Below are 68,084 nucleotides of genomic sequence, written 5' to 3' on the forward strand. Positions count from 1 at the left end.
AATGGTAGAATAACATTTGTGCTTTTTGTAGCAGTGCTACACAGTGAACTTGCATCTGATTAGAGATTCCCTCAGTCCTTCTGCACGTCAGGGGATATTTGTTTCACGTGTTTCAATTAACGTAGGAAAGAGAAGACCTTGCAACAACTAGAAAGGATTTCTTTTATTTTTTATTGACAATGTTCAGATGGAGCTCAACCAGTTTAACAGGCGATAAACGCTCCATTGCAGCAAAGCTACCGCTCCACCTGGTGGGCACACGGCGGCTCTGAGGAGCGCGGGGAGCCTCGGCCGGCGCCGCTCCGGCTGCAGAGACCCCGCCTGCGACCCGAGCAATTCAACCCACAGGCTTTCCCCCGCCCATCGCAGCCCCGTGTCGGGGCACCTCCGACCGGAGCGCTCCCACGGCCACATGAACCCCCCGTTCCCTTGGCTGCTGCGATGCTGCGGGTGCCGCCAGCCCGGCGGGCCCGCGGGCCCGGCACGGCCCGGGACTACACGGCCCAGGCTGCCGTGGGCGTTCGGGGGGCGGTGCCGCCGCCGTGCGCCGCCGCCGTGCCCGGGATCGGCCCGCCCGCCCCGGCGTGAGCATGGCCGGGTTCGCCGACCTGAACCTGCCGCAGGGGCCCGACAAGAAGTCCCTGCAGAGCCTGCTGGAGGCCGCCGCGCACTGTGAGTCCGGGCGGAGGGGCCGCCCGGGGCTCGGTGGGGGGGGGCCCGGGGAGCAACGGGACGCGAGCGCCGGGCTCGGGGAGCACAGGGCTCGGGGAGCGCAGGGCTCGGGGAGCGCCGGGCTCGGGGAGCGCAGGGCTCGGGGAGCGCCGGGCTCGGGGAGCGCCGGGCTCGGGGAGCGCAGGGCTCGGGGAGCGCCGGGCTCGGGGAGCGCAGGGCTCGGGGAGCACAGCCGGAGCCTGCGGGCTGGGGTGGGCGCAGCCGAGCTCTCCGGGGTGAGCCTTTCCTTCCCTCCGCGCCGGCCGACCCCTCTCTGTCCGCTCCCGTGCGGGCGCGTGTTCCCCGGCGCCTCCGCGCTCTCCCTGCCCAGCCTGCAGTTTTTTGTAAGTGCCCGGCTCTGAGCAGCGGGGGAAGCTCGTGGTGTGCTTCGCAGGCTCTGTGTCTGCTTATCCCAGCGTAACAGTTATGTTTTTCCCGACGCGGACAAGTTTTTCCGGCTGCAGTTTCTTATGACCCGGCTCTTTTCCTGCAGAACTGTTGTACAGCCAGGTGCTGCCTGCCCACTGTTTGGAGATGATTTAAATGCCCCTGTTAAATCTACCATCTTCTTTAGAGTCCTTCTGAACGACACCTTTCAGTTTCGTCGGCATCATTTTGAGTCCTCATATTTGCCTTCTCCCATAGTTGTGTCTCTCCCAGCTCTGCGTCGCCTGCAGTTTTAACAACTGTCCTGAATGTACTTAACAATTTTCCGTAAAGAAAGTCATAAACGGGGCCAAACTCGGCCAAATCTTTGAGGACCTCAACCCCAAGTATTCGTGTTCATAAAGCTCTGCCATTGAGTAAAAGTTGTCAGGCCTGGGATATGTTAAAAGGCAAACAATTTTTTTTTTTTATTTTAAAACACTTTCTTGGGTGAACCAACCTTTTAAAAAAAATAATGTGAAAGCTAAATATGCACCCGATTTATTAATTTTAAGACCTTTAAGTAATGACTGTTTAACAGTTTTTTGATTGGTTTTGTTTCCATTAGTTTACTGGACAAAACACTCTTATTGTGTGTTTTTCAGTGGGATATTCTGCAGTTGCTCTTAATCATGTCATCGATTTTAAGGAAAAGAAACAGGTAATTTTTCTTGGGATTATTTTTTTAGCATATTTTCTCTAGTAAACCTACTGCTTTATTGCATGTTCCCAGATGGCTTTATCTGCAGAATGCACATCTAGACACAAGTACAAAAAAACTTGTAAAAAACTCCCATTTTATAATTTAGTATTATTGCCCTTGGGTTAGTTTTTAGTGTGGTTCGTGTACTGTCCCAGGGAAATGGTTTTGTTAGCATGGTAAATTTCTTCTCGTGAGCGGAACACAGCTTTTGTTTACTTGTAAACCTAACCCATCACATTTTTAATAACTTTGTTCTATTCTCTTTTAAGGAAATCATCAAGCCAGTATCTCCTTCGGAGTTGTTTCCATCTTTGCCTATTGTACAAGTATGTCTAGTTACATTCTATCTGTGTATTATTATTCTGAGATACATTCTTTTGCCTTGGTGTGTTTGTATATGTGATTTTGTATACTAGATGTTAATCAGAAAAGAGAAATTTGTCCATTGATGGTTAAAAACACCAAGCCTTGGAAGAATGGTACACTCACCTTAGTCTCTATTCATTATTTTAGAAATTTTTAAAGATTGCTTTATGTGAATTTTGAATCTGCTTGTAGTCGAATAATTACAGTACAGTTCTTGAAATTTGAGTTTTGGAAATAACTTCCTGGTTTTGATGGAGCAAAATTTGGATATAATAAAATACAAGACTATTTCAGGTCATTGATATTAATTCAGGAACTTACAGTGGCCTACCTGGGGAATTATAGCAGTAATAAAACATACTCAGTTTTTCTGCGTGATTTTTTTTCTTTCTTTCTTTCTTTTTTCTTTCTGTTGACCCTTTTTATAGCAGGCTGGGTGGAAATCACCACAAATTTTTTCTTTGGTGGTTTTTAAGTCTTTTATATTATTTCTTGTTCTGTAGGGGACATCTAAAAGAATTAAAGTCTTAACCCGGCTAACACTTGTTGTTTCTGATCCTTCCCACTGTAATCTCTTGGTAAGTATATTTAGTAATCAATTTTCCAATTTTTGTTTCTTTTTCTCAGTGAATAAATAAAATTTTGGAAATTTTATGGGGAGAACTCCCTAGATTTTATAGGGCACTCAGCAGTGATTTCTCAGATTGCATCTTTAACAAATAATGTGATCACGAAGAGGTGCAGACTAACAAGACTGTATATGGCTTCTGCTGATCATGTGTCAATAAGGAACAGTAGTTCTGTTCCTTGGTTCTTTTCTTCAATTTCTGGACTTCTGTGCATAAACTGGAAGACCATGAGCAAGCCTTGTGTCTGGTTGTGTTTTAGTGTTACATGATTGAAGCAAAAGGTTTAAGTGCCTTAGTAGGTGGGTGGCAATAAGGCTCAAATTGAGAATGAATGACTTCACAGTAGAGACCTACTGTGTAGTTGGATGATTATTGGCTTTCTTTTAGTACTAGGAAAAAAGAAATTTTCTTCTCATTATTTTGGTTTTAATCATTGTGCATAGATTTGATATCTGCCAGAATTAAAGGTAGTAATTTTTTGCTCCTTTTGTAGAGATCAACATCTGCAAATATAAGGTTATATGACATCATAGCAGTATTTCCAAAGACTGAGAAACTGTTCCATGTAAGTACAATCATCTGATCTGTAATGCTTATTCAATAACTTTTAGTGCCTTGAGCTAGTTTAAGTACATGCTTTGTTTTGATTTTATTTCCTATTTTATAAAGACCTTATGGGGCTAATTAAGCATTATAGGCTGCCTGGTCAGTTAATAGTCTGAGCAGGTTGGGAGGGATTGCAGGAGGCTGCAAGGCCTTGAGGTGACAGGTCAGAGTCTGAAACATCTACCTGATCTACCTGATGAATGGACTTGTCTGCCTCTGCACTGTGGTTGCCTTTGTGTATCTTGTACTCTAATGAGGAGAGAAAACATCCTTTTTTTCCCCCTGATATATGTGTATTATCATCATGTAGAAAAATTCTCTCTTGAACTTTAATTTCTCAAACTCTGACTTCCCCAAAACACACTTGTGATCTTCTGTTAGCATTAATTGTTCCAGGTTTCTGAAATGCTGGGGAGGATTTTAAAGTGGAACTAATGTGATTCTGAGAGTTACCTTCTTCCTTTTAGTCCTAGGTCCTCTCCTGAAAGTTTGTCCAAAAGAATAGCTGATATCTTTCTTCTTTTTCTTTTTCCTTCTTTATTTTAAATCAAAAGAGGAGCAGGAGCTTACAAGACAGAGCCAGTTCTGGTTGTCACAGCATCTTATGAACAGATAAACTAAAATTTCCAAAAGTAAATATGCCTGATTAAGCCCAATAGCCCTTGCTTCATTGTCAGACTGAGATTTGTGGGTTTGTTTTGAGTGTTTTAGATGCTCAAGTTGAATGAGAGAAGGTTCACTTCTGTGATTTCATGATACATCTGTTACTTTGCCTGCTGAGAAAACCATTGAGGCTGTACAAAAGTAGAACAGCCTCAGGGGAAACACTTGAAGGGCAGACGGTCATTTTCTCACTCAGATTTTATCCTGACTGTTCAGAGTAAACCTGCAACTGAAAACTACCTCCACAAAATTGGTGAGTCTTTGAAGGTGTTACTGAACAGGTGCTGATGTTTGTAGCAGTGGTAGCACACCCAGTATGAGAGAAAATGGTTTGAATAGGTTTGAATAATTTTCAAACCTTAGTTAGGACTAATTTGTGACCGTAGCTCAACAGCATTGTTTCTCACATTGGTTTATGTTAATAGAAATGCAAATATTTTGAACAAGCCCCCCAATACTCTGTCATTTCTGTCATGTTAGAAAAACAAGGTGTTGCCAGTGTGTTTGACAGTGAACTGGTTTGGTTTATTTCTGGTGTTTGACTGGAGAAGACATTAGTGAGAGTTGATACTTCTAAATACAGTGATGTGCAGTAACTCTTTAACCATTACTTAAAGCACCAAGCATCGTATTGTTTTCCAGCCTTTATTCATAGCTGGTATGTCTTCAATACAACTTTCATACCAGAAAAAATCCTAGTTTTAAAACACTGTCTGAGACAGAAAGATCTCAGCTTGGCTTGTTGGGTGATAGGTGTTCACCTCCATTTCCCTCATATTTTTATTTAAATTGTTCTCAAATACTTGTTAACAGCTGATGTCAATGTTCTGATCAGGTGGAGCACTTTGAAGCAAATGATGTTTTTATCAGATTTTTTCTTACAAAACCCAGTATTGTGATGTCTGACCTGTTGTAAGCTCATAAATATAGTTAAGTCTGAACTGTGAGAGTAGATGGAAGCATCCCATCTCTGTTAGCCTTGGCAGTCAGGAAGCAGGCGTGCTTGTTGTGTGAGGCAGTGTTAAGGAGGCACAGGGACACCAAAAACAACTGTGAGTCTCTTTGGAGAATTTACTTTCAAAGGGAACTTGTCAGTTTAAAACTGAATCTGGTGGTTGGCTTTTCTAAAAAAGCCACTTTCCAGTACTGTTGAGTACCTGTTTTGCCACATTAAAATTATATTCTTCTGTTTTGTTTTTCTAAATTATTTCCCCTCCTTTTTGAAGACTTGTCCAAGTAAAGTACAAAGCAAGAGGCTGTAGAAGAAGGTGAACTTTAAAGAATCTTTCAGCAGAAGAATTCAAGCACTAATTATAACAGTTACAGCTTAATAAAACTAATTTCTGAATTTTATTTCCCGTGCAAGATTTTAGGACTCTTGGGGGTGTGATGGAGGCAAACGGTTGTAAAATACTTTTAAGAGCCACTCTCCACCTCTCTCTTTTGATCTCTGGCAACAGCATAAAATCTCACTTCTTAAGTGAGCTCAGTCAGTTATCATATGTTTAAACAAGTGCCTGAAGTTAGATAATCAGCAGGGGTATGCTGTGTTGTTTTTAGGGGAAAGGATGTACTCTCATTTAAGGGTGATTATTGTTTATTTTCAGCCATATCATGAGTCCTGCTGTAGTTGGACATCCAGCTGTGGCGGTGCTTAAGCTGTCATAAACATTTCTGCATGAAAAACACTCATTTCTGCAGGACCCTGACTGCTCTGCTGATGAGGCTGCTTGTATGCCTAGCTGCCTGGCAGTTTGCTTTGAGGAACCTGCTTTTGGCTGAACAGTAACCAGAGTTTTTGCCAAGTTATTTTTCAGGCAGATCCGCTTTTCTGCTCTGATTCAGCCATGTGGGTCATTGTGGCACAAAGTGGATGGCTGTGCTCTGGGCAGGCTAGTGCAGACAGAGACTGGTTAAGCTGAGACTCCGTGCAGTGTGTTAGGACAGAAACAGGATTGTCAGTGGGATCATTTTCATTGCTTCCATGCTGGCAGCACTTTGAGCTGGGGATGGAACCCAAGCATGTTCCTTGCAAACCACATGAGGTGAAAGACTTCATCCTTACATGTTCACGTTCAGGGCAGGTTTGAATGTGTGGCTTTTGTTTTAAGATTTTAGATTTTCTAAACTGTCTGTGGAGAGCTGTGTCAGTTTTGTAGAGGTATCAACAGGGAGTCTGACACAAGTGACATTACATATGGGGTTTCAGCACCTACATTTGGCTCTTATGACTCATGGATGTTTCTCCATTAAGAATAAAGCCATCTAGAGTGGGTCACAAATCAACTTCATATTTTAAAATTGGTTTTTGGTAACTCAGCATTACCTCAAGGGTATGAGGAAGCTATATTTGCCAATTGTAGAACAAGCTTCTTTAAGTCTCCCAGAAGGATTGTTTTGGGCTGCAACAGGAATGCCCACTCTGTGCCAGTAATAAAGTCTGTGCCTGTTGCTTTTCAAAACTTTTGCTTTTTAAGATTTCTGAATGTTAATTGTGTTAGTTAGCTCTGTTTGCTGTTTGTAAGCAATTAGCTGATCACCAGTATCTATAAAAGCTCGTGTAAGTTTCAGGATGTAGTGCAAAGCCAAATTTCAATGTTTATTCCTAAAATATTGCCAAAGCTTGCTTCAGAGCATCCAAACCGTGGCAAATTTATTTATTTAGGGCTGTCTAGAGTTTCCCAGCAGATGGGGCTCTTGCCCACAGTGTGGCCAGGCAGGTGCTGGGCTATGCAACCACTGCATGTCATTTTCTGCATGAAGTTGTTGCACTTCAGATCCTTTCAGCAGGCAGGGTAACCTTAAGTTGCCTGCATGTGTGACTTGTGAGCCAGAGATTGGCTGAACATAAGAATGTCTGGAGAAATCTCCTCTCCAGTTTTCCATGCAGTGCAGGAATTCCTCAGGGGGAGGTATGACTCTTAATTTTGTTTTCCCTTGGTGGTATTTTCTGAAATGTTCTGGTCACTGGAATCCTGTAGATATCCTGGCATTTGAGTCACTCTCTCTCCAACTGTGCTTAATTTGCAAACTGGAAAAGACTTTTCCAGTGTTTCTGGAGCTGATTAGGAAGGCTTGACTTCTCATGACATAGGGAAGCTTGAATGCTTCTGATGTCTGTTTTTGCTTTCCTTCATTTTTAGCATTATCTCTTCCTGTATTTTCTATGGCCTCACTGACATCCTTTCAAGAACATGATTCACGGCTATTTGTTCTGTGCATGTTCCTGTAAATCACCTCTGTCTGGTAGTTTGTGTTTCATGTAAGACAAGGAGGAAGACTGGCTGTAGTAGGGCTGAACTTCCATATGCAAGTTTAATTCTATGCAATAGATTCCAACAGTGTCCTGTCTAACAGAGCTGATAAAGTTTAGTCTGAACGGCCTGGTAGAGATATTTTAACTTCAAAAACCTTGTGGTTTGACTGCACGTGTGCTGTGGCTGTCTTGTCTAGGAGGGAGCGCTATCAACAGCTAAGAAACATTCCTAAAGCTGGGTGTCTGCTCTCATCTCCATCCAAATTCCCTGTGAACAGACCGGTAGAAGAGTAGTTTGCAAAGCAATAGGCTGCCTTGCATCAGAGCAGCCCAGCCCTGGGACTGCCCGCAACCCCCACTGCTTTCATGCCGGTGGGAGGAGGGATGAATGGTTGGCGCCTGGCCCAGGTGTATTTGGAGCAGTTGCTGGCAGGTTTCTGAAAGCAGAGAGTTCCCCTACACACAGAAAATTCCTTTTCAACTTCCTCAGCCTATTTTATTTTCTTTGTTACAACGCTGTTTGCAGACATTAGTCTGGCCCCGTGTAATCATCTTTATCGGGTAGGCACATATAATTCCTACATACCTTGTGTGCACTAAGGGCTCCCTTTTATGTGCAGTTGATTTTCCCTGTATCTCAGTGTGATGAGTCTCCACCCATTGTTGGTTCCCTCCATCTCTTAATACAACCTGTAAATTGTGGTATGAATTCAAAGCTAAACTTTTAAACTGTAGCCTTCAGTGCCATCTTCAGGCCCCACCAGAGGTGTGGCTCTCAGAAAAAGCTGCACATTCTCCACCTAGCCAAGAAAGAGAGGCTCTGTGGATCGGTCTCCAGTACTGGACATGCAACACCACCAGTCACTGTCTAAAATTCTGCTTTTCTTTCAGTTTTTGTTGCTTTTGGTAAAAATAACTAATCCTGAAAACAGGTGTTGCACTGGAAGTGGAGCATGATAGGGTAGGGGGCAGTTCCTGGGTTGTTCCCTTTGTAAACTGGGGTTGTTCCTGTCACAGGTTGAACCTGTGAGTTCTTTTGTCAAAAGCCAGCATTGCTTCTGCATGTCCTCTGTGAGATAAAAACAAAGCAGTAAGCCTTGCTTTGGGGTTGGTCATTAATTTATTGGAAAAGTAGCTCTCTGAGTGAGGGAAGACTTGAGGTTTAAGCCTCAGATGCTCAGGCTGTGCATTTGTAGCCCTGCTGTTCTGTTGGCATACCTACATGGCATAGTACGTCTTAATTTTAGAACCGAACTGACCTTGGAGAGGCGTTTGTTGCATTAAGAAATGAAAGAGAACATTAATGCACCTAAAGTTGGTTATGCATTTTCTTTGGCATATCTAATAACCTGTTCCTGTCTCTTTGCTGTAGATCGCTTGCACAACTCTAGATGTGGATCTGGTATGCATAAATGTAACAGAAAAGCTGCCATTCTACTTCCGAAGGCCCCCTGTGAATATGGTAAATTTACATCTAATTGTTTTTTTGCTGTTAGACTGAACTGACATTAAATACAGAATTTGTGTTGAATTCCCTACTCCTTTCCTCCCACCATTCCCATCCAAGCAGTTCTTTTATTTTCTTGCATAATATATGGTGTTGTTCCAGATGTCCCTCACTTCAGGGCCTCCACTGCAGCATTTAATACACAGTGATGTATATTCTTTCTTTTTCTCCTCCTGTCCCCCGCTTAAGAAGGCAGAAGTGGTGTTCCCAGGGAATGGAAACAGAGCCTTAAGGCCACTACTCTGCCATGCAATGAGATGTGGTGTGATTGCTGACTAAGCTGCTTCCCAAACCAGAAGTGGTACAGCTGTGTCAGAATAGATAAACAGCCCCGTGATTTAAAAGACAAGAAACATGAATGACAGTGTTAATTTAGGAGAAAGATGATGTGCTGGTTACTTGGAAGACAACTGTGTTGAATCCATACTTAAACAAAAGAATGTCTTGGTAATTGAACCAAATGTGAAATTGCTAAATATCTGCTGTGGGACACAAGATGACTGTCAGCGTGGATCCAATATTTTTTTAATTCAGTTCTGCCTACTTTGGTGGCTTGCCAGAAAGTTTAATCTGAACATGCTCTTAGGTGAACTAGTTGTTTCCTCTGAATATATGTCCAGGTTCATTCTACATGGGTATTTTTGGCTGATGTAGTCCTTAGTGCTTAAAAATTTAAATTTGGAATTGGCTAGTAATCCTACTTCCTTTTCTCAGAAAGTTTGACCTAGAATAAAAATTAAAAATTATCTAGAATTAATTCTGAAACAGAATAAAAATATTACATCAGATTTTATTATAAACTGAGAACTTTAACATTCCACCTGGAATAACAATTTTGTATGGAATGTTGTTTGAGAGTACCTTAGCTGCCTAAAACTCCAGAAGATGATCCAGGTAAGGAGCTGTGTGGCTCTTGGAGCCCTGTGTTGGGAGACATTTTCCTTACAAGCTACTTCTCATCTTTCACACTCCCAGCTGCAAGGCATTCTGTCTGTTGGACTGGTTTTGTGCATCCCGGGGCAGTCAGTTTTGGTTGTTACGATGCCAGACAGACAGATTGGCAGGCAGCTGAAGTGGTGGGGATGGGGTTAAAAATCTGCTTGACTGGAAATTGGTGTATTGCCATCACCTGTTTTGGTTTTGATAAAGTCAGGCTTCTCTTGTTTGCAGATGTCAGACCAGTTCTGTGTAAACCATTTGATGTATACATAGTTTCTGTTGTGCTTGCATGCAGAGGTCATGCATGGATGGGAGCTGGATTAATTCCATCTGTATTCAGTTACTGGACTCTCTTACAATGTTAGCATTGCAGCATATTTTAATAATATGAGTATTAAGCATAGAGTATCACTTCAGGCAAATGTATTATAGGCCATGGACCAAAGAACTCCCAGCTCTAAATTGTGTCTTTATCACTAGTGCACTGTGCCCCATAGCAAGTTGCTTAACCTTTCTCTGTTTGCAAAAACAAGAATACTAGGCTTTTGGTGAGGTACTTTGACAGATAGCAAAGATTTTAAAGCAGCTGAAAATATAATCAGTATTACTATTTGGAACCTCTTCTGTGACTCAGTGTTATTTAATATTGTCACAAATACCAGAGTATGCTGTGAGACAGGAGAAGGGTCTTGATTGCTGCTTTTATGCAAGGACAAATTCTTCATCTGCAAGACATGGGTACTGTGGGAAGTGGTGATCTTCCTTACAGGAGGGTGTGGGACTAAAGGAGTGGAGTGCTCAAGGTTTCAAGACTTGTTTCTGACCAGCAGTGTTTACCTGTTTCCTCATCTCCGTGATAGTGGAAAGCCAATTAAAACAACTAAGTGGCTGGTAATTCTTTGTTTGTTAAACCTCATTTATCTGTCATCCCAAGATTCAAGTACACATACCTGATGTACAGTGGAGCTTTCCCCTATGATCCTTTCATGCTATGCTGGGCTTTTGCTGGAAAAATTCCTCCTTAATTTTTTCATATATAAAACAGTTAAACTGAGAATAAGCTACATCAATAATAGACAGCAGTTGTTAGATTGTTAGGCTTCTCTCCTTTTGATTTTTGATTACTCTCTTTCATGTGAAGGCAATAGATCGAGGCATTTACTTTGAACTTCTTTACACGCCTGCCATCAAAGACTCCACAATGAGAAGATACACAATTTCCAATGCGATCAGCCTGATGCAGATCTGCAAAGGAAAGGTAAGCTCTCAAAGTGAAAACTAGGTAATTAATTCAGTTCAAATTCTTCTAGGGTTGTACAGACTGAGCCATTTTAAATGAGTTTGATGCCAGGGTATCTGAAGTTGTGACTGAATCTTTGCCTACTAACACAAGGACACAATTATTCTAGCTCCAGATACTTCCAGCCTTTCACCACTGCCTGCTTTCTTAAGTTGTCAAACTGTTAGATTCTTTTTTCAGAACAGCCTATGTTTTTTTGTGGTGTGCAATTCCCAAAACAAAGGTGGGAGGGGATGGGGAGAGAATAAAGTTCCAGAGATCTAAGATTTGCACTAGAACTGAAATCCATGCATTTCTTTCAAATCCCCCATTTCATATTTCTGATTGACCAAAAGCTCTTTTTTTTATATATTGAATATGGGGGAATAGAAAACAATAAGAAAAAAAGTAGAAATCTTGTTTTGTTAAATGGTTAGTAAATTCCTTGTGTACAAAACAGACCCAACAGCTAGCTGGCTGTCAGCCAAGGCTTTGCTGCAGTCAGATCAACTGCATTCTTCCATGCTACTGAAACCCAAGGAAGAAGTAATGCTGAGATGTCTGTAATCCATTGCTCTCATAACTTCCCTCCTCCCAGGCTACCAGGTTAAGCTGTCTGTCATGCTGGGTCCTCTCAGGACATGATTTTTTAATAGGGAAGCATATCATAATACATACCCAAGTTAAAAGAAATTGTAGCTCCCACCAACTTTATTGGAAATGGCCTTTGCCACAGCTAGTCCAGAGAAGCTGAAATTGGCCTTACCCTGCAAATCTAGTCTGAAGTGGGATATAGAGCTTGGAAGGCAAATTAAAAGTAGATCCATCATTACCTCAGTTCCCCTCAGGCATGGCAACTTTTATAGGACAGCAGAGTGGGTCAAGCAGGTTAATTCCCTTGGTGCTACAGAATAAAGTAAGTATTTGCACAGTCTTTCCTGAGAAGCCCAGCTCTGGGAGTTAATTGCACAAAATACTGACTTGGACATGAATTATATACGCAACAGGCCCCTTTCCTTTGACATTTGTTTTTTGCCAGTGCTTCTCTTTCCTCTGTGCAGTTCAAGATGTGCTTCTCACATGGTTGTTGATTTGGAGAGGACCAGTTGAGTTGATGTCACAAACAGGGCAAGTGAGATGTTCAGATGCTCAGGCTTGCATGCTTTTATTCTGCACCTGTCAGTCTTCAATCTGTAGCCAGCAGAGCTGGTTGTTAGCCCTTACTGACAGTTTGCTTCCATCAGTCACGTAAAGGCGCTTTTTAAAATTTTTTTTAATGAGACAGGAGATGGCTGGTCCATAGACTACTTGCATTGGCACCTGGCACCCAAGTCTTGCCTTCTGTAAAATTTAGTTGCTGAACTTGCAGAACCTTTTGGATCCTTTTGTTCTTCCTCTGTTGTAGCAGGGCAGAGAAACTTCCAGAAATTTGCTGGTGTCTGCATTGCACGGAGTCCTTAAAACATGTTAAAGTGTGCAGGGGATGAAGAAGGGATTTGCCTGCCTTGCTAGTCAGAAGGTGTGCATAGCCACAGTCCCTCACCTCCTGTGTTTTGGTAACTGAGTCTGAGTGCTGCCTGGAGCAGTGTTCTGAACAGCTGCTGTCTCCTTTACCTGGGGAGATAGTGTTTTGCCTTTGAGTTTTTCCCTTTAGCCCTTCTCTTAGATTTGCCTTTACCTGCCTCTCTTTTTGCTTGCTAGCAGTGCTTTTCTTGTCTGCTCTTGTCTCCTTCTCCTGTCTTACTCATCCTCTAATGGAAGCCAGTTGCCTTTGAACCAGGCAGAGCATATCTCCCATGCACAGTGGTGAACCACAATCCCATGCTGGTTCAAGATCTTGCACAGCTGCTCTGGGAGCTTCTCTGAGCCTGGGACACAGGCGTTAGTTGCTACAGCTCGGAGCAGGAGACTTGAATTTTCCCAGCAAACTCTTGCAGTCAGCACCACTGAAGCTCAAAAGCACCCTTGGGATCCATAGTGCAGTCAATTTAAAGGTGAACTATGCAGAAAGAAATGTCCTAGGCACCATCAGGACGTGTGCTGTTAAGTCACGGTGATGTATGTATCGCTTCTGGCCTTCCTTATGGTAAGGCAGAATTGTCTGGCCCATCCTCTCCTCAGCACACAAGGAAACCTTGGGCACAGTGTGAACATACAATCATTTTCATGTAGCTTTCACATGTTGAGTTCCAGTTGCACACAGGGCATTTTCTTCCAGTGTCTGCCCTTCTCTTTATGCTGTGGAGGTGGCAGGACAAGCATAGCAGTGTGAGGAAGGGATCTAAAGCCCCACCTTGAAAGTGGAGGTGGCATGATGTGTTGGTGGTACTGACGTCAGAGAGGGAAAGCCTTTTGCTGCCTCAGTACAATTCTCATTCCTACCCACTCAGGCAAGAATTCCCAAAGCTTTTTATTCAGTGTAATAAAAGGTGCAAAGCAGTTTTGCTGCTGCAGAGTTTCCACCTGTGGAAAACAGTCTCCCCTGGGTGAGCATCCTTGGAGGTTTAACTTTAGAAAAGCTCTGGCAGCTGAGCTGTGGTGTCTGCCAGCCCCTGTGTAACTGACATACCTGTTTTGCAGAAACCTTTTAGGAGTGAAGGGAGAAGGATTTCTTTCAGCCTGGCAATTTTCGTAGGGGTGCCAGTGTTGAGGGTATGGCACGAATTGGCACCACTGCCTAGGTGTAGATAGGTTTCCTGAACCACTGTGCGTCTGATTAAGGCCAACGTGAATGCTGAGCTTAGCATCAAGTTGTACTGCAACAGAGTAGGCTGAAAATTCAGGAGCACCAAACTGTCTAAAGGCACTATCTGTAAGCTGCTTTTGGGGGATCCTGGACTCCTAAATCCATTTCCATTACATCTCAGAGCGCGTTGTTGTTTGTATGGGCCATCTTTCAGCTGGTGTAAATAAAGAGGGCACTTCTTAACACCGTGTCTGCAGCTCTGCGTTTTTTTCTTTACCCTTAGGGTCCCTTTGAAGTCCACTATGAGTGATACAGGCCGATAGGTACTTGCTTAATGCCACCACTCTTGACATTTATACTGCTTAGCCTGTCCCTCTTAAAGGTGCTGTACTTACTCAACTCCTATGTCTCTGTGAGAGGTTTATAACTGCAAGGGAGGCTTGTGCCAGTGCCCCTCTCTGTGTAGGGGACAGGGCAATAACTGAGTTTAATCATGTCCTCGAATTAAGATCCCACCCTGCTAGAGTTCACTTCATCTGAGGGCCTCAGATACTCTGATGTTTAATTGAGCTCTGAGCCTGAACTTAGTTAATGCTCATAAAGTCTTTGCTGTTTTCTGATTTTTTTTTTTTTTTTTCATTTCTTGATGCTGTCTGACAGATGAATGTTTGTCTTCTTTTGTTTTCCAGAACATAGTTATATCTAGTGCAGCTGAAAGGGTAAGTCCTAGATTTTTTTTCTGAAGTCAGAACAATTTGAAGATTTATCTGTGGCTTAAGATACAGCTTTAATTAAAAACTAAACATATAAAAATTGTAAGTTTAAATATGATTGCCATCTTCAGGAGTTTTTTAATCAATCTGCTTTACCAAAGAATTGTATTATGGGTTTGGGGATTTTCTTTTTGTTGTTTTGTTGGGGCTTCTGGGGGGTTTTTGTTGCTGCTGCAATATTTTCCATGACAGTTTTTTCCCAGCTGGGGACTCTGCCAAAACAGTGGTATTTGTTTGATTTCCTAGTGTATCTTCGGCAGCTTGCTCTAATGTAGAATTTAATCTTGCCTTCCTGATAGCCTTGTCCAGCTTGCTCACTCTGTCAGCCTGCAAGCAAGGGCATGCACATATTCAAACTTCTTTGTTTTTTTTTAGCCTCTAGAACTACGAGGTCCTTATGACGTGGCTAATCTGTATCCTTTTCACCAGTCAAAGACAGCAGTTAGTAATAACTTGAAAGTTCAAAGTGGTTTTGAAATTCTTTCATCCTTTACAGTCCTTGAACTTAATACAGTGATACTTTTTGGTGACCACTTCAATGAATCAGGGCTCTCTGTGTGTGTGGAAGGAGCAACAGATCTTGGTCATGGGGTGGTGTGAGTAGTCACTGCAGATAGTAATGTCTGTGTTCAGCTACAGGTATGTTTTGTTGTGATATACATTGATGTTGTGTGGGTGAAAATGGAGAAATGAATAAAAAACATACAAGTCTATGGACCCTGCAAACCAAACAAGAAATTATTACTTAGGATCTCCAAAGTGCCACATATTTGGTAGCAAAAGCTATAAAATTGTATTTATGTAAAATTACAAGAAGTTCCTATCTGAGTGCTGATTACTTCCGAATTTTCCAGTCCTTAGTTACATATGTAATGTTAAATAAGTGGTTGTGTTCTGGAAACCAAGGAGAGCGTCTTCCCTTCTTTTAGGAATTCAGATGCATTTTTATGACTCTCCCCACCCCACAAGCACATCTCTGGACTGTCCCTCGAAGGGAAGGAGCGTGCTCTGAGTCATGAGAACTGTGTGGGAGGTTGTGCGGCCCGGAAGGATTTTATGTGCAACATTTTCTTCCCTCTTAAAATGAGCAGTCAGGCTCAACCCAAATTAACACACCTAATCTGGTGTCATCCCTGCCGAAGGTGGCTGGAAACTTTTCAGCATCATGCTTTTGTATCAGACAGTGTCCTTTCCCCAAAACTAAAATTTTCCATTGGGTGATTTTTTTGCTTGATTATTCATATCTAAAATGTTCCTGCATTGACAGACTTTTCTTTTCAAAAGTACAGTTTCTTGCCTGGTAAAAAGCAACGTTTCCAGGAGGGCTGCTGGGGAACTGCAGCCTGGAGAATTGGGTGCCTCAGTTCCCTGCCTCTGGGTAACCTTATGCAAAATGTCACTTTGAATTACAGCTTTGCTAATTCCCAGTTATTTGTAGAGTAAGCAAACCTATGTGCTGAGAGACTTCCCTATTCTGTTTGCTCCTTTCTGTGCATTTTGATCCTGAGCAATGCTGACAGAGGTTTGCTGTTTGGCCTGTCGGAAAGCGAAGCAAAGGCAGCGGTGTCTACCAACTGCAGAGCCACCATGCTTCATGGAGGTGAGCACTTGTAAGCTCCTCTAAGTAACATGTGCATTTGCTAAAATAAATTCCTCTTAATGCATATTTTCCAAAGGGTCTGAGACCTTACAAAGCAAGTCAGATTAGGGTTTTAGCTCCCTTGTCCAGTGAATGAAGAGGAGCTTGTGTGGCAAGATTGTGGTTTTTTTTCCCATGTAACCATGTTAGCAAATCAGTAGGGGAACTGGTGGTGCTGTCTGTGCTGGAGCACTCGCTTAACCACATTAACGAGTCATAAATGGTTTAGCCAAAATAGGGACCTGCCTGCTGTGCTTCATAGTGAAACTGTCCCCTGTTTCAGAACAGGTTCTTAGTTTCTTGATTTTTGTTGTTTATTCTGATGGCAGTTTAACTTTCCGAGTAGTCATCTCTTAATTTCGGCCTCTGTCAAGGTTTGTTGGGTAGGTGTGACTTCTAGTCACCTTCCCAACAACTTGAGTTGCTCTAAGGTGCAAATGCGCAGTAGGATTTGGGTCGCATCTCTTTTTTTCAGTAGAAGTGGGGCTTGAACCTGCTGTAATTTGCATCAGGTAGCTTTGATCTCTTGGGGAGGGCATTCCTGTGAGCAGGGTCCTCCTCCAGCTTGCTGCTCATCTACATAGAGGCATAGAGTGTGTTGAAAGAATTTTTGTCAAGTTTATGTAGAATTTCTCAAGACCCTCATCTATCTTATCTGTCTATCTTATCTGTGAAATTAAATAGCAGATGTTGTTTCCCTGTCCCCTAAAGAATTCTAGCCCAGAATAAATCAATATATTTTGGCAAGGTTCTTTCAGAGCCTCTTTGCTAACAAACTATTTGTAGGGAATTTCTTCTACCTTCAAATTTTGCAGAGAAGCCTCCCACCAGTCATTATGAAGTTGGATTGGGCTTCACCAGGTTCTTTGGCAAACATCACACTAGTAGTTTATGGTAATGTTGAGGGTTTGGTAAATAAAATTCTTGAATACCATAAAGCCACTTATTGGGTATGTAGGGGATCCTCTGCCAATATAGCTGTGCCAGTATAGTCTGTTTAGGAGTCCTGGAGTATGTGAATGCATTTTTTTAATATTTTTTTGAGAACGGTATTTTTGGCTCAGAAATGCTTTTGACAATGCTTCAAGAATGTGTCCTTCTGTGACTACTGAACTGATTAAGCCTCGTTTCCTATGGGTTTGTGTCTCTGCAGCCCTTCAGTCCCTGCAGACCTCAGTTTTTCCTTGTTTGCTGTAAATCTACATCCACGATTGTATATCCCCCCATAGTTTCCCTATTCTATAATGCAGTGAATCCCCAGCTCCTGCCCCCAGTTGCTTGCATGCTGTGTATGCTGACTGGCTGGCTGTTCAACATGTTGAACTGTGCTTTGGGGTATGGACATCTGAACTGAGCATGCCTTAAATGCATTAGTGTCATTTTATTTGAGGTACTGCAGCTTCTGCTTGTATATTCCAGAAACTCGGAAGACTGCCTGTGGGGTGGTGTACACAGTGAAGAAGCCTCGCAAGGTTGAGGAGGAGGAAACAACAGTGCCAGCCTGCAAAAAAGCTAAGACTCAAGCTTGAGGACTGAAACAACTGTCAACAGGAGCCTCTTCTTTACCTAGTGTTGAGTCTTCCTCCACCCTCCAGCCCAAGTCCTCCCTTACTGTTTTGTTTAGCCTGGAGAAGAATTATTCCTCTGGTGTTCAAGTGAGGAAAGCTGTGTGAATGAGACTGCTCACCACATGTGGTGAATGTTAGTTCACCACATCTGAAAGGTCATGCTGGGCTTCTGGCCAGGAGACTGACTCTTCACCTGGCCTTAGGTCTCCTGGAATTAGTGCAAAGTCAATGGAACATTTCTAACATGGAAATTTTCACTTGTACATGTGCATTCCTTTTTTATTAAAAGTGTTTCTAAGAACACATGCCTTCATAGTCTAGCTCTTAGGGTTTCTTAAGTTTTAAATACGTCTTTGTACAACTGCAAACCAGTAGATGAAGTTTACCTTCAATGGCCTGTGAAGAGATAATAGTGCAGTAAAAAAAAAATCTGCTTCCCATTCCATTTTGTGATCAATGGCTACAGTGAAGATCCCAGGATCTGTCAATTGCTAGGAGATATCTTGGATTTGTGTTACAGTAGGAGTGACTGAGCTGACCTGCCAGATTTAAATCCCGAAGGCCATCTGTGTCCTGCAGCACTTAAAACCAAGCAGTAACATTAGATGGTTACCGGAGATGGGAAGGAAGAGCCCAAGGTTACACTGAATGTGTGCTCAGCATGGGGTGTTTCAGTTGCAGTGTAACAGCTGTGTCACCTAGGCCTGAGCAGTCTCCACGTCACATCATCTTTACTGCATCATTTCCTTCTTTATGGCCTGTTCTGGAATTGTTGTCTGTGCACGTGTTCATTTTGCTGCCTCTTGCCTTTCCTTCCTTCAGTGCCTCAGCAAACCTGATCTGGCTGCCAAGAAACCAATCATAATAGATTTATGATCAGCAGAGCATTTTCAGAGCTCTTCCAAATGTTGACTGAAGTTTTTCTTGTGATTAAACTAATATAAAAATTACGTAAGCTACTGTACTCAAAATACTTGAGTGAACTTTACTGCAAATATTCCGGTTCTCTGTTTGCACCTGACAACATGTGGAAGTTGTAACACATAGAATACTGGGTCATCTCTGAGCTCTTGGTAACTGGACTGAGCAGAATAGAGGAAGTTCTCAGTAGACTTAACAGTTCTGTATAATACTGATGTAAGTCACAACAGCTTTTGCTTCATTCAACAAATAATGAGATGTTTTTCCTTTATGTTATTATTTTATTTGTTGACTTTGTGACTTCTGACTACTTTATTTGTTGACCATTTTGTTATAGGTATTGGGGAGTAACATATATATATATATATATGATTATGCTCTAACCAGAGAAGAAGCAAAATGTGTTTGGTGCGTGAATACAGAGCATGGAATGCCTCTCTGCTCTGTTCTCTCCCACCTGCAGTTCTGTGTCCTGCTCAGGAGTCTTCAGCACAGGAAGAACATGGACCTTTGGAGTGGGTCCAGAGAGGGCTACAAAGATGATCAGAGGGCTGGAGCGTTTCTCCTATGAGGAAGTGCTGGGAGAGCTGAGTTCAGCCTGAAGTAGAGAAGGCTCCGGGAACACCTTACTGGGGCCTTTCAGTACTGAAAGGGGACTTATAAGAAAGATCTTACCAGAATTTTTATCAAGGCCTATTGTGATAGGACAAGGGGTAATGGTTTTAAAGTAAAAGAGGGTTGATTTAGATTGGATGTAAGGAATAAGTTTTTTACAATGACGGTGGTTAAACATGCCACAGGTTGCCCAGAGAGGTGGTAGATGTCCCATCCCTGGAAACATTCAAGGTCAGGCTGAACAGGGCTCTGAGCAATTTGATCTAGTTGAAGATGTCCCTGCTCTTTGCAGGGGGTTGGACTAGATGATGTTTAAAGATCCCTTCCAGCCCAAATTGTTCTATCAGTCTATGAAATGAGACATGATGCCCTGGCTGGCAGCATTGTGAAGGTTGTCCTGCTTCTGCTAAAGCAAAGAGAGAAGTGTCTGCTTTTCCTAACAGGACTTGGCATCTCCCTTGGCTTGAGTAACTGGAGTTGTCTTGTGCCCCAAATAGTAAGTACTGACTTGTTGAGAATGAGATTTTTTTTTAATCAAACCCAGTAATAAAACTGTAACTTTGTTTTACTGTTTACTCAAGTACTGTCTTTTTGCTTTCATATCTGCCTCCATTAAACAAAATAAGTAAGAGATGGGATTTATCTAACAGTGGCAGGGAGGTGGCTTGAGGGCTGGCTGCTCTTGGCAGCTCAGACTTCTTCCCTAAGTTTTTAAGAATTTTACAGAGGCTAAGATGTGAACTTCCTTTAAAGAGAGAAAAAATAACCCCATGCATGTTCACCGCTCCATCATCCACTCAAGCAAATAAAAAGAAACCACTCTGTTTATTTAATCTGAAATGGATCAGTTCAAAATGTACAGAAAAAGCAGTACAAATTTACAAATATACATAATCTGATTTTGCATTCTTCAGTCATCATACTTTGTAGTAGTCTAGCTTAAAAAAAAATTCACATTTCTGATACTGCCTCCTCTCACCTTCACAACATGGCATCTGAATCCTCCAGTCCAAATGATTACATGATGGTTGGAGCTCTGTCCTCGAGCTCTTTATCAACCACGATTGCCAAACCCTGTGTAAACACCATTACTCAACTACTTCTTTAAATCCACTTGGCATCTCAGTGTTCCTTCTTTCATTGCCCTTCCACATATCACCGCTCATTTCACAGATTATTTTAATAGTGAGAATTCAGCAGAGACAAGGCAACAATTGCAAGTATTTGCTATTTAGAGCTGTTGGAAGGCTTGAGGAAAGTTGCTAATGTGGTTGGAAATACTGCCATTTAAGATAAAAGGATTTATGTTGCTGACAAAGATTGCATTAGGATGTAAAGCCCTATTAAAAAAAAAGCTTAAATAATATTAAGAATCATTAAAAATTGCTTTTAAATAAATAAATAATAAATAGAAATAAATAAAGCCATTTTAGAGCCAGTGGAATTTTAACACTCAATCTGTCTTTTAAAATAATTACTTTGCGGGGGTTTTTTTGCAGTTTTCGGTGAAGATACCTCAAATAATCCAGTGCCATAAATATTTTCAATAAAAATACTGTGTTCAAGGGCATCTTCATCCAGGTTCGAGTGAAGCATTTCAAAGCAGCAAAAAGAGAGTGGTCTGGTTTCTCTCTTCAGTATTTGCCTGGATGGACACTCTTTTTGGAATTGTTTTTCAGGCTGTTGAATATCTCTTTGGTGCCATTCTGCCACTGAAGAACAAGATCCATGGGGGTTTTCCCTTGCTGGTTAAAAAAGCAGAGGAAGCATGATTTAATTTCATCCAGTGGTTGCCGAGTCCTTGTTCTTTCCTAGATACATCACTGCATCTCCTGATGTGAGACCTCTCTGCACACACAGGCTCAAGACTTAGTCTCGCTCCCTAAGGTCAGAGTACTTTTGCTCTACAGAGCAAAACGTTTCAGTGAGTCTAACCATATTGGCAAATACTGTGATTAGCAGAACATGCAGGTGTTACTTTTCTTCTAGTTTCAACTGATTAGAAATATATTTAGGTGAAACCTCAATAAGATGCTTTTCTCCTTAATTCAGAATTCAGATAAGAATTTGTACTGGTTAATTAGGGTATGAACCACAGGAATTAAATAAGACCAATTTTTGTGTGCAGACAAAGTCTGAGAAAGCAAGTCTCTGGCCTTTAGGGCTTTATCTTCTATCATTGTCATACCCTGATGAGGGATAATGCCAGGAGCTACCCTGCTTCAGGGAGGTGGGTAGAGAGTAGGGAGTGCAGAGTGCTCCAGTGACTGTTTTCTTCCTTGTACCCTGAAGTTTTGATTGATTGTCATTTAAAAACATTGACTGGCAATGTCAAACCCCATGCTACTGCTGCTAGATTTGGATTTGGGAGAAATGGTTTATGATGTGCTATATTTTAACAAGTAGTCACAGAGCTCCAGCAACACTGCTGCTGCTGCAGCTGTGAGCTGAGTCAGGTGTGGGACTTCTTGAAGCTCCCCTGAGCCACAGGGATTTGTTGCCCAGTGGTAAGGTTAACAGCCAGTCATCCAGATGTAGTGCTGGGGCTGGCTATCAGCTGTGGGCGTAACAGAAAGGAGATTTCTCTTGACAAGCCAAGATCTTTGTTGTCTCAGTGGTGGTCGAAGCCCAGGAGTTGTGCAGAGTAAGTGTCTGTCCATTGTATCTTTTCAATGTATGATATGAGTAATTAAAATAAATCTTAGAAAGATGTGATGCTTTTTAAGTGGCAGCTGATGCTTTCTAGTTTTAAAAGAGGTACTAGGTTTTTCTCTTTTTCCCTGACCTCCCCCAAGTTTCACTTTCCCTGCCGCAGCTCTGCTTTAATTAGCTCTGAAGTGATCTAATTAAGTCTATTCACAGTAGTTTCTCCCAGCCTTGAAGCCTATGGAACTGCTCTGAAGGGAAACTTATTTTAAAGCATTTTGAATTGCTTCATTTTTGTGCTATTACTTACGCAGTTCTTTAGAGTTAAATCTGCTCCGTGCAGAATCAGAAGCCGGATCATTTTGTAGCGGTTCAGCCTCACGGCGTCGTGCATTGGAGTGTCTCCTTCCTAGAGACACGAGACATGGACCACAACGTCAGTCCTGCCAGTCCAGCAGCACAGTCCAGCCCCAGCTACACAGTCAGGGATTTTTACAGGCAAGTGGAACTATCAAGGCAGTCAGCAGCTTGATGCCACCTGGTAGCTGACAGGTAAGAGGTTGCTGGTACTTACTCTGTCCCTGGCGTTGAGATCTGCTTCACAGGCAATGAGATGTTCCCCACAGTCGTATCGCCCTGTTCTCACAGCCACGTGCAAAGGGGTGCTGAGCAGCTGAGGGGGGAGGAGAGGAAGCTGTCAGTGGCATGGAACAGGTAAAAGCTGCTTCAAAAACAGCTGCCAAAAATTATCTACTAGGAGTAAGGATCAGCTTTTCATGTCCAATTAAAAAAGCTGCAGAGTCCCAGAAGCACATACCTTATCTCTTGCATTTATGTTTATCCCTTTGTCCAGTAAGAATTTCAGAACATCCAGACTACCTCCCCGACATGCCCAGTGCAGAGCTGTAGATTGAAGCTGCAGTAGGAAAACAAATTAAAAGGAATTTAATGTATCATTATATTAAGAAAGTTAAACTATTTTGATCAAATTTCTAAATAAAAAATAATTTTTATGCAATTTAACCTAAAGCACTTCACTGTGATCACTGAATTGTTTCTAGTAACAGCTTTTCTTATGTTGCCCTAATTTCTGCAGTACTGTGATTTTCTCACTCTTCATGCTAGCTGCATGTTGCTCCTAAAGACAGAGATCTTGGCAACGCTGCTGTGAGAGAGGATTTGTCTATTTGTCTGTGTTTTGTCTATTCTGTGAGCTTAAAAATTGTCTTTCACCAGGTATGTGGCTGGTATGTGCTAGTTAATGTTTTTTATTCAATGCCTTTTGGGTTCTAAAATGCATAGAAAATTAAGCTCAAGGGAAAGAATGGTTCTCTGTAAAAAACAGACAAAAACCCCACAGCTTGTCCAGATCCACAAAGTGAATTAGAACCCTTTTCCTCTACAAAATTCAATTTCTCTGCTTTGAGCTCTGCTGGAAGGAGTGGAATGTCCCTTGACAGTCCCACTGTTCCTGTTGTTCCTCCTGCTTCTCACAGCCTACATGAGCACTGCTGGGGAAGCAAGGCTGGCCAGTGCCAACTGTTCCGCAAAGGGACAAAGAGCTAGGAGTGGAGAAGCAAAAGAACAGCTGCAGAAGCTGTTGATACCCAGGAACCCTTGTGGCTGGCATTCCACAGGAGCAGGGGACTCTCCCGAGCCTGCCTTGAAATCCTGGTGGAGAATGTGCACATCACAGTGAGCCCTGGATGCATGTGTGGGACAGCGGTATCTCCAGCACCTGCTAGCAGGCTGAAGTGGTAGCCTGACCTCAGCTCTCTTACCCTAAGTTAGGCTTTACTGTTTGTGGCACTCGACTGGCCAGCGTGTTTCTCTGCTTCCTGTGTTTTCCAGCAACCATTTTGGCAAAGCAAGGCAGACAGCCCCTCCTCAAAAGTGAGACCTCTTCTCAGAAGTGTTATTTTAAGGATAAACTTACAAGACATTGTAAGGCCTTTTAATACTCCTTCTCTGTAAGAAGCACTTCTATAAGTGCTTCTCCTGGCACTTATAAAACAACAAGCAGTTTTTGGAAAGGTGTGAGTGGATGTGCATACCATGTCTTTCTGTTCAAGCCGGGCTCCAGCTTCCACCAACTTTTTCACCACCTCTAGATGTCCTTCAGAGCATGCCCTGTGCAACGCAGTGCGTTTGTACTGGCAATTGAAACAGTGCAAAGTCAGACATTATGTATCGCACAAGCATATGTTTAAAATCTTTTCTCCCCTTCTCCCTAGGATGATGGCAAATACATACTCTGTGCTGATTCATTTTTAACAGCTTATACTTTTGAAACCTGAAATCTGCTAAATATTAATAGCAACCTGATAGCTGAGGGCTGCCTACTCAGCATTTTAAAGGATGTGAGAAGTATCTGCAGTATGGCATTCAAATTTAATATGATGCCTGTTGAGTTCCCCATCCAACATGCTATACTGTATTTTGTCAATGCAGCTTATGCATTATGGAATGTGAGGGCAGGCAGCATCACTTATTTCTGTCTTTCTGCAGACAAATTTCTTACCTCCTCATCTGTAGCTTTGGAAGATCACCTACTACTGAAAATCAGGGTTTTCTGGGCACCAACCACTTTCTTTTAAATATAAAGACTCTTTTGAAGTAATATGATTTTGAAGGGTCTCAGTGGCCTGTTAATCACTAGAAAACTTGATGTACAAAAATTCTAGCATTTATTTCCTCCCCCCCTCCCTTTTTCCTCCTCATAAGGGTGGAAGCTACAAAACTTTGTGGTAAAAGTTATGTCTGTTCTGTTATAACCCCTCTTCTGTAGCAGGCTTTGCATTAGGAAGGAAGATTGTACCTCATCACAGACATTTGGATCCCCTTTGTCTGACAGGTATTTTTCAATTACTGGCAACTTATTCTCCAGCGCAGCTTTAAAGAACGTGGGTATATCCACAGGTCCTGTCTGATGGAAAGAATATAGAGGGCATAAACGTGTGTGGCACAAACACCCACTACTGCTTTATCCAGAATAAGGTGCTTTGAAGTAACTTACAATAACTTCTGGTTCAGGTTCCTTTAAAATGGGCACTTTCACTTTCTTGCATTTTTTCTTCTTCTTCAGCTGAATAATTTTTTCAAGATCCTCCAAGTTTTCAAGTTTTGTCCTTGCCTCTAATTTCTTTTTCTTCAACTGAAACAAATCAGGGAAGCCAGCAAGTTGAGCTGAGTGTGACCACCTCTTCCTTTTCAAAGTGGCAGGACAGCGTGTTACTATTCAGCTGCATTCCATTAAGACTGTATGAACTTTGAAATAAGCTGTCTTTTTTTAATATTATTATTTGCAGAGAGGGCTAATTGACCATTGGAATAAGTTACTAAGTGTGTGAGAAATTCTTTGTCATCTATAGTTTTTCATATTCCATTGGACCTCTTCCTAGCTTCTACTTCAGCCATATGTTGTGGGCTAGAGAGCGTGAATTTAGGCCAGGAGTCAGAGCAGCACTGCAGTCCCTTCTGGCACAAAAATTTAAAACATCTCATGTGCAGCTTATCAGAGCTGGGAAACTCCTGCAGTTTTAGCTGACTTCCACCAAACATTTTTTCTTCAACCACTTTTATGATGCATCCCCTAATTTATTGGAACTTAATTCTCTTTGCTTAAAAACATACCCTTAAATAAAGAACAAGGTTTAGACCGATCTTAGCATTTCAGTCAGCAAGTGTTTTATTTTGGTAAGCTACAAAGAATGTCCTCAGTGTCCTTGATGGGCAGTTCAATAAATGTTTAAGATTTCTTCAAGCCTGCTTGTAAAAAGCATCCAGGTATGAAGTCAGTATGGAGCACTGCTAATATCAAGGGAAAATGTGTTGCCTGAACTGAGATCCCATGAGGTGTCCTTGACTTCAGAAGGGGAATTCACAAACAAGGGGTAACTCAGGGTCAATACAGATGACAGATTCATGGTGTCATTAAGAGTAAATACCTTGATGATAACCTGTCATATAGAATACAGTTTTGTCAACTGAATTCTTATTCAGGCTATTTCCACCCTTTCTTTTTATTGTTCTCTCCATTTAGGGTTTGATCTGTAGATCATTGACCTTATAGAAAATAATTATACTGAGTGGACTGTGGATCAACTGGAGACCCAGAAAGTTCTTAGGACCCAGTTTTGGAGGAACTCAAAAAGCCTCTATAGCAAGAAATGATGTCTCTGTTGAAGGTTAAGTAGTAGTGTTTATTCTAATATTTCTGAGACTCGGTTTCCCACTCTTCGTTTTTCAGAAAAAAGTCTTGTTTCCCCTGCTAGTTAAACTTTTTCATTTCCAAATCACTTTAAATTTTTAGACCAGTTCGTTCCTTATTCACCACAGAATTCAAGATGTGTTTTGGGGGAAAAAAGCATCAGTTCTTAGGAATATGGGGAGAATTGTCATGCTCCAGGAATAGAAAATGGTATTTTTCTGTAGACCCGTATCACTTTCATTTGTAATTGTTCTTCCCAAATGTGCTAGTAAGCATAAAGTGTAATACCATGTTTTCATAAAAAGAACATTTTCATGGTAAATAAGACTTCTGGCTTCAGAAATGCACTCTTATGTCTTTTGTGGGTTAGTTATTTTTGGTAGCAGTCATTAGATGTGGAAGCTGAAGGTGGCTAACTGGCTCTGATTGCTCCCCCTTACTGACAGCTGGCACCAGGTGACTCTAGGCAAGAGGGAACCCCTACAGTTTCAGTCAGACATTATAGGGGATGGTTTGGGTTCTGCCTCAAAGCATTTCTGCCTGCAGCCATAGGCTACAGAAGTCAGCAGATCTCCATGGTGTTCAGTGTACTTTAGACCAACCTCCTTTGGTGGAGATCTTCCAAGGGTTATCCAGCTCACATGCACGTATTTCTAACTTAGAAAGAGGCAAAACTTCAAGGACTGCAGCAGGAAATGCACACACAAAAATCCAAGCAGAAAACCCAAGAGCCTACCTCTGCTTCTAGGTTTTTCTCCTTCTCGTAAGCCAGATCACCTCGGGTCAGTGAGTGCTCAGAGACTGTCTTTAGGTCATCCTGCTTCTCTAATCTCACAGCAGCTTCATACTCCCCATTTTTGAAGTCCTCAGGGAGGAAGCTGCCAGTCTCTTTATCATCCGCTTTCTTCCCAGTCACCTGTAAATGCAAACATGGCATAATATAATCAGCAGTGTCATGACTGCAGTGGTCATCACCTGGGATGGATTCCCTAGGGTGGACCTTGTTCCTGTCCTGTGTGGGACGGACTGAGTGCAGACATCATTCCACCTGTGCCTGGGTTAGCTGTGTGTGCAAATGGCTACACCAATCTCGCCCAAGGGCAGACTTCCCCCATCCACACAGCAACCCACCCTTGACATCCACCTTGGATCCAGATCCATGAGGCCAACTCACAGTCTAACTCCCTGCCTGGCTGCAGCTGAGGTGCTGCTATATTGACAAAAGCCAGAGGGTTGGGAAGAGCATCCTTTTTGTTCAGGGTCTTCTTGTTTGTTCACTTGCCAGCCTGTGTCAGACTAACCAGAAGGCCCTAAAAGGCTGTGGTGGAAAGAGCCACCCCAACCAGCCACTCTCACCCTGCGAGTGTTGAGTACGGGAACTAAGCAGGTAGCATGGGAGGAGAGGCTTCCTCCACTGGGACCTTCCAGCTCTATTGAAACACATCCCATGCAGTTAAATCAGGTTGTTGAATAATTTCAAGGCTGGTTTTACCCGTCACTGTGAGTACCAAAGTCTCATTTATAAGAGAATGGGAAAAGGATGTTCCCGCACAGAAGCTTTGTGGTGCTGTGCAGCAGTACAGCTTTCAATAGCTTTCAGAAATATTTCTGATGCCCAATTAAGTATGTACAAAGAGATGACTTATGCCAAAGAATTGAAGACAGCATGAACTAGTTAGGCTGTATGGCAGTTATATCTTAACATAGTCATCTGGGAAAATAAAAGCAGTGCTTTACTGTATCGTTCCTGTTTTTCCAGTTTCTCGAACAGATCAGACATTCTTAGTCTAAACACTGAAGTGGCATGTCCCATCACTTGTGGTCTGGTTTAGACATTATTTTTCAAAGGCTCGTCTACATCATGAACAGCAGTGGTTGTAAGAACTGTTAGTATATTATATTATTAGAAAACAATACTATTACTAAACTGTTTGTTTAGTATTATAAAATACTTTAGTTTCTCTGCATTAATAGCTTCTCTCAGTGCCTTATTAGATTGGAATTACTTAGAGTGATCATAAAATTCCTAGCTTCTAAAAAAGTAAAAATTAAAATCAAGGACAAAGGCAAATAAACAAGCTAAATCTGGTCAGTCTCTTCTTCCTGGTGAACTGTGCTCTGATGCAAAATCCAAACAGCTATGTAGCTGTATCTGTGGTGAACCCACTTCCCAAAGAAAGTTTAAAATGAAAATATAACAGGATAACAAAAAATATATAAGGGTTTGCACCTAGAGCACAGCAGTGCTCGTAACCTGCTAAATCAGTGATCCAGTAAGGCCATCTTTCTCTGCCTGGTGTAATGACAGCCTAGAAAGAAAAGTAATTGTCAGTAAATGAAGGAAGGTTGTACCTACCAGCTCTTCTACTTTCATCATCATCGTCATATTTGCTGGTGTTTGGAGGTTGTACTCCTGTACAGCCTGTATGGCTGAAACTCCCAAGGGCTCAGACCAGCTCTGCAGGGACCACCACACTCACTTTGCTTATATATCTTTGGGAGAACTGTGCTTGAATGAGATAATCTTCCAACCTGGGAATCCAAGTATGCCCCTTGTGCTTGCCAGCTGAGAGGTAGGCTCAGGCTCATTCCAGACATGTTAACGAGCCAGATCTGGTGTCGAGGCAGGGAGGGAGGGGGCGTCAGTTGGGCGAGGAGGGGTGAGCCTCAGACTGACCACACCGGGTATGTGAATCGGAATGAAATGTGAGCTCATCATTCTTTGGCAATGACTGCACTGCTCAGCAATGCGAGTCATTCTGTGTTCCCAGCGCCCACTAGGACAGCTGCCTGTTGATACAGCATTATAACTTCATCTTCTTTTTTTTTCTTAATTGACATTCAGATCACTGTAAGACACTGGAAAGGGTAAGTGGCTTATGTACAATGCTTGTAGCAATATCTTCCTGATAAATTGATTATTACCTCTAAAGTCTCGGCAACCCATTTTTTTCATTGCTATTTATTCTTGGATGATAAACAGTTTTAGGGGAAAGGCTTTTTCTCATCATGATGACAGTCTTCTATATTTGTTGAAAGGAATTCTCTGAGGGATTACTAAACCAGAATGATGTCTCTGGTGCTAAAAGGGCCTATGATGTGATAAGTTACAATCAGTGTAAGATCTCAAAACAGCAAGATTTGCATTTTTCTGGAACTTTGTCCATCAATGGTCATAAGCCAAATAATGAATTATGTCCTATTATGCAAAAAAAAAAAAGGAAAACAAAAGAAAACTTAATACTGGCAATGTTTTCCTTTTAGATATGAGAGAATAGGGGCACAGAAGTGATTTGTTCATTTTTGACAATAATATGGGATACAGACAAATACACACAGATGATGTGTGTGTTTTGGGGGAAAAGAGCTGTTGAATCCTTTGGGAAAGCTTTTCTTTTGCCATGAATCAGAGTAGCTTGAAGAATGACCACCAGCAGAAGGCAGTTTTGTAAGAGGAAGATGCACTAATCTTTGCATTCAAAGAGTGTGGATAAATGCCAAGAAGAGTCAGTTCTGTAATTGTGTAATGCTTGGAGCTCCTGTCTGATGAGGTGTAAGGTTGGCTGCAGGCATGTGGGTCACCTGGCTGAAATGAATACAGCTGCTCAGGTGCTCCAAGTACGACTTGTACATAAGTTCTTTACCAAATCAAGACATAACTATCCCACATGTTGTTTGTATCATTAGCATCATTAGCATGCTGCATTCCTGACACTGACCTTTCAAGGTGTCTCTCCTTTGAACTATCCCCCAGTAATCTGAGTACGTCCAAACTTCTCTTCTAGTGCCCATCATACCTATGCCCTCCCTTTCCCTGAAATGAAGCTGGACATCAGGTGGTTCCTTTACCACTCAGAATATATATGACATTAGAGGATGAGTCCCAGAACTAAAATAGAGTATGTGCTAGCAAGAGAACCTTTCAGGACATTTTTTTCCAAACCTAAGTACAGCAACAGTATCATTCCCCTCAAGTGGTATGTCCTGAATCACACTGCCGGACTTTTTTTTCACACCAATTTTTCAGCTCCGTGTGACTTTTTCTAGTTTACAAAGGTGCTGCAACAGCTTACCCCACTCTGTTCTGTTCTGTGAATCTTATTTGGGAGATTGTCTTGAAATCCACAACCCTAAAAGGTGGCTGCACAGAGTGCTTCTGGTTTAGCAGAAGCAGATCACAGCAGAGACCCGATGTGGAAAGAGAAATGTTTACTTTAAGAACAAAAACTGTTTAAGGAGCTATGAACTTCCTCTGGACTTATTTGAAGCTCACTTTTCCCTCTTTTTGCTTTCCTTTTTTTTTTTTTAACAACCTGATATATAAAACTGACTATAAAACTGACTCAGCAAAGGCTTAACTGGAAGCTTTAAGCAGATAGGGCTTCCTCTGCAAATGGTACATAAATCCAGAGTGAGAGTAGCTTTACAGGAAACCTCAGTGCTCTGAGGGGAAACAGAAACCAAATTCTTGCATCATGAGTGCTACCAAGACCCCACAGCTTATTTATCTTTAAAGCATTCTGTCCATGATGACTAAAACAATAATACAGAATAGAAAAGAATATTCCTTGATTATCCCAAGTTTCTCTTTTAAAATGGTGGCACACAGAAACCCACTTGAACCAAAGGCTGGGATCTAAATTAACCTGATGGTAAATGCTTTTAAGCTAAATGTCATGTAAACCAAGGCAACACTATTGAAATAGCAGAAATGCACTGATTCATATCAGCTAAGACTCTTGGCTTATCACTATTGCTTAATATTGGAGGGGAAGTAGCATAATGAGCTTCTAACCTTGTCCTGGATTGTAACCACTTAATCACCTTTCACCAAGTGATTTCTCGTTACAGTGGTAATAGCAGATGGTCAGTGGGCGATGTGTGACAGGAATCTGAAAAACTTTTGCCACTCCACTGAAGGATAAGGGCAGAGCAATGATCAGCAAGGTGTAAGACAACTGTATATTGTCACAAAAATCCTCCACAGAGAAAACACAAAAGGATGGTAGGCTCAGCATGACAGAGGGAAAACTGTGGTACACCCTGCTCCTTGCTATCAAAACAGAAACTCCTTGACTAGTGTAAAGAATGTTTGTAATTCATTTTTTTAAGAGATTAATGGTAGAGTGAAAGCATCATGTGTGATACAGATGATATTGCCACCTCCTGTCAAGTGTACGACCATCCTGTTTTCAATGCCGTCACTGCTGTACTCGTCTATCTTACATTTTCCAGCACTCTGCCCTTGGCTCTGTCCATGCATCTGAAGATGCTGCCCTTTGGATGCCATTGTGCCTGGCTGTCTCTTGTCCTTTTCCTACTGCTGAATAAGTAAAGGTATGAAAAAATCAGTTGCTGGGGAGGGGTTATGCACCTAAGAGGTTATTGATCCAGCAGATTATGTTCCACATGTTTGCAGCCAAAGATAAATTCATAACCTCGGTACACAGAAGAAATAGTGACCTATAGCTTACTCCTCTTGGATTAGTGATGTGTTGGTGTGTAATGGCTTGTTTATTTTGCAGTGTGTGTGAGCATCCAGCATGCTTTACATATATCCACATACAACAGAGCAGTATAGAATTGTATATAGCAAGAACTGCATTTGTTTCCTCCTCTTTCTTTTTAGATGTTGGTTTTCCATAAAAGGCAGGAAACACTTTTATTCATCTTTAATACTTTTGACATAAAGCAGTTTGGGAATTAGTCAACTATAATATAAAAATTATACTGCTCATGTTCCAGCTTTTTCAACACAGTGATATATATTTCTACCTACTTTTTCTAGAGTGGTCAGGTAATTGCAATGTCATCTGTTTAGAGACTTCTTATCAATGTGTACTTTTGTGTATGAAACTGCTAAAGAGAAGCACATTGTTTCCATATGGGAAAAAAATACCCACAAAACTATTTCACCTAGGAATAGAAAGTTAGTCCTCAGTATAAAATTAGAATGTAAGAAATTATTAAATTAAAAAATTAGATTACAGTTCCATTTTTTTTCAGATCAGTTGTTATTAAAGAAACGAAGGAGTCATAATCTAGGAGGTTGCTGGTCTGGCCAACACAGTCCTCTGGTGTCAAAACCCAAACCAGCAATGAGTCAATAGTTGCATCACTTAAGACATACCTTAAAAAAAACCCTCCTCAAATGACATCAGAGTTGGGGACTTCACATAATAGATAAAAATACAACTGTGATTTCTATTTAAAAACAAGGTATTTTAATTTTTCTGAGGCTGTGAGCTTTATCCTAATGGCATTTTACAACATGCAAATCTGGATAATTCATTTTAATGGATCTCAGCTAACAAGCAAATGCAGCAAAACACACCCAGAGGGTTGTTATGTGTGGTCAAATGAGTTTATCTATAGGCTTCTTGCCTTCCTAGTCAGCAATATAGGTCAGGGTCCCACTGCTCCAGCACACCTGTGCTGATGCTGTTCATGTAACCTCTGACTACATTTGTGTGTGGTCAACAATGTATACTATTCCTTCAGGTGCTGCAAAAAGGCTTTTCTGTATCAGTGTGGACTTGTCTAAAAGGTTTCTGCCATTCATAAATACTCCAGAACAGCTCCAAGTCAGGCAGGAAGGGAAAAGTGCTTAAAGTAGAGAACAGTGAGAGCCTGCCTGCAAATCCTGGTCACTTGGGTCATGATCCAACAGACATCTACACTGACCACCTGCTCTGCAGTAAAGTATGGACAGTACTTTTGACTGGCAACAAGGGAGAATTCAACTTCACTCCAGAGAAGCTGTGGCATGTTTTAACTTTATTTTTTTTTAGAATTTCATATTGTCTAACTTAAAGCCTCCAGTTTTTGAATCTTGCTAGCTTTGCCTGAAAGCTTTTAAGTATTCCCTCTCCCCCCAGTAGTGCTCTGCTATAGTTTTTGGTGATACAAACCTCTCTCTGAAATGCTTCATAGCATGCCCAGGAACAGATCTAGCTGCTGGCTGTCCTTCTTTCCACTTGCACAGCAAAAGTAGCAGCTCGGGAGATGTAGGAGAGCTCCGCTGGGCAGCAGTGCAAGACTTCACAGGCTGTACCCGAGGGAGTGATGTTCACTTCCTGCTGCTTCTATTTTAGGAATTCTGCTCTGCAAAGGTAGTAGGTTTTGTGGGGGGCTGCTTAACAGCAGTGACCAAATAACCTCCAGCCATTGCTTTTCCCTCTAGCCTTACTTTACAGCACATGTTGAAGTAGTTATCCAATAGGATTCCCAAATCGCTCTCCAGGCAGAATCAACCCAATTACATTCCTCACAAGGGGAGACCATGGGAGGTCATCTAGTCCAAGTTTCTGCTCAAAACAAAGTGAAAATTTAGTTCAGTAAGGGTGTTCCAGGCTTCATCCAGTCAGATCTTAAAAACCTCCAAGGAAAGAGATTTCATATCCCCCCTGGCCATCCTGATTCAATGCCTGAGTAACCTCATAGTGATTTCTTTTTCCTTATACGCAGTTGAAACTTTCCCTCTTTCAATTTGTGCTCATGGTCTCTTATTCTCTTCCCTCAAACCTCTGTAAAAACCCTGGCTCTGCTTTCTTTGTAACCTCACAGGCTGTTCTTGTTTTCCCTAAAACCTTGTCTTCTCCAGGCTGAACAAGTCCAGCTCACCCAGCCTTTTCTTACACAGTAAGTGCTCCAGCCCCCAACCAGCTTGGGACTGATTTTACATCATTGTTTGGACACGTGATGAACATACTAAACGATGTTGTACCAGGAACTGATCCTTGTGGGAATCTGCTGGAAATAGTTCCACTCGTTACTCTCACCACTTTGCAATCTGTCACTGAGCCAGCTTTTAGTTCTTCCAAAGTACATCCTTTTAATTCCATACAATGCATGCTTTTTAATCATACCAACATATGCCATGAAATGAAATGCTTTGGCAAGACCCAAGTAAACTGCATTAACATGAATGGTGCTCTCTACCAGACCTTTCATCCTGCGAAAAGAGACTTTTTTGAAAAGATCTGCTTTGCATCCAACCACATGGATTAGCATCCGTTGCATGTAATGTGTCTGGTTCTTTCTTGATAAAGCTTTGGTTAACTCTTCCCCCTGTTTTCTGGGAACCCAGTCAGGTCAGCCTCCCTGTTATTTACTCTTTCATCACTTTCAGCCAATCAAAATATCTTGGGAGCTAAGGAATAACAAAAAGGAGCTTCTCTGTTTTATTGACACTGAAGCTGTCCTGTGAGATCTTTTGGATGCAACCCAAGAGGATACTCTACCTTAGGGAGGTTCCTGCATCTTGTGAATAAAAGGGAGCTCAGGGAACCAAAGAGAGAAAGAATTGGGTGGCTTTTGCTTTAAAGTATAATGATGTTTTCATAAAGAATTGATTTTGTAATCTCTTAGCAAAACAGTAGTGTGTCACAACACTTATAATACATGCACTCAGGCAGAGCAACCTCTCTCTCATTTATAGAAGTCATACCCACTATAATGTTAGAAATAGCTTGAGGAGATTTTAAAAATCACTATTACCAGGAAAAAGTAACCCTTTTATGTTTGGGGGTTAGGGGGGAGTGTTTATTGTTTGGGTTTTTTTTTTGCTTTTAACATATTGTAATTAAAATGTAAATGTGTAAACCTGCTTCGCATTAAATCGCTGAAAAGCTTTTTCTCCCCTTCCATGAGATGAGCTTTCATTGTCAGTGAGGTATTATTGGATTTGTATCCAAGCTATTTTTAACAAATATCTCCTTTGAATGAGATAATACCAGTGAGGGTGGAAAAGCATTGATGCAACTTTGAAATTACATTACATCATATTATGTTGGTCATCCTCTTGAGGCTAGAGGGTAAGTATTTCTGTGACTGCAAACACAGATACGAAAGTCAATTTTCTCTTTATTTGTCAATTTGTTATAGGTACACGGCATATACTAAAAATGCAATTTGAGTTTAATTTTAGAGAAGAGAGTAATTAAAAACCAACCAAGAAAAAAAAAAAGAAAGCAGGCAAAAAAACCCAAATGTACCTTGTCCTCTAAAGTTTCATAATCAGAGGCAAATTTATGTCAGATGATGAACTTGGAGAAAAATCCTGTGCCCTTCTGTAACACAGAAGTTTTACAGGAGTCTGTTGCAACCCTTTGACATGGGATTTCTGTATTCTGTTTCATTTCAGGAGAAAGTGTAGGGAACGTATGCAAAAGGAGGAAGGAGGAGTGAATTATCTAAGTTGGTTTCTCCGGGTCTGCAATCTGCAGACACTATTTTTAGTAAGTTGTTATTTCACAGGGAAAATACCAGAAATTTCCCCCGTTGCTATTTTGTCTCAGCCAAGGCATCTTCACACCACAGTCAGCTGGATAAGGAGACCATGGGGTAGGCTGTTTCCCCAAAAGTCTGTTACTATCCAAATTAGGGAGCTAAGAAGGTGACTAGGCTGTGACTAGGACCAGTCAGTTCTTCCTGAAGCTCTGCCCATATCTAACTCACATATCCTGTAAGAAATTTTCTATGAGCTCTGCTTCTTTTTTCATGTCTTTTTTAGACCATCTGTGTGGCAAAGCCAGTGTAGAGGCAGGCTGTTCTCACTATAACATGACAGAAAGACCGGGAAGATACTTCTTCCTCCCCCTGGTGTATCGACGGTGAAGATACAGGACAGCATTAATACAAATGAAACACTAAATTTCATGGTGAAGAAATGTAAAAACAAACACCTAGATTCCTTTTTCTGATGGATATGAGATTTAACTGTCTGAACATTTTTTTCAGAAATGAGGAAGAGTCACGTGAAAGTCATTTTTCCAAAGACTGAATTTCTAGACAACTGCAACATTAAAATGCTCAGATTTGAAGGCCTACCCTTTCTGTTTTGAACTGAGCATCAAGCACCTGCAAATACTTCTGTGATCTCAGAGTCACTGCAGAATGCATTTTGGGGTGCCTGCTCTTCTGATGCTGAAGGGGAACAGTCATAATTCATCTTCCCATGCTAGCTGTAAATTAACAAAAAAAAAAGGCATTTTTTTTTACATTTTGTATAAGATCATGAAAGTATAATCACATTTGTAGTAACTTATGAGTTTACTGCTTAATTTTCCATTGATTTTTCAAAGAACTACTTTTTTTTACTGCTCTGCATAAGCAATAGTGCACGTGTTCATTATATTCTAGGGCAAGAAATTATTTTAGAAAATAGATGAAAGCAAATCCAATTTTGCTTTTATCTTTATTACGAGTTGGTAAATACTTAGCTATCAATCCAAGAAAAGCAGCAGCCTTGCTGTCTGGATTCTCTTTACCTTTTAGCTTAAGCATGTCACCTAATCTTTCTGAAATTTACACCACCTGCACCCAAAGCCCATGTCCTGTATCAGAACTCCTGATACGTACACGAAAATAATGAATGCATGTTTATTTGGTGACTGGCTCTATGAAGACATTGAAGAAGCTGTCTTTATCCCCGGGTGCCAGAAGTCATTCATAAATAAAACTAGGGGGAAAAAAGTAATACCTTGAATATGGGATTAAAATGTAATTTTATTTGCTTTTAGTTACAACTGTACATTTGAGAAGGGCACTTGTTAATCTCTTATCAAAGCATTCTGTTTTTCTTTGATCTTACTATAATTTATTGTCATGAGTTGCCACAGGCATCTGTAATCCTGCTTAAAATCCTTCTATGCATTCCACTCTCTTCCAGGCTGGCCTTTTTCCATCCGTTGTGGTGAACGTATTCTCCCTTTTGTTTGTACGTGCATCTCCCACTTGTCTCCATTGGAGTTACTGGCACTAACATGCACATAAATAGTCCTTTGGAGTGTATGTTTTCTTTGTATTTTGTTTCACATGATCATTAATTAATATGATTATTTACTATTCAGGAAGATCTCAGTTATCTATATATTAATGGAGCCTTTAGAATGTGGGAAAAAAAGACAAACATTTTCTTGGTAGTCGTCTAAGAATAATGGCAGGGACATGTAGCAGCTTTCACAGAGTGATAGAGTTTCACTGACATCTTTATGACATTTTTATTTAAAGAAAGACTAAAATGGAAAGTTTCAAACCTGTAAAATGTTGCAAACTCTTCTCACCTGTAAATGCCAAGGTAACTGGCCTTGGTAGTTTTGAAGCAACCCCATAGTTGTTTTCTACTTGCAGTGGGGTGCTGCTCTTCCTTACACACAAAAGACATTTTGCATTTATGAACTGTCCCAAAATCACTGACTTGGCACAGAAGTACTCCAGTGAAGTGTACACTTCTGAAAATGGTATCTAATACACTCAGAGACTACAGTACCCATTTCTTACTGAAAATAAAACCGAGCACAGTGGACTGTAGCAATTACTTAGCCATCAGAAACCACAAGGAATTTGATACAAACTCAGAAACAGAATCAGGTAACTTGCAGGCTCTTGGTCTGAGAGTTCCTCCACGTTCATTACAAAGTTACAACCAGGTGGAGTCAGTCCATGTAGTGCCTATAGATTTTTTTAAAGTATAAGCCTACAAATACAAAACTGAACAGATTTTAAATTTTTGTAATTCCAGAATTTCATTCAAGCAAATAATTCAAAGGTTTTGGGATGAAATGGTAAATTTTCCCTGTGCATTTCAGGATATTCTATCTATTTCTTTTTCCAGGTAGTATTCAGTTCATAACTTATATGAGTTGAAGTCTATTCCTAAAATTCATCATCTCCTGAGATGCCACAGACAAGTATGAAACCTCCCAATATGTCCAAAACAGAGATGATGCTAACAGAAGAAACCCTTGAGCTACTCCATTGCATTGTAAGAGCATCATCAGTTAAAAGCAGAGATCCAAAATCATAAATTAGTCTACATCACCTTTTGAAAACCCAGTAATAATGAAATAGGTGCTACCTTCAGCATCTTCTCAGAACGTTGTGCCACAGTTATTCTGGACTTGACATTGGTTGCCTCAGTTCACTTAAGATGAAAACTAATCATTACACCCTCTCTTTGACCAGCACATAGCAAATTTATCTCACTTTTGTCCTGCCATCTGTGTGCTGTCAGCCAGTGAGATGGTTCATAAAGAACTGTCACGTGAAGCAGAGCATACATATGAAAGCATCCCTAGATGCAATCAAACATCACCCTGTTGAAGTGCACAACTTGTCTCTGTGTCAAGGCTTTTCACCTCTCAGGATATTTTTCTAAGTCAACTAAACACAAAAATGCAACCACAAGATTTCTTAGGAACAAGTTAGTAATACCAGTTCTGCTCACAGGAGACAAAAGGAAACTTATCTGAAAAATTCACTAAGTGCTGTTTGTTCTAAACATAGCTTAGTCTCCACAATCATCTCTTCCCAGCTTGCCAGGACATTTATCTGTGAGATTTTTGCTAGGCTGAACTAGTGCAGTGAACTCTGTGAGCTTAGCATACTTCCTACCTCATTAAGATGGCTTGAGCATGAGGAATAAAAGGGAATAGCTGCTAATAGTATCTTTTTAAAAATGACAGGAGGTATTTATTACTCGTAATAGTTGTGAGTGAGAAAGAGGAGTGAAGTAACTGTTAGAAGCATCAGTCAGAAGCGGACAAACTCAGCTACTCCGAGGAGCTGAACATGGAGCTGCAACACACTTCTTGATCAGAGCAAGTGCAACACCGCCTCCACAGCCTCTGCAGCTGCAGGTTCATAGAGCCACTAAATCCAGGGAAAACATATGGGGTCAGAAGCTTGCAGAGTTTTGGCTGACTAATAACTGCAGCAGCTGCTGACTCCCCCGTCTACTCTGTCTGCTCAGGGAACACAAGACCTTCGCACTAGAAATTATTCCCAGCTGCAGCTGTTAGATATTCGTGACAAATGTCTAATGGCTAAAATTGTGTGTTGTGGACAGTGTCACCTTTCATGTCATATGGGGACAATTGTGTATTCTCCACTGTGGCTGGGATACTGAGCTTCATCCTAACATCGTCTGGAGCTGTACTCCTAGACCACAAACCGCTGCCACTGAGCAGTGAGTTCTGACTGCTGCTGCTGCCTTCTTTGTATCAAGTTACTGTTTTCTACCACTATAGATACACCAGGACTGAGTAGCTGCCACTGTGTCTCACTGCAAGAGAGAAAGTGTAACTGTAGTAGCCCTGTCTATGAATTGCGTTTAAATCAGATTCAGTTCCAGGTTACAGCAGGACAAGGTACATGCGCATCCTGTTCCATAGCACTTGGAAGTTTGCGCTTCCAAAGGCAGTGGGCCTTTTGTGCTGATGTCTGGTATCATCAGAAGAAAACACATGGAGGATTTATTCTGTTGATGAATGGAGGGAACTGAGCTGCTACCGACCAACGTGATGTTTCCACTGGATTACTCTGCACTTCCTTTCTTCAAGTAATCCTGAGTCAATCTTCTGGCAAAAACATGCCTTTCTACCAATTTACACTGTAGAATTAACCTGAAATAATATTTCCATGAATCAAGCCATTTTCCAACTCACAGAATTCTGCAATCTTACGAAAATCTGCTTTTTGTTAACATACAATGAGATGCCACGAACAGCCTGAGGAGCTGTAAAGCACACAGAGAAACTACTATACTGTGTAGGGATGCAGTGCAGGCCAGTGACCAACAATGCAATGCATCTCACACATGGGAGCTGTTAGGCACACAAACTGGACCAGCTCTTTTTAGGCTCCAGTGCCTTTAGGGCACTCCAGTCCAGACACAAGGGGGTGGCACAGTTGATCTGATCACGTATTATGTCCAGACACATCCTGGATATGCTGGACTTAGTGAAAATATTCAGAGCAATTCTACTGTGTGTACAACAACAACTTCGCTGCGTTCAACAGCCAAATAACCAGAAGTTTCCTCTTGAAGTAGGTTGCATATTGCCACCCCAAGTCTCAGTAGAATTGGTTCATCTGATAATAATGTGTGATCATCTGTCTTTTTCCAGCTCTAAATCTAGATTTGATGGACAGAGATTTGAAATCAAGGCCAAAAGTGCAGCCAGAAGAGAAGGAAACATCACTTGCTTTCTTTGCTTTGTGAGAGAAAAAACCACTAGAGCCCAGTTCCCCTCCTGTGGAAGGACAGAACACATTGCATTAGACACTATCAACCTTTAACAGGTTCTGGGATTATTTTTAAAATTACAAAAGCAAGCACATGAGTTCTTTCTTGTTTACAGGACAAATGTTGTCAGAAAATAAATCCAGCAACAAAGGGGAGTGGCAGGGAAAGATGGATAGCCTTTGGTTTCACTAACAGTCTACTCAGATGAAAATATCTCCCCTATATATGACCCTCTGGGTGTGTTGCTGGTCAAGTGAAGCCAAGTTGCATAATGTTCAGCCAAGAGAGAACCAATTTTGGGCTGATGCACTGATGGTGAGATTTACTAGAGCATACTTATGCGTATAGACTCAGTTTAAGGAACCACTGCAATATTTGCTATCAAGTAGGGAAATGGCCTCATCCTGAAATGTGCTGAGATCACTTGCCTGGTGCTGAGTCACTAGACTCCTGTGGGAGTTAATCAGAGCTGAGAGCTTTTGATATCTTAGGGTGTACTTCATACGGAGTGTGATGGAAAGGATACTGCTTCTCAAATGCTGACAAGCCCTCCTTTTTCCCTGCAGTTTAATTCTAGGATTTGGCACTGAAATGTGTATTTTGTGTCCCCTGCTGTCATCACACACGTAAATTAAGGTGCAATTGCTATGGAGAGATGAAAGGTAGAAGTCCTTTTTCAGTAATTTTTCCATAGCATAGTCCTTTTTCAGTAACTTTTCCTCGTGCAAAGCAGAAAAATAGTGTCTGTCCCAGGGGAAAACTAAAAGTTAGCAGAACTTGAGTCAGTAATGCCTCTTCCCCTTTCTCTGATGTGGATCCTGTCTCTTGACATGTACTAATTTAACCTTTCACTTTATAGTGAAGAAAACACTGAAAACATAAGCTTTCTTAACATTTGCAAGAATGTTGTCTCTGGTGTGACTTGGGTTTTAGTTCTGTTGTTGAAGAAAATTATCCTACAAAACTATTGAATTCAGTCTATCATTTGATTGATCTGTATTTCTAAATTCACTTACACCTGTTACAGAAGAGTATCAAATATTTTAAGAAGCATTTCAGCTCAAACTCAACCCCTGAACTGAATACCAAGACACAATCAGTTTACATGAAATGAGGCACCTGAAAAGGAAAAAAAATAGCCCTAATGATTAGCAAATTTAAGAACTTTTTCAGAATTTAAATTTATGGGTTTTGGCTGTGATGTACATGAAAAGAATCCTTCCTAATCCCTCTGACGGTGGCGTTGTGTCTGCACTTATGAGTGTCATAAACAGATTGTACCAAATCCATTCACAATCACATTTCTTAAATTTGCACTCACGCTATGATTCATTGTGAATGCCATTATACTAAAAATAACAGGAATGGTGATTAATTATGTTAAGTGCACATGTGTACATTGCTCTTTGCCATATCTCTACTATTCTTTCAGTGTTTCTTTTACACCCTTCCTAACAAGACAGTGAATCTCTAATCCATAACGTCTAATCTCTGATACTATATTCTAACATACTAAGCTGTTCCTGAAATAAAGCCCTCTAGTTTCTTATGTCATTTGTATTCTCCAACTCCCACCCACATATTAGGAAGCTTTTGAGGCATAGTTTGTTATTCATACCACAACACAAAGGACAGCTATCCATGGGGCTGCAGAATTCTGTGGCACTAATTTACATAAGGTAGGAATTTATAAACCACAAGATACTTCTCTATGGTAGTATGATTTAATGCAATTTATTCACATTCATACCATATTTTCTTAAAGCAACTAGAAACACTTTCATTTGCTTATCGTTGCATTTTCAATAGATGGTATAACAGCTTACTAGAATACTAGGAGGTATTTATCGAGTAAGTTATTTTTAACCACAAAAATGCCCATTATAGCTCATGAATAATTAAAACCAACAATATTTATAAAGAATCGTTAACTAATTCTTCTTTTGTTTTAAATGCTAGCCACCCCTGCACTCTGCTAGCAAGCTATGCTGAACTAGCAGGTGTTTCTCCTAAGGACCACGGAGCAGCTGACCCCCTCCAGGCAGCTCATAAGAGAGGAGAGGAGAGGAGAGCAGACCAGACCACACCACCTCCACGTGGGAAAGCAAGCAGGAGTGCAGCAGCTTTAGGTGATAACAGACTCCCTTCTAGCCCTGAATTGAAGTAAGTGCTGCCTATGTTTTGGGCTACAGTTGAGGGAGATCTGCTTGCTTTCTTTACAGTAATATGCTGTAGCCTGTTTACTGTGTTTGTGTTTAATTGTCATATGTAATGGTGCTTCAAAGGAGTTGTGTTTTGAGATTATTGTCTTTGTGATCTGAGATATTTTGCAGAAGTTCAGACTTCTGTTTGTGTGTTTGGAATCTGTTCTTTAATTAGCTGCCTTTCCCCAGGGTGACTGACCAAAACAGAAGGAAAAAGTGGTATAAAAACTTCACAAACTTTCTATGACTCTGTAACTCTAAGTTTCTTGCCTTGCTTCTAAGAGTTCCTTAATGTCTATGGCAGAAGATGATTCAGAGGAGAGGATTGGTAGAACACCTGTTTCTTGTAGAGCAGTAAGAAAGGAAATAAGATGTGACTAGAAATCTTCAGTTTGTGTGATAGACCGCTTGTCAATCTTCTGCAGGAGCAGTTTTTTCAGTGAGATGAAGGAGAAAAAAAAAAGCCCATGTTTGCTTTTTTGATGAATCTGCGTTTCTCTGCTACAGCCTTCTATTTCCTTGTTTGAAGAAAAAAAATCTTGAATGTTCAGATGGTCACTCTAACACTTGCAAAAAATAGAAAAACCCTATTCTCCCTTAAAAACTTACTATAAATCTGAGTTCACTACCCCCCTTACTCCCTCTTTGATCCCAGTTCCCACCCACAGGCTGCAGAAGGGATGAACTAAGAAACTACCAAGGCATGGGGACTACCTTGAGACATACTACTTATTTCAATATATTTATGAAAATTACTGCCGAGTATTCCAGGGGAGATGGAAAGAAATGGGTGTGGGATGTTTTGTGTTGAAATGTTCACACAGCCTCCCATATGCAGAGAAGTACCTGTGTTTGGCTGGAGTGGGGCACAGAGGAGCTCAGCAGCTGCCACACATGGCCTCTGCTCCAAGGGGTTCATCTCAACTCACGGTAAAGGGTTGCTGAGTCCTGAAGGCAGCAGGTTCCTGTGTTTCTGGTGCATTGTGAAAGGGCAGTGGTTGTTATTGAAAAGTGCCTGCTGGCATCAAGCTGTGTTTTGACTGAGAGTACTCCAATATTCACCTTAATGCTTATTCATAGGTATTAAGCAGAGTGAAAACCATGTTTATGCAAAACAGCATATGCAAAGAAGCTTGATTTTTGTAGGTTTTCTCCTTTGGTCTTCCTGCTTCACCAGAGTTAGAGGGATCTCCAGCAGCTTTTAAGTCTCTGCCTCTCTGTAGCCACCAGCAGGTCCTTGTCAAAAACCCAATTTTATCATTCACTTTTCTGAGTAATTTCAGGCCTATAGATGTGAAAGGGTATTGCCTGCCTTGTATCCATGATGATACATCGTGACTTACTTTCCCCCTGAAATGTTTGAAAACACCATGAATGATGTTTTGTATCTCTCGTGCCTGAATCCTGTCACTTCTGTAGCACCCAGAGCAGGTGAGCTGGATGACTAAATTGTGTTTGGTTGCAGGTAACAGCCAGAGCTTTCCTATGACTCTCTAGCATTGCTAACACCCTGCTAACTCTCTCCACAGCTCCTTGTTACAGGCACTCTCAGTGCAGACGCTAATCGTTCCTTCCCCTGTTCCCCAGCAGCAGTGAGGCTGCAGAGGAATAATGCACAACAAATAGTTTGACTCATGCACACCTTTAGCCTCTCTACCCAGCAATGAGACCTGCATTTGCACATCAGCTTACGGAGAAATGATTTCCATAGCAACAGCAAGAATATGTGGGATAGTATGAATACTGCCTTGGAGAGCATATAAAGCACCTTCTTAAGAAATAACTGACTGCATGGGTTCTGAAAAAAAAACACTTGCATTTGGCTATGTGAAGGCAGTGTTGTGTAATTTTTTTTTTGTTGTGGTAAAAAAGAATTCATGTTTTGTTTTAGACAACATCACTTTCTTAAAAAGACATTCCTGTGTAGAGAGAATGGGGGACTTCTGCTTTGTGTAAACTGTTAGTGGATGCAGAGACTATGGAAAGATCTATGGTGATTCTTCAGCAGCACAGTGAATTAATAGTTTTAGTGAAGATCTAAAGGGAGGTTACCTGAAGCAAGCATCAAGGGGGAGGGAAGAATGACAGCTCAGTTGATTGGGGGGGCAGGGAAGTAGGATCAGGTGATAGTCCCTTTAAATAACAGGTTTTATGGTCACTACTGAGGGGCAGGCTTTCTGTTATCAGAAGACAGGGAGGTGATGCTCTGGTACTTGGGGATGCAGATCCACAAGACAGGAAATATGCATGAAGGAATGACAACTATTTAATTCTTGGTGACATGCATGTCTGTCTTCTTCTTGCTGCTGTTGTCTTACTGATTCTCTTCCTATTTGTTTTTGAGGGGTTTTTGTTGCCCAGCTCCATGTAGCCACAAAGCAGACAAGTATCGGACACCCCCACAAAGCTTCTCTGGGGAACATGGTCAGACAAGTGTGTTGATTTCTATAGGTTCAGATGCGTTATTGCTTCAGGAGGGTTGGCCCTTTCCTTCCCGGTCCTTTTGTGAGCTTCAGGGAAATGTGTCCTTGGGCACGCACCTGCATCAAGCTCTGCAGTGCCAGCAGTGATTACTTGGATACAAACAGCTCTGTCTTTCTGAATGGCATGAATTGCTTCAACTCATTATGGGTGGAATGAACAAAAGTAACAATGATGATTTCATCACTTCCTTAGTAGTGTGGTACCTAACCAACAATGTGTGCTGTACTGCAGCACAAGAATCTTAAAAATAAACAGTTTTGGAAGGGGAAAAATTCTTCATGTTTCAGATATTACTAAGTTTAACAGCTAAAACCATTGGAAGTCTTGAATCCCATGCTTAAGTTGGATGTTGCAGAAAAGCTCCACGTGCCATAGAATTCCTGCCCCTTCCACACATTAAGAGATCTGGATGAGTTTTCACAGCCTATCTTTTCTCGATCTTTTTCTCTACCTTTTGATAAATGATTACTATTCCTGAACAGATTTACTTATTGACTTACACAACCAGCTAATATTTTTTTCTTCTTTCCTAGCCTGAAGGCTTCTGTGCACTCTGTTTCTAGCGTTCTGTAACTGTGCATGCAAAGTCAGCAGCAACAGCAGCAACTTGGCAACACACCCAGTGAGGGGGATAGAAGACATGCCTGGTTTTGTCTGCTCGGTACTTTAATAGTGAGAAGGCCAGTGTGGGGACAGTGACAACTGGCTGTGGCCCTGTATGGACTCTGTGTGCCTGTAAAGCACCAGCTGGAGGACTAGCTGGGCCCTTGTATTTGCAAATTCCCTTTGGAAATACGTGTGCTCTAGCTCTGGCACTTGTCCTGAGAAGGGATCCTAAACCTATGTCTCCATATGTGAGCAAAGAGCAAGGCTGTGGGATTTCTTCAGGCAGTGGTGCTGGGAATGGCAAGCCAATGGCAAGCCCTGCCTGCAGAGATCAATAATGGTGGGTTATCCCACAGTGTCTGCTGCTGTGGGGTTTAGATCTCGGGAACAAAGCAAGCTATTTTCTTTTAATGAGTATCGTGTACTTCCAGCTTATGCTTTAATAGGATTAAACAGTCTCAGCATGGCCTTGGCAGGATATCACATACCCTAGGGCAGGAGAGTCTAGACTCCCTGTCTGCCCCAGGCATCCTCAGCCACTTCATCCTGGCATGCGAGGAGCATGGCTCTGTGGGCACCCTGGCAGGTACGGTGTGGCTGAATCCAGCCCTAACATACACTGCCTTAATCTGAGATCAGGTTCTGTATAAGAAGCAGGTTATTACTTGCTAACTTGAGTTTTAAAAAGGCAAAGGATGAGCTGGAATACTGCATTCACTGATGAAAACATTATACTAAGGGATACATCTCTCTCTGAAGAGTATTGGGCAGGAACCATAAGTAGTTCAATGCCACCTCCCTCTGCAGGAATCTTTCCCTCCTCCCTCTTTTTTCCTCTTTTGTCTTCTGCACATGACTTGGTCCTATATAGACATGTAATGTCTAACACAGTGTGACCATCTGAGAGTGTCCTTGTTCATAGGGTTGCTTATTCCAGGCTGATGTGTTGCAAAGGAGGTTGAGAGCCTCAACTAGTGTGGAATAACAGCCACATGCTGCTTACACTTGGTGTAAGCAACGAGTTTCACTCTGGGAGCAGGGGATCTTGTAAAGTGAGACATGAGTGCCTTCTCCTCACTCTTTCTTCTCTGCATTTACTTTGTTTTCCTGCCAGCTATATCTGCTCTGCTCACATGCCAGCTCTCCTGGCAAGTCTGAAATTTGGGAGTTATAGACCCACATTTCAGTGCCTGCCCAGCAGACATCATGGAGGACATGTGCACTTTCAGGATGGAGATCTCCTTGCTGGTATCTCTGAAGGCAGATCTGCGGAAGCAACTTCCAAGTAAAATGAAAGACTGTAGAAGACCAACACTGGAAGCTTTTTTGTTTTATCCCATGTATCTGTTTTCTTCATGACAATGCAATGTGTCTGTGTCAAGGCTATAAAATAAGATACCTCTTTTCCAGAAATGAATAAATCAGATGGTATTGCCATATACGCTGAATGGAGAACAAAATGGCAAGAGCAGCTTGTAATAAAATTCCTTTTATTGAAGCAGTAAGGGCCCTCGTGACCTTCCACCTAGCCTTTAAGAAAGTGACTCAGCTTGGCAGCACTAGAAACAAGGAGTAGATTGTTTTAGAGTTGTTTTGTTAGAGGAAAAACACATTAAATACAGCCTTGGATTGATCAGGTATTGGCTCCTGAAATAAGTGTGACAAAGAGGATCTGCCTTTACTTCTCTAAGTCTCATACTAAGCATGTGCCTTGAAAAGAAAGCATCCTCTGCTTCTAACACTGCCCCTCTCTGCCGTCTTTCTGGGGAGGCACTTGTAGAGTGGAGCTGAACAAGGAAATTCAGTGTCTTGCCAGAGGCTGCAGAGGGAGGCTGTGGCAGAAATGGGAGGATGAGGCTCTCTGTTACCTTGAGTTCTCACCTCTCACAGTTGTTTCTAAGTCAAAATCAGTGCTTTGAAGTCTTGCAATGGAAAGCTCTGCAGCTGAGTGGAGTATTGAACTCTTTCTTACATAAATGGCATCAGGAAATAGAGACCCCCTCACCCCATTTTCATTTAGTTGCTTCTCTATCATCTTCTCCAAACACAGGAGCTTCCATGAGAATGATCTGGTAATCTGCTTGCCTAAAACATGCAAGTGAAAAGCCATTTACAAGTCACTGGAGTAGATAGAGCAAGATAATCAAAGGATTGCACTGAAAGCACTTATGAGATAGGCAAGCAAATCCAGTGCTTCCATGATGGTGAGAGTGAACCTCCTGTGGAGAAGGACCAAGTGGAAGAATGGTGGGGGAGAAATGAATGTGACAAGCTGTAGAAATCACAATGTAAGTGGTCAGAGATCCTTGTTGATAAGGAGAGGTAAGAAAACTGCAGAAATGTGCTTCTCCTGTGAAGAATGACAACATATGCTGTTGGGGGGTTGTTTTCTTGTGCAGGCTGGCAGGAGTTCATGCCAGCTGATGCATTCTCATCTGAGGATTTGACAGACCAGCATGGCCCTCTGAAATGAGTCATCTTTCTGCTTGACTGCAGTCCTTTGGGGTCTGACTTCCTGAGGGCAAACCACTGGCCTACGCAGAAACTTGCATCACCTGTGGCCTCTTTGATAGCTTCCTTGATAGGAGATGCATATCTGGGATCCCTGTGGGACTTCATCAAAGCATGACCCACATCCTGGACTTCCAGGTGAAGAGAGTTCAGAGAAACTCTTGTGTTCCACATGAAATGTAATAGCCAGGACCAGAGGAAGAGAGAAAAGGGGATCTGTTTTGCTTTTACTTCTTAAATAAACTTACCTAGCACCTCTAGGGAAGGGGACATTTATTGGTGCAACTGGTTGTACATCTTGGAGGTTTGTAGAAAGTATATTGGTGATCTCACTTCTGAAAAGAAGCAGATGAGGGATTATGGAACTCATTCTTACTGGTCTGCATCTCATGTCAGCATCTCACTTATTGACTATGCTTACCAAGTATCCTCATTTCATGGCAACAGGGTGGTGATATTCCTCCTCTTGTTTCCCTACCAGAAACTGAATTTTTACTTTCTAAACAATCTCTGAATCTATCCTCAGTTTTGACCACTGAAGGCATAAGCCTCTGCTTTCATCCTTGACAGGGCCTACACAGCTCTGGATTTAAGCCAGGAAATTCTGCATGTCCACACTCAAAACCATACAGTATTGCTTGGTACTTTAATTATCTGCTGCTGTAGGTTGTGCCTGCAGACCTCTGGAGTTCAGATTCAATCATCTGCAGAAGATGGCTTAAAGGGTATCTTAGACAAGCAGGTGCCCTGTGGTGCTTCTGTGTAAAGTAGAAAGACATCACAGATGGCTTTGGGAGGGAGGAACCAGATCAGTTTAACTTGAAAACTCTGTAGCGAGTGAAAACTTCATCTCAATGCAAGGAAAATATGCTGAAAGCTGAGGAGTTTGGAAGGTAAATGGATTTTAGCAGTTGTGCTGAAAACGCTCGTGTCTCAGTGCTGGGGAGTGGGCAAGGTCTGCTGGTGTTAACTTCCCAAGGCAGAAAAACTGAAGTCCTACCCCTGCTGGGCTTTGCAGAGGTTTTGGGGAGAGAAGAGCAAGAGCAGGAGGGCCCTGCATACCAACCAGCAGTGAAAGAGCTAGAGGAACTTCTGTTTAACAGTGTGCTGGAGCAAATGGCTCAGGTTTTCCCAGAGCAGCACTAAACTGTTACCAGTGCTTGGTTAGCAGCATCTGGGGATGACAAGTTATTCAGCCTTGCAATCTGGTACCACAATGGGTGTCCTGTGAACAAAATATCTCACTGCACTGCATAGCAAGAGAGACCTCTTCAACACCAGCTCTTGGAGGGCGGGATGGTTGTTATGCCACACCCACACTTTACATGATGATGCTTCTGTAAGCTTCTGCAGACTCTCATTTTTAACAAGCAAAACTCCTAGTAGCTAGCTCCTCTGAGTGTTTTGGAAATTGAATGGGGGTCATGTCTTGTGTTGGGAGCAGATGCAGATTACCCTTATTTTGTTCTTAAAGGGTATATTTGTTTCATGTGACAGTGCACAGTCATCTCCTCCATGCACACTTGGCAATTGCTGACTATTCTCTGCATTTCATGTGGGGCAGTTTGGTGCAGCATGACCATTCCCCTGGGCTCCAGAAGCAGCAGAGCTGTCAGGAAAGCTGTAGGCAGCACACTGACTGCCCTGGGCACTGCCCTGTGTGGATGTTGCTTCTCTTGCAAAGCTCACCTGACTGTGCACCTTCACTGTCTCAGCACTGGAGGCACCAGTAGAGCTGGCACAGAGGTAGCTCCTGTGACTTTGCCACAGAGCAGCTGCGTCTGTAGCACCTTTAGCAATGGTAGCACTGGACAGGGATTTAGACTCTGTCTAAAAAGTCTTAGGCTTTTTCAATTAAACTATTGCTCACTCCTCTACACTGACATCCTGGTGAGTTGTCAGCCAAGCCTGCAGGCCTCCCATAGTCAGTAAGTGCGCTTGCAAGTCTGAAAAGGAGATGAATCTTTCCTGGGACAGTTTACAAAACAGTGAAACATGTTCCCCTGCAAGCTAGAGATTGTGGTAGCTTTCAAAAAAACAAATCACAAGAACAAGTTGCATATCATCCAAACTATAGCAGCAACATAGTAGGATGTATGTTCTTGGGGGGAAAAAAGCTACTAAAGCAAAGCACTCTGCTGCATGTGCTTGGGGAAAGGAGGATGGGGGTGGGGAGAGGGAGGAGCAGAGATTGGAACAAACAGCATGTGACAGACTTTAGCTGTGTTTTCTAATGCCAGGCTGGAAGATGCTCAGAAGATAAACTGAGTGTAGGAACCTAGACAGAGCAGTGCTGAAGAGATTTCCATGGATCACTATGCTTTGGTTATTAGGGCATTGAGCAGACTGCTTCAATGCTTTTAAGAATTTAATAAAGTGTATAACAGTTGATCCAAGACTGAAAGTTAAATGAAATTTCTCAAGAGTGTCTTTGTCATCAGGGATGGACATGGAGAGGATCTGGGTCAAGGGCATCAGGTGTACAAAGCATGCCTCCAAGCACTATCTCAGGATCAGCAATGTGGTTTGCTCTCTGGCAATGTTTCCCAAAACGAAGCACTCACCTATGCTCTATTTAAATGAGGTTTAAGTGTGGTAAAAAAGGAAAAAGTGGAGAGGAGAAAACTTACTTGTGAAGACTATGGTAAGCAGATGTCTAAAATGAAAGGGGAGGGAAGAAGAGAGGAGGCACAACAGCTATAAGGTATAAGTGGCTACTCATGATGCAAAAGTGTTTTTTTTTAAGGTTTCCCTCAATGTGCTTGTAATACCTATTGATTCATCATCATAAGGATGGGTGATTTAAAGCAGCAAACTACTGGCTATGAAACTATTAACTTTAGAGTCTTCATAAAAAAATTAGCTTGTCCATATTTCTTTAGTCAGAAAAACTCAACTTGTTCTTTCTGGTTTTTTTATCTCATGATATTACAGGAGTTTTGATAATCTGGCATAGACCAGATGTGGTAGGAGAAATGGGAATGGCATAGAGGTACTCTCTGTGGATGGTAGAGATACAGTAAGAAAGTGCTGAACTTGTGCAAACTATCCCATGAAGAATTAGTGGGGAATTGGAAGTTAGAAGGTACCTCTTAAAATTTATTTTAAGGAAACTATAAGCAGCTTTTTGGGATAAAACTTTCCATGCTGATATCTTTGGGAGAAATCCTCCTTGGAATTTTTCTCATTTTCAAGAGACTGGCTTGAGAGCTCAGAGGATACAAGTATTTGCAATGTGGAAAACATTCTGGCAACCTATTCTAGGAGAAAATGTTTTGAAATTATTTCTCTTGCATCAGAGTCATTCCATAATGAAGCAAATCTGTGCTTTTATACTTGCCATACAATGAACATGGCAAAAAGAGATGTTTAGATATATGCTGGAAAATACAAGTATGATGCACAACTGCTTAGTGCTCTGAGCTCTCACACTGTCACAGTGCCATCCCTCCTGTGGCACTGCTTCAGTCTGGATGTCTACAGTCTTCTTGTGGCTGACTGAGACACAGTAATGACCAGCTTAATCTTACATATATCCCATGATTCCAGATTGTTTTCTCAGCTTAATAGTCAATATCCATGTGGAAAAATATCAGTACTTTTGCTCCAGCTCATGCTTTTGCAGAAGACTGTACCAATGTGGCAGCCTGACTCCTTCAATTCAGTGGAGTTTAATTGTTGCTGAGATACAGCAACCAATACCAGGCTTCAAATGGGCACCACTGTGTGGATTATGGAGTCCCCTCTTTGATTCCAACAGTAATTACTGGTGATTTTGTAATAAAGCTCCCTTGGTACTATCATGTGAATGAGCTGTGGTATTAAAAGAGAGATAATAACCATATGCTTGTCCCAATTTGTTAGCACCTGAGTAAGATGGAATAAAATTTCTTCTTGTCAAGTGCTGAGTCCCTGCAAGACCAATCCCAGTATTTCCTGTCGTAGTAAAAAGCAGTCCTGTTTGTTTTCAGGTCAAGCTAAAAGTAATTCTTTTGGTAATGACATGAAGCTATCAAAATAACCCAATTCAAGGTAGTCAGAAGCTTGGGAACGACCTTTAGACTACAGCAGACTGAGAAGTCATATAAGGGCTAAGATAACCACAGAATATGATCTGCAAGGTGTTCTAATCAGGTTTTGATGACCTTTTTTCTTTAAGACAACTTCATCATTAATGTAAACATATAAGTGTTACTCCTTGGCTTTTCCTTCTTGCTTTTCTTGTTTATTTCTTAAATATAATAGACAAGGTGTTGCAATTTCTCTCCTATTTCAAATAATTTCTCACTTTCTTCTGCTCTAGTTTTAAAATCCTGAGGATAAGCCTTCCCTGAAGACTCTGGTTTTCCAATTTTCAATAATTCCAAGTTCACCCAGAGTAAGCTTATTCCCCTCCTTATGCCTTTATTGCTCTTGCTTTAGGTTCTGCTACTGCACATGTGGCTGTTTCGCTTTGATTGCTTTCCATTTTCTCCTCTGCCTACAGGAAATTTCATATAGCAGCCACCCAGCTATTCATCCCTCTTTGATCCTTGCTCTGCTACAGTTTGGAGTCTTAATGTCTTCTCTCCACCACTGTCTCTCTCAAACCTAAATCCAAATCACAGCATATCAAGTAACCTGTAAATAAAGAACTGTGTACTCTTTCTCTCTTGCAGTCCCTCAGATCTTAAATATCCACTAGGACGGATTCTTATTGGTTCTCTTGATTTTGTGCTGTTTTGCTGTTGAGATCTTCCTGAGAAGTTTCCTTTGGCTTGCTCCTGTCACCATTTCTAAGCTGGACCCCAACACCTCCTTGGCCAACCTCACACAGGGGCTTTTTGCAAAGTGGGGTCCTCCACCTGCAGGGATGGCACTTCCAGCCTCAGGCTGCTGCCGGGTGCCTTGGGAAGCAAAGCCTCGCTCAGTGGCTCCAAAGTCCCTTGATGTCTCTGGGAATAGGACTAATAAGGATTTTTTTTATATATTTCCAAATCAAAAACATCAATTCACTAAAAAAGACTCATTTTTTAACGGAAATTTGCTTTTCCTCAAATTCTTGACACTACCAGAATACAAAAACAGGGCAGCAAATAGCTACTGATTAGGTTTTCCCTGGAGAAAGAGAAACAGGTTCAAAGCTCTTGTCAGAATAGGATGTGGTAAGATTGTGAACCCAGGTATATGGTGTCTCAGGTAAGTTCCTGAGTCACTGAATTATTACAAAATAGAAATTTTATGCCTGTTTACCAAGCATTTTCCTCTTTTCTTCATTCTTTGGGGATTTATATAATAAAATAGTGGAATCATTTTTCCATAAAACTCTATTAACCTTATGCTTAGTTTCTATTTTTGAACTGTACATTTGATTTGTCATGTGGAGGTTTGCTTAAGGAGGTCTTGGCTGGCACTTGTTAAATCTGTTTGCAGATTACTAAATCCTATTGCATAAGAGGACATTTGTGTAGCCAGGGGCCATGCAGATACCTAGATAAGTGCTCATGTGGGTAAATTTCTTCTAATAGCTTTTTCTTTATGTGCAAATAATAGTTGTTTTCCTGCCAGAGAAAAGTATTGCAATAAACCTAAAATACAAAAACATGAATAATTGGAAGTACTTCTATCAATTAAAAATACTTCTAAAGAGAAACGGAAAGCATTTAATAATATTTACATGTGATGTTTGGCATTCATTCTTTAGGTGTTGATACAAGATTCCAGCAAGAACAGATAACTATGAGGAAGGTAGTTTATTCTACTGATGCATGCTTGGCTATCTGCTGAGCTTTCTTAGGAAAGTGAGATGTTCAGAGCTGAGGGTATTCCTTCCATAAACTAAAACTGAAAAAGTTTTTTCCTGTTTTTAACCCTGAATAAGTGAGCAGAAAAATAATGAGTGATAAGCAGATGTTCCTCTTAGGATACTGTACAAACTTGCAGAGCTGAGCAGGCAAGAATGAAAACTATCATAGTGGAAAACGAAAAGAAAATGGACAACTAAAAATTAAGTGTGACATAGTCTTGAAAATGAAATATTTTTCTACATTTTCTCTTGCTGTGACTGCATCATACGTCTACCTCATTCCTTATTATATGTGTTAGGAAGAAAAGGGAGCATAAAATAAAACAACCTAAAATGCATGCTTTGCCAAAGTAATTAAATTGCATTTCACTGCTGTGATGCCTCCCTAGACTCTGCCTTTTGCTTCCTGTGAACATTTCGGTTTTTTTCCTATGTGATCTCACAATCCTCCACTGCACCAATCCATTATTGCTTCTGCAGCCACATATAGTCCCAGACTTTTGAATTTACTCTCACTTGAACATGATGCACGTAATAACCATGCCTCTCTCACTGAGGTGTAACACTCAGCTGACAGCTGGGTAAGCCCCTCAAAGAAGGCCTCGGGCACTGCAACATGAATTCTTGGCTGAAGCTTTCAGGTACAAAAGTATTGCAAATAGATAACTACATGTTATCATGGTGATCTGTGTTTGTTTTAGAAGTCAGCCTTTTCAATAAGTGAAGCATAAAATTACAGATGTAAACTTGTTCTCATGGATTTGTGCTGATGATCTCTGTTGCTTATTGTTCTCATGTAGTTGTTTGGCCATGTGCAAAAGGATGAAAGGATTTGTCCTTCAGTAAGGGGAGTAATTGCCTTCCAGTGCACAAAGGACAGTCATTGCAACAGTCTCAAAATCATAATAATGCAAGCAAGCAAGCAAGCAACAGGGTTGTGTTTTCATGATACCCCCTGAACTCTAGTTACTCAGGGTTTACTCTGCCTTCTACCTGTGATGGTTTATTGGTGCTCACTAGTGCATCTGTTTACTGCTGGCAACAAAAACATGGAAGAGGATTTGGGTCAGAAGATGCAGCAGCTGCAATAAAATTACCAACAGATTATTCAACAGGTGTCTCATCTCTGTAGGATTATTGAGTTGTGGTCAAACCCCTGCTAGTTCTACAGGTTGGAGAGAGAATAGGGTCTGAATCAGCTGCTAAAAACATCTTCTTTGTTTTCCAAAGTCAGAATAATTACCACTCATTGCAATTTAATTTGCAGTAAGAAAGCCCTAGTACTGCATAACAGCACCAACACCATTTCTTTTCACGGTGACTGATAAATTCTCTTGGACTCCAAACCTCTTTTTTAATTTTAGGCAGCCTTACATTTGAACAAATTGATACAAATAGACTTCATTAAAGTAGCAGGGTAGATTTCAGACAAACCAATAAATTTTGGAATGTAGTTAAATCAGCATCTTGATTCTGAAAGGACAGCTTTCAAGGATAAGGGACTTCATACAATCCTTGATAAATAATGTTTCTACCAATAAAACTTGGGTTGTGAAAACAATTCTTTACTTCCATTTTCTCCAATTATTAAAAAATAACCTTTTGTGTGAGAAAGGTGTCAACGATATTTGAACAACTCTTCTACTGTTGATTATCCAAATATTTAATCCTCATTTAACTCCACACATGTCATTGGCAGTAGAGGAATATCCAGTGTCCTGAAGATCCATGAGGCTGAAATAGGTTCTACAACTAAGATCACTTAAAGGATAACTCAAATTTACATTCATAAATTGCACATGGATGTGTTTTTTTTCTCTAACTGATGCAGTTTTGTGTATAATTGAGCCTATGAAGCATCAACGAAAACCTCCTCAAAGCTGTGCTTCTAGAAAAAGGATCAGGGAGTGGCTTGCAATTAGAGCTGCCTAAATTAGCAGGTGCTTTTTGATTAGTGGCTAAGCTGGAATGTTTAAGAAAAATGTTGGGTTGAGACTAAGTGAAATTCTCTTGGATTTGTTTTCCCAAGAATATAAGGAAAAGATCTTATCTGGGACTGTTTCACTTGGCTCAAAAGCAGAAAGCTTGCTTTGTTTTAGCATCTGCTTGGCAAATTTCAAAACAAATGTCAGCTAAATGTCAAAGTATTTTGATTTTCCCAGTTTTTTTCCTCTTTGGTCACCATTACATTCTAAATCTGAACTGAATTAATGAGTGCTTTCTCTACCTATTTCCTCTTCCCAAGGAATTTTTCAACAAAATATTTACTGAAGTGTACTTTTAACTTCAACTTCAGTTGCAGAACTTCAGCCAGAAGTAGGTCTTGTGGCCTCTGAAAACGTTGGGCATTGAAGTCTTTGTCCAAAGAATGATGGGCTCCTTTTCTGCCTACTAAGAGCCTGGTCCATGTGAGGTTCCAATTTCCATAGATGGGGCTGGCATTTCTGTTCCCAGAGCTGGTGTTGCTGTCTGGGGTCCTGTTGCACCAGGCATTGCCCTGGTCCAGTGGATAGAGTTGGTCCCTGCTGCAGAAAAGTGGAATTACCTCTCCAAGCATGCAGATGGTGATGTCGAGGGAGATGAGCAGCCAGGGCCCCGGGATGGGGGGCAATGGCAGTGACATCCAGGTGCCAAACTGCTGGCAGCTCTGTGTTGCTGCCAGAGACTTGAAGGCAGGATTCAAAAGAGAAGGAGAAGTTCCCTGTAAACATTGGCAAAACCTTCTCTTCTCAAGCCTGAAGGGCAGAATGGCAGGGATAGAAATGCCTGCTAGAAACTAGAGGGCAGCAAAGGCTGAAAGTGCTGTTCTGCTAAGGGCCACACAGCACATCTCCCTGCCCTCTCTACACTCTGTGCCCATTGCTATAGCAGATCAAGCCGTTCTGGTGTGTAGGAAAACTGAACAAGAGCTGCAGGTTAAATAAAGAAAAATAAATATAAAAATAGTTGTGTGCAATGTTAGTGCTGACTGTGGTACAGAACCACCTTTACAGTGTCTGTGGGGGCCTGGAAGATGGGAGATGCCAAAAATTCAAACCGTCTCCTTCCTGCCAGTATGTTAGGATGACTGCCCAAAGAGATGCCAGACAACTAAACCAGATTCTTTTGTGCTTTGAATATACCTCCATTCTGGATCTGAGGGGCAGCAGGATGAAGCACATTGAGCCCTATTCTAGGTTTTATGTGCTGATTCTGGCTGGAGATAAGGTCCAGGTACCCAGTTCAGGTCAAATGTTGGTTTCTTGAAATTTTTCATGCACAGGAATCCAAGTTGTCGTTTCTTCCAGTGTTTCTACTGTGGCACAGTAGTGTCTGGTATTCCATGTAGCTGTGTGCCTTAGTCCCCAGATTGCACATCTGTGCAACCCTTGAAGTAGTCCCTGCTCACTTGCTTTGTGCTTCCTAAAGTACCCTTCTTGCAGTGCTTTGGGATGACAGAGATGTATGTGTGTGTAAGAGCTCATGCATATGTAGTTTTTAGTGATGAAAAGGGTTTTTGCTTTAATTAGTGCTAACATTTAACAATAAGGCTTTATGCATTTATTGGTGTGGCTGCCAAATTTGTAAACTGAATGATTCAATAATTCTTCTTTTATTTTGATAATTACTGTGAAACAAGATGATGTGAGAAAACTACAGACTTCTTTCAATGTTGAATTGTAGATGTGGAATATTTGACTTAATAGATTCATTCAAATACTTCACTTTAGCCTTGCCCATTCAGGAGGAAGGTTAAAATCACAACTTGGGTTGGCACAGAATTTTAGTCAAGAACAACATGAATTATATTATCACATCAGAATATTTTAGCACTTATTAAAAAATGGGTAAGGCAGAAAGAAGAAGGTTTTGAACAGATTTTCTATTCTATGAAGCCCAAAATGAAAAGCTTTGCATGTGGGTTTCCTGTTTGTTTAGATTTATCCTATAAAGTTCTAAATGCACTCAATATTATATGAAAGGACCCTCAGCAGTGGCTTACCACTGATGTTAAAGGGAAGGTGAACACTGAGCTGCCATATGGAACTGTTGCAAAGCAACATGGAGAGAGTCAAAGAAAATCACTTCACTGTCCTGGGTAAGTCAATCCAACTGCATCATCTGATGTGTCCTTAGGTTACCTGCTACCTGCTCGCAGCATTTCCAGTCGCATGCTGAGCTGGAATCTGGTCTGCCTCTGAGTCTGTCCTGCTCCCACAGTCTTCCTGATCCACCAAATCCAAAACATAGCTTCTTCCTTCAGTTTTGACCCCCCTCTCCTTTGCTTATTTAGATTGAAAGCACCTGAAATGCAAGTTTGTCCAAGCACTCTGGATGGTGCCTAACTGCATAATGTCTTTTAAAACTGAGGACTCTGAGCAAGCAGCTTTGAAACTCATTGCCTACAGTTCCAAACCCCTAGTAAAAAATTTCATCTCTTGCTAGACCAGCCCTTAAATTCACAGCTCCTTAATTTTATGAAATAGTTCCTGGGCTCCTCTTATTCAGGAATTGAGTTATGATTACCAACCAATCTATTTTCCTTTCCTTTCTAATTAGCAATAGGAAACAAAATTGAAGTTTCTTTGCCCCTGGTGTGACACAAGGGAGTTCCAAGGCTGAGGATAACACAGGATGCATTCTCTGCTGTAGGTAGCAGGAAAAAAAAGATGTCTTTTTAGATTATTAGTGAGTTTTATGACCTGAAAGAAAAATAAGAGATGCCCTGAAATTGTTGACTGTAAGGACAAGGGGAGGGTGTTTTTTTCTTCTGCTGTGTAGTTAGGAGAAGGAAACCTGGCAACTCACAACTATCATGAATACTTATTTCAGAAAAGTATGCAAGAACTATAGTCCAATTTCAGTAGATGTTATCAGCTTCTCTTTGTGACCACAGTAGTGTCTGGTGGTATACATCCTTCTTCCCACGCAGGAAAGACAGATGACTAGTATCATGAAGGTCAACCTGATTAATCACCACTGCTTTTCCTCTAGAGAGCTACAGAAGAAAGGTTCTTTGGAGACCAGTTTGTAACAACATCCCATAACGAGGTCTCCTAGACACTTGCTGCCCTGCTTAATAGAAAGGCACTTTGTTTCATGGCTCTGGCTGTGAAAGAGGAGACAGAAATTGTGAAGGAACATGCAAAACATGTTCCCCAAACTTAACCATTAACATGCTTATGTTAAATGGAAATACCATGTTATCATTGCCAACCAAACGCATCAAGTTTTACTTAATTTGTGGCCTGACCTCGTAACACCACAATAATTAAAATGTACTATCATCATTAGAAGAAAGGAAAGGTTTGTTGTACAAAAGACTAATTAGATTACTTATACCCACACTGTTAAGAGCTTTTGAAATCAAACCAATAACTATGTATAATTCATGAGACTTGTTTTTCTTCCATGTGTAATTACTAATCCAGAAACCCACCACAAAATGAATTGTGATTTACCTTTGAGGACTCTGTAGCTTCTCAGCTATGGATTAAAGGAATAAATTACACCTTAAGAGTTTAAAAAAACAAAACCCAGCTCTCTGAGACAGAAAGGATCACAGTCAATCTAGACCATCCGTACTCCACAAAGTGGGAGAGACTACATTCTTAAGCCCTAGTGATGATATATTTACTACTGCTTACACTCTCCCTCTGTTTTGCTTTCCTCTTGGAAACCCCTGGTGATGGATATCCTATGGGGTGTCTACAAAACCTGCTGCAGAAATTTACTAAAAGGATGATTTCTGCCCCCTTGGGCTGTAAGCCGCCTGTTCATCTGGAGTGTTTTGAGATACATAAATCCTTTCCCATCTAGTATGCTCCCAGCATATTGATCAGACATAGCCTTGATGATGTTACCAGCACTCTGTAAAACAGCCCACACAGTATGGGTCTATTTAGCTGGGGAAAAAAATAATCAAACCCAAATAGCAGAACCATGTAATTGAGGTACATCTTAACAAAAACACCAAAGCCATTACCTTAGACTGTTTCCTGTTGAGACTGTGGAAGGTTTCTCTCATGATTTTAATTGCATAATTATAAAATTTGACTCAGCTATTAAGTTTTATGGCAGCTTAATCTGACAAAGCTAACAAAAAGACAGGGCTCATACATTGAGTTTTCAGTGATCTCAGAGAAGTAAATCACGTGGAGGATGCTTATTCAGTCGTGTAACTCCATATCAGTTTTTGCCTCCTGGGAATGAAATGAAGGAATCCCAGGGATGCCAAAAGTAACTAATAATACATTTTCTGATGACCAGAAGAAGACCAAAGAAGCTCTGGGCCAGATCTGATGCAGCTACAGTGCTTTAAGGCAATTGATTTATGTCAGTCTATATTAGTGGAGGATTTAATCCTCCATGTTCAGATGACATCACTTTGGAAAAGCACTTGTAAGAATGTGTTAATTTTCTCCCTTTCCTCCCCCCCACCTTTAAACAGTAATAATGAAATGGCAATGTTAGCTGGCTTACCCCACAACACACACCCCCACCTCAGAATTCAAAGTGCATAAGGACTGCCTCTAAACTAATGCTGTGGTAGATACATAGCTCTGGTACTTGCCTATTCCATAGCCTGGCTAGAGAATATGTTCCTACAGAAATGCTCCTGCCCTCCTGGCCAGTGTTGTAACAAGTGCTAATTGGGATTGGCCTGATACAGAGCACTGCAGCAGGGAGCTCAGAGCTTGGAGAGTCTTTATGTTGTAGAAGAAAATAAGACAATGAAATTATTATCTTTTCAGATTAATGCAATATACTGTACAGCTTCACAAATCTGACTGTGTCTTTGAACACCAAGGCAGGCTCTGGGTCTACTGCACAGGGAAACCCACACTATACATCCTAGAGGGTAACTACTAGTCTTCTCAGGACCACAGAAAGAGAAGGGTAGGATACTGAGATACATTACTGTCTTTGCCACTGCAGTGGAAGAAAGATGTGTCGGAGAGTTTTTAAAGATGCAATTACTCTGTGGTTAAGTGCAAAGTGGTTCTATTGTTGCCCAGAACTCTTAAGGAGGAAAAGAACTCACTGCTGTTGATTTCCTCAGTGTACGTCCTACTTACGGAGGCTGTGTGCTAGGGGGTCGGGATTTGAGCCAGTGTTTGGCAACTCCAGAAATCAAAGACTTAGCACTTCAACTCATTTGCAAGTACCGTATAATGAGCTTTGAGAATTCCTCTTTAGTCTGAGTTTGCTCTCAGAAGGAGTTCTGTAGCCTATGTATATTAGGGCAGCATAAATGACAGATGAGTCAAAGCCTCTTTTAGTCTCTTCTCTTTTGAACCTGTAGAAGAATTATCTGACTTGACTGCCTGTGCTCTCCTGAAATTAATTAGAGCTTTACTTCCACTACTTTTAGTCTCAGTGAAAGTTTTGTTTCCTACTCATCATGACAACAGTGAAAAACTTCTGAAACAATATTTATCAGCAAACTCAGCACTTTCAGGTTCCCCCAAAAAAATTCAAAGGTGAGAGTTTAGATGTTTTTCCCCACTGTTTTCAGATTCTAGCAAGGTAACTAAAATCTTGAAGCTGGCAGAAAATTCTGTCAAGAACTTGGATTAGCATCATTGCATGAAAAGGGGACATGTCATCTAAGCTAAAGACTACAAAACCAAGCCAGATCACAACTGAACTAGGCTTCAAGGCTCTCTGTGAATCTTCTAACTGCATGGAATAAGAGAAACTGGTTTGTTCTCATTTGCCTTATTTTGAAAAATTTATTTTTAATTTTGAGATGCATTTCACACATTAGTTCTGAAAAACATCTGATGTTGCCCTAGCTACTCTTGAAGTCAGCTGAAGCTTCAAGACATGAAATGACCATAAACCTAGCTCACCAGAGTGATCAGTTGTGATGGAAAAGAAAGGAGAATGGTCCTACTAGGGAATAAAGTGACTCACTGGGACTTAGAAAAAATGGTTTGGTAGCAGACTTCTAGTGTGATCTCAACACCTCACTTCTCCAGTGCTTCAGTTACCCTTCCTCTACAGAGAGGCTATTTCCTTACACAACAGGAAATTATCTAAGATACCTGGCAAATAAATGACTTTATGAATGCTGACTCTTGCAACTGACTCAGGCCACCCTTCTCTCCAATGTAACTGGTACTGCAGGTCTCTGGAGTCGTAATGTTTTCTGGCATTACTTTGGAATCATGACCACAACTGCCAGACTTGAAATTTTAGTAAGGAGCAACAGTGTCTATGAGCTGACAGAGAGGTTCTGGCACTGTAGCTGAGTCACATTTTGATAGTGCTGCAGATGGCAGTGGAACATGTTCTGGATATGGGACATCTCCAGAAGTTATGCTGTTCTCCTGAAAAGCAGCGAAGTTACAGCTCTTGCTGTGGTAAGAAATATTTTCTTGCAGTTCCGCTTTAGGACTTGCAGTGGATTGTATGACTGTCTGCCTAACACCAGCCAAAACAATCCCTTCCTGAAATCTCCTCCAAAAGGAAAAGCAGGAACTCTGCTATGGGCAAGGGCTATCTGAAAGGTGAGGAGGAAAACCAAACCTGAACTAGATGACTGGGGCAGTAAAATCCAGTCTGCTTCTTGCTGTGTTGTTCTTCAGGGTTATAGTGGGGGAAATCACACAAACAAGAGCCTCTCATGTCCAATTTCTTTAGCAATTGACAAAGTAAAGACAAATGCAGGCTGTCTAAAGCTGTGCTGTTCAAAATGCTAAATATCAGCTTTTCTCTTGCAGTATTTTTTATAAAGACAGCTAAATAAGAGTAGGGAGAAGTGCAAGGCTGTTTTAACTATCTTTTATATGTATATGTTTGTATATATGTATTTATTTCAGTTTTTATGTATATAATTGTGTATGTACAACTTTTGAGGCTACCTTTGGACTTTAAATTGGACATGCCTTTTTTAGATTTGAATTTGTTCACTGGGTAGATCTTTGCAAAGTGAGCAAAGTGCACTGTAATTAAAGAATACATCAGTCCTGCCTGAAAATCTCAGCTTTTGGTGGAAGCAGCAGAAATTACTATTGTTGTCTTACCTGCTCTGACTCTGGTTTAAAATACAATAAATAGCTGACTGAAACATTGATTTATTACAATTAGAAGCTGGGTTCTGCTGTCCCAAGATACAGGTGCATACCGGACCAGTTTTGATGATAAACCCCTGCTAGTAATCACATTAGCATGAACTAGAGTATCCACTGCTAAAATGCTTATTATAAGATCTACAGAAATCTTGCTTTGCATGGTTATTATCTCTCTTGCCCAGCATCCTCTTAGCTCCATTACTGTAAGCAATATAAACTATACCTTCTTCTGCATGTTTCTCAAAATGTGTCTTGTTGTGAAGGCAGAATCAAGAGGGGCACTTGATGCAGATCATACTGTGAGCTCTGCTGCTGTATAATGAAGAAGGAAAAACTGGTAAAGGAAGGATTTATGGCTAAATGAAAACAGGAAAATGGGGGGGGGAATTTTCCAGAGTGGAATCTTGAGATAGAAATAAGCCCGTTGTACTAGGAAGTGTTCAAAATATAAATTATAAATGAAGAAGCCTTTTTCTATTTTTAAAAGGTGTATGGATTTGTATCCTGCCATCTCAAAGGGGACCCAACTGCCAAATCTGACTGTTTCATTGTAGGATAATGATAGACAACTATTTTTACGTGAACTTGAGATAAAGCCACAAGGGAGGAGATGGGGAGGTGAGAAAGGTAGCATTTCTCTCTCAAGCATATTTTCTTCTAGTAAGAAAATAATATCAGTTCTGAACAGATATATTTAATATCTAATCTTAGGGAAAAGAAGGGCGATTTCTAATTAGTGCTCATCTCATTCCCCAGAGCTGCCAATGACAAAGAACTTTGCTTCATTTAGATCCCAACAAAATCTTTCCACTTCTCACCAGCAAAGATGTGTTTCTTATCATCAACCTCTAGTAAATTCTGGGTTTGTGCTACCACATTTCTCATTTTACAAACTGGTACTTGGTGTAAAAATAGAAATAATAACTGAAATAATAATGCTGATGCTTGTACTGGATCTAGCATACAAAAAGTAGCAGTTCAGGAGGTGGAGACAATTGGCAGACTGCCATTTAGACATGAGAAAACAATTCAAAAGTGATAAGAAATTTACAAATGCTCTGTATATGAGAGCAGTAAAGTTCTTGTCTGCATTAATGCCTTGTTATTTCCAGGTTACTCAATGTCCTGTGTGTGTGTGTGTGTGTGTGTGTGTGTGTGTGTAGTTTGAAAAATGTACATGTTCAGTTGAATGAAAAAGCTTGGATTTTAAACCACAGCATAATTGCCAGAGGTGGATGGAGCTTCTTGGTGACAGGGAGGGACTGAAACAATTTCAGCTGCTCAGGTTTCAGAATTGTCTGATTATTTCTGGGCTGCTGTGTAACTGATGCAAAACACAGATAATGAGCTGGGGCAAGGAGAGTAAAGGCTATTAGTAGATCAGTCCTGAATGTGCATTTATTTCTGCTCTCAGCAATTGTAGCAGTTGCTGCTGCTTGCTGGGGATTTTGATTCCCTGGGAGAGGAGGCTATCAGAAAAACAACCTTGCAACAACTAGTACAGCTTGTCTCCTAAAAAGACAAAGCCTGATTGTTGTAAGAAGGGCTACCTCTGTAATGAGCACTTACATTACCCTGGAACTTGGCACTTCTCTAACAGTTCTCTGTACACAAACTTCCCAACCAACTCTTTATGTGTATGTGGACAGTTAGTAAGAAAAATTGTGCTGTTACCTCACACCAGGAAAATATAAGACTCCAAGTATATTCGTTAGAGGAGGTCTGTATTGCTTGTGCAAGAGTGCTCCATTAAAGACAAGAAATACTAAAATCTTGACTTGATTTAACCACCATATATTGCAAGCAGCAAACTTTAAGAGAATTATGCATCTGCACCAGCTGCCAGGCAGTGTGCATGGTCTCTGCCAGCCTCTGCATTGGCATTTCCCTTCACAGCACGAGCCAAGAAGGAGATGAAGAAATAGGGGGGGAAACTGAGCAAGAACTACAACTGGGAAGAAAGACAAAAGAAAGGATGGGAGGTGTATATAAAGCTGGGAGAGGACTACAAGTGTTACTGTCAGGCCATCATTACAGATCTTAATTTAGGGCAAATGTGCTTTCCTGATGCCATACAACCCTGTCCCCTATCACCTGTGTAAATGTTTCTAGAACAACATAAAGTTGTCTTGTGGAAGAGATGCCTGTTTAGACTATTCATCAGAAATATATTTCTTTTAAAATATGGTCAAATTGTTGATTCATCAATATAGCCAGGGTGCTACAATTTCTGTGTCATTCATAGGATAAAGCTACTAGGAGAGAACCTCATCCATGACTTGTTTCTGCTTCATTACAGAACATCCTCCAGGTTCGGTAACTTGTTATGACTAACAACTTTTTGGAAACACTGAAAATAGCTCACGGGGGGGAGGGAAAAGGAAGGGAATCAAAAGAGACAATTTTCCAAAGCAGAGCTTCTGCAGAACCAAGGAGGTGTTTTCTGAAAGTTTGCTTTGATCCTGTTTCTAGTGAAAAATACTGTGAAAACTGTATAGCTTACAGGACACACACACACACACACAAAATCTTTAAGGGGATTAGATCCTCGTTCTCCTACTTATCTGAACAGAGACTAGTACCTGACTTGTCTGTGAAAAAAACTTAGAAAATAAGATGGACATGTATTGATGTCTTTTTGCTTCTACAATAAGAAATGCCATTCACTAGATAAAATTTCTTTAGTGCACTATATTGCTTTATTGATATTTAGGATGATGAAGCATGTCCTTTGGCAGTAGTTTAGTGAAGCTCAGTTGTATTTACTGTAAGAAAAAGGGAACCTATTGAGGTAAATGAGAGCCATTACAATGTTTTTAATCTGTTAACAATGTTAGCCTCAGTTTCCTTTTATGTGTGTAGATTTGCTCTGGATACAAGTAGGAAGTGCTTTTTAGGTATTGTCAACATATTGTTTAAATTGTTCTTTTTCTTCTTTGTAACTTTCTTTTTGTGAGGCTAGGAATTCTTCGCCTGGTTTTCTAAGGAAACAAGGCTTATGCAGTCATGTGATTTGGATGTGGTCTTGCATCTGTGTGTCATGCTGTGGCAGCTTTTTAACTCATTAGTAAACTTTAACCAAATTAGAGTGCAGCAGAAGTCTCCAAGCAATTTATATTCTTATATATTAATGAAAATCAAAAGTCCATTACAAAGGGGAGAGAGAGAAAAGCTTTAAGAGTGGGAACTCTTTTACAAGGGAAAGTGCCTCTACTAAGGACAAGACACAAAAGATTCCACATGAAGAACTATGTTATGAGTATCCTAAATCCAGATGAAACTTCCTTTAAAATTTACACCCAGTTTGCTACCAGTGGACTCAGTTCCCACACAAAATTCATAGCAAACCAGGTTCCGTGAATTCCTCTCCTCACAGAACCATTTGTTTTGTGCATGTGACCTTGGCCAAGGGTAAGTTAGGTCCAAATACTGCCTGTACCTTACTAACCTTGTTTATTTAGGCAGATCTGGACCAGACATGAAGAAATAATTATAAAAATGCTGCATTTTGTGATTCATTAAGCTTTCAGTTGGCACTTCATGACACAATAAATAGAAATGCCCAAAAAGCATTTCTAGGGCCCTTTATTAATTGCTCTGTTTCTGGGAAATCTGTTTGGAAAGTGGCCTGTTAGCACTGCCTCCTCCCCTCTCCTGCAACAGCACGCAGCTTTTTCACCTCTAATGAAGTTTAATCAACACAAAAAAAAAAAAAAGTGGTAGGCATTCCAGGTCACAGGCATTGTGGTGACTCAAACACTGAGTGCTTTTGACAGAACAGAATGCACTTTGCAAATCTTACATTGTTCTTGGATGAACAAAGGTAGAAATATGGACTCCTTGCTGCATTCACTGCAGCAGTTTTGTCTTGTTGGGGGTTATTTGTGTCTTCATTTTTGCATAAGTGAAACTGTGAATGAAATCATCCTTTTGGCACATTACTGTTGTTTGAATTCTCATTCTGTTGTTCAGCACTTTAGTACTTCTGAAGAAAATTAACCATATTGATCCATCAGTTATTTTGTTTTGGGCTACTAGGTTTTGTTTTCCTGAGATGTTAAATGTATTTTTGTTACATAAATCAAGTCAAAGAAAAGATGTTGTTTCTTATAAAGCATTATTTAATGTCTTACAGTGTTACAAAGCTGATAATTGTGAAGTTTTCCTATTATTTTCTATACACAAAAATTAAGAGTTTCTACTATTACTTCCTTGCTGAGGAAGAATCTTAGAAGGGAAAACTGAGACCATGTTCAATTTCATAGTTACAGTGTTTTATACCTGAAACAAAGCTACTGTTCTCACCTACTGCTGTAAGAAAGCTCGCACACAGAAAATGTTTCCCTTTCATGTTGCTCACTTCCCAGGTTCAGTACTGATGGGAGGTAAGAACATTCAGCTAAGAGCCACTAGGGTTTTTCTGATTTTCTTTAGCAGGTGATGACTCTTTAAAGATCTGCCACCTTTCTCTTGCTTCACTAAAATCTCTTGGCAGGGATGATAGCTGAGCTGAGACTGCTTTTTGTTCTGTGTACAGTTACCTTGTGTTCACAATGGACTGGCGATGTCGCAACTTGCATCCCTTCAACAGTATTTCTGGTGTGCTAGAAGTAAATAGAGGTAAACCCCTGAGGCAAGGCACTTTTCAGAGGTGCACTATTAGCTTTGCTACCAGCTGCAGACAACAACCAGGATTCAATGGCAAGTTACAGTCTGAAAGCTTCTTGACTATGTTGCAATAGGATTACTTCATCAGTGTTGTATTATTTCCACCCCCTTCCATGAGGACAGCTTTCTATTTTTTGCTGTTAGGGAAACCACACTGCCTGGAAAGATATCTATATTAAGATGACATATTATATGCAGTTGGGAAATAGATTTGCATTTGATTGGCTTATTCTTAGAAGATTAGTCTTAGAGACTAACCATATACAAAAGTATTTCTTCAAATGTCATTTCTTATGTTTAACGTACAACTTGAAAAGGAAGGCTCTGCTAAGAGCTGTCTTCAAAGATGCTTAAAAACTTTCACAGGGATTGAATACAGGCCTGGCCACCAAATGCTCTTATAAAACTAAGTACTGTGTGTAAAAGGATGCTCTTGTCTTCTGTATCTCTTTACCTTCTATTCTGCTTACAACAATGTCTCCTGCCTGGGCTCAGAAAAGCTGGCTGTCCATGGGAATATTAGTGCAACAGAAAGGAGAACAACTGGAAAAAAACAGTAAGAAGTTCTCTTGCAATCTCTATGTTGAACAGAGAA

At 41.1% G+C, this 68,084-nt stretch overlaps 2 protein-coding genes across 2 annotated transcripts; one reads left to right on the forward strand and one right to left on the reverse strand.

Moving 5' to 3' along the window:
* The first annotated feature begins 569 nt into the window (after window positions 1-569).
* Window positions 570-18,943, forward strand: RPP30 (ribonuclease P/MRP subunit p30). Its single transcript, XM_027717894.2, has 11 exons — window positions 570-672; window positions 1,743-1,798; window positions 2,110-2,166; window positions 2,710-2,784; window positions 3,329-3,400; window positions 8,733-8,822; window positions 10,948-11,064; window positions 14,461-14,490; window positions 14,920-14,957; window positions 16,065-16,144; window positions 17,603-18,943. Exons 1-11 carry the CDS (start codon window positions 591-593, stop codon window positions 17,710-17,712), a joined length of 807 nt encoding a protein of 268 aa, XP_027573695.1. The 5' UTR covers window positions 570-590; the 3' UTR covers window positions 17,713-18,943.
* A 1,773-nt stretch (window positions 18,944-20,716) lies between these two features.
* ANKRD1 (ankyrin repeat domain 1) lies at window positions 20,717-28,529 on the reverse strand. The gene is made up of 9 exons (XM_027717881.2): window positions 28,500-28,529; window positions 26,880-27,059; window positions 24,950-25,087; window positions 24,752-24,859; window positions 23,988-24,086; window positions 22,751-22,849; window positions 22,508-22,606; window positions 22,244-22,342; window positions 20,717-21,032 (listed from the first exon to the last, which is right to left on the reverse strand). Exons 1-9 carry the CDS (start codon window positions 28,527-28,529, stop codon window positions 20,922-20,924), a joined length of 963 nt encoding a protein of 320 aa, XP_027573682.1. The 3' UTR covers window positions 20,717-20,921.
* Window positions 28,530-68,084: the final 39,555 nt, after the last annotated feature.

The sequence above is a fragment of the Pipra filicauda genome, unplaced genomic scaffold, assembly GCF_003945595.2.
Source record: "Pipra filicauda isolate LSUMZ 115617 unplaced genomic scaffold, ASM394559v2 scaffold190_size1978887_pilon, whole genome shotgun sequence".
NCBI lineage: Eukaryota > Metazoa > Chordata > Aves > Passeriformes > Pipridae > Pipra > Pipra filicauda.

What these genes read in the sequence shown, in the direction of transcription:
- RPP30 (XM_027717894.2), top strand. Translation starts at nt 591, where the DNA reads ATGGCCGGGTTCGCCGACCTGAACCTGCCGCAGGGGCCCGACAAGAAG. An exon ending in ATTTTAAGGAAAAGAAACAG is followed by an intron (nt 1,799 to 2,109) that starts GTAATTTTTCTT and finishes TTCTCTTTTAAG; the next exon opens with GAAATCATCAAGCCAGTATC. An exon ending in TGCAGATCTGCAAAGGAAAG is followed by an intron (nt 11,065 to 14,460) that starts GTAAGCTCTCAA and finishes TTTGTTTTCCAG; the next exon opens with AACATAGTTATATCTAGTGC.
- ANKRD1 (XM_027717881.2), bottom strand. Translation starts at nt 28,529, where the DNA reads ATGACGATGATGATGAAAGTAGAAGAGCTG. An exon ending in GGCTTGAACAGAAAGACATG is followed by an intron (nt 22,850 to 23,987) that starts GTATGCACATCC and finishes TTCCTACTGCAG; the next exon opens with CTTCAATCTACAGCTCTGCA. An exon ending in ATCTCAACGCCAGGGACAGA is followed by an intron (nt 22,343 to 22,507) that starts GTAAGTACCAGC and finishes TCGTGTCTCTAG; the next exon opens with GAAGGAGACACTCCAATGCA.